General features: G+C 43.0%; 1 protein-coding gene across 1 annotated transcript; it reads left to right on the top strand.

Annotated features, from left to right (window-relative positions):
* The first annotated feature begins 479 nt into the window (after positions 1-479).
* CDC5L (cell division cycle 5 like) lies at positions 480-31031 on the top strand. The gene is made up of 16 exons (XM_062489624.1): positions 480-686; positions 3709-3812; positions 4635-4796; positions 5637-5764; positions 6536-6635; positions 6719-6937; positions 8056-8200; positions 8323-8511; positions 9874-10022; positions 11658-11820; positions 12864-13028; positions 14457-14537; positions 14879-15124; positions 17827-18024; positions 29249-29461; positions 30571-31031. Exons 1-16 carry the CDS (start codon positions 642-644, stop codon positions 30673-30675), a joined length of 2412 nt encoding a protein of 803 aa, XP_062345608.1. The 5' UTR covers positions 480-641; the 3' UTR covers positions 30676-31031.
* Positions 31032-72089: the final 41058 nt, after the last annotated feature.

The following is a 72089-nucleotide window of genomic DNA, read 5'->3' on the forward strand; positions in this document are numbered from 1 at the left end:
CGTTCCACCCCCTGCCATGGGCAGGGACGCCTTGCATGATCCTAGGCTGCTCTAAGCCCTGTCCAATCCGGTCTTGAACACTTCCAGGGATCCGGGGGCAGCCACAGCTGCTCTGGGAAACTTGTGCCAGGGCCTCCCCACCCTCACAGCCAAGAATTTATTCCACACATAAACGCGCGGGGCTTTTTCCTGAAATGAACAAAATACCGTCTAAGAGAACACTGGGGTGATGTGATTTCCTTCCGCTGTCCCTTTGCTCCCTCATTTGCGTCCCTTGGGGAGTTTGAAGGGTTTAATGAACGCCCAGTTCCTCCCTTCGGCGCCGGCCGGGGCCCTCCGGCCGCCAGGTGGCGCTAGCGCGGAGCGACGCCTCAGGACACGCGGGGGGGGGCGGGCTGCGCATGCGCGGAGCGGCCGGACCCGCTTTCCGGGAGGAGCAGCGGCCTCACTTCCCTTGGAAAAGCCGCCGGTCCCGCTTTTCTGGCAGAGCAGCCGGCCCCGCTTCCCCCGCCCTCGGCAGCCGTCGCCGCTGAGGGCGACCGTGCCCAGTCTCGGCCGGCCCCGCTGACGCCAGCCGCGCTCCCGTCCCCTGTCCATTCTCTCGCTTCAGGGGTTCGTCCCCGCCTCCCTTCGCCGCCAAGATGCCGCGGATTATGATTAAAGGCGGCGTGTGGCGGAACACCGAGGTAGGACTCGGCGGGGTTTGAGCCCCGGTCCCCGCAGGGCCCGGGGAGGTGGGGGGGCCCTCCCTGGTGCGCAGGCGCGGGAGGGCGGTGGGTGTCGTGGTGCGCCTGCGCGGCGCGTTCAGGGTTTGGGGTGTCCCGGGGCACGTTGGGATCTGCTGTCCCCTGTGCCGGGACATCAGGGGGCTTGGGGTCTGCAGGAGCGAGTGCAGGGAAGGGAGCGGAGCTGGGGAAGGGGCTGGAGCACCGGGATGATGAGGAGCGGCTGAGGGAGCTGGGAAAGGGGCTCAGCCTGGAGAAAAGGAGGCTCAGGGGGGACCTTGTGGCTCTGCACAACTCCCTGACAGGAGGGGACAGCCAGGGGGGTCAGGGTCTGCTCTCAGGGAATAAGGGACAGGACAAGACATGGCTTCAAACTACACCAGGAGAGGTTTATATTGGACATTAAGAATAATTTTTTTATGGGAAAGGATGATTAAGTATTGGAATATGCTGCCCAGGGAGGTAATGGAGTCACCATCCCTGGAGGTGTTTAGGGAAAGACTGGATGTGGCACTGAGTGTCATGGTCTCATTGACATGGTGGTGATCAGACATTGATTAAACTCAGTGATCTGAGAGGCCTTTTCCAACCAAAGTGATTCTATGATTCTTTGGCTCTCTGTTGCGCTGTATTCCCCTGCAGCCTGTGCCTACCTCCTTCCTGCTGCCTCAGTGGGCAAAGGTCACGTTGGTGCTTTTTTTCTCTCAGGCTGCAGGTTGGGAAGCTCAGCCATGTGTGTGTCTTGTCCTTCTGCCCAAGAGAAACTGTTCCCACTGCCACTGGAGTGGAAGCATGGGCTGGGCTGGGCTGTGCTTGGAGATGTCCCTCTCACAGACTAGAGTATGGCTTGTACTGCATAGGCAGGTTTCTTATGCTCTAGGGAAATGAGGCAGCAGGAATCTCTTGCCCTTAAAGATATTTCCCAATGTGGAAATGGCACAGACAGAGATAGAATATTTAGGATTGGAAAAGACTTAAGATCACCAAGTGTCCAGCCATCAACCCAGCACCACTACCATGTTAACCATTTAACCTGTCCTTAAGTGCCACATCCACATGTATTTTTAGCCCTTCCAGAAATGGTGACTCTACTACCACCCTGGGCAGCCTGTTCCAATGCTTTGCAAGCTACTCCATGGAAAAAAAAATTCTAATAATTTATCTAAACCCCTAGTGGAACTTCATCCTGTTTATTGTCTATGTGTGTGGGCTCTTCATCTGCAGCCCCAGGAATTCTGTACACAGAAATCATTGTTGTAAAAAAGAACAATCCCCTCCAATTTTTCCTGTCACAAGCTTTCACAACAGCAAAGTGGTCATGAAAAAGAGATCAATAACATGAGAAATCAAGGATGTCAGTTTTATTAGATGCATGTTTAAAACAAAAGGATGTACCTGGCAGTGTAAAATACAAAAAAATACAGTAAAAACTGTCACTGCATACTGGGAACACCAGGCATGTATATGGTTCCACGAAACAGTGAGGAAAAAGTAATAGACGATAAAATGTACGTTGTGTGCTTTTAAGCACTTGTGATATATCAGTGATGTGCCAGGAAGCACCTAAATTTGGGGTCAGCAGAGGACAGAAAAAATTATGCTATCTTCACCCCATTCTTAGGGTGTTTCATACTTGATAAATTTTGGTGGCTTTTGAAAAGAAAAAGAAGTGCATTAAATAGAATCACAGAATATCCTGGGTGGCAAGGGACCCACAAGGACCATTGAGTCCAGCTCCTGCACAGAACACCTCTCAAAATCCCACCCTGTGCCTGAGAGCGTTGTCCAAATGCTGCCTGAGCTCTGGCAAACTTAGGACTGTGGCCACTGCCCCGAGGAGCTGGTTCCAGTGGCTTACCAGGCTTTGTGTACCAGAGATAAAATAGGTGTGGGGGATTTTTTGTTTGTTTTGGTTTTTTGTTTGTTTTTTTTTTTTAATTAGCATTTTGATTATGCATTTAGCATTAAAAACAGGGAAAGTGAAACCGGATGGTACCAGGTCATTCATGAAATAACCGGTTACTTGCAAAAAAAAGCCTGTTAATGTCACAGCTCCTGTATGCCATAGAGCAACAAGTAAGTTCAAAAAAAAACACACAAAGCAGGATTTATTATTCATTTCAGAGCAGTAATTACATTAATTGTTGCCTGTAGCAGCTCAAGCCAGATCAAGAGCTGATCAAGCTCACAGTTAAAGCTGTTGTTCTCTGGGAGGTGTCAGTGAAGACAGTGTCAAGACTCACTGAACTGGGTACAGGAGAGGGACACCTGTGGTTGACAGGGCTGCAAGAATAGCTGTAATGCATTTAAAATGCCAATTTCTCTGAACAAACCAGAAATAATGAGCCTATCTATCTATTGGGATTGATGGATGGATTGACAGACAATTGATAGCACTTCTGGCTTTTGATCAAGCTCAGTGCACACTTTGTTGTATGTGAACATGGCTCCCAAGCTGAATCTATTACATTTTTTTATTGCAGTTTATTAAAATGTGGAAAATAGGTAATTTTATGGTATTATTTAAAACAAGGCAGCCAGAGATACTTGCCAATTCTACTTTTTATCCAATTGTGGTGTCATTACCAAACAAACACTACCTTACCTCTGCTGCTGTCCTTCAGGGAAGACATACAGAGCCTTTAAACACTAATGCATTAGAGAGCATTGCAAGTAATCATTTGGGAAATTCTGTTGGAGATACAAAGTTTTGAACAATAATAATGTGTCTTTTTAATTTAATCTTTATGGATTTAATTGGTCTTTGAAACACAAATCCTGATTTTTCTTGATATTTTTTCCATTTTATCTTCTTGAGAATAAAATGGAACAGAAGTAGTAGTGTTATGCTGTTTCCTCTGGGCTAGCCCAGAATTTACCATGGAATGGTAATTTACCATGGAATTTACCATGTTCTCCTTTGCTTAAGCTCAGACTTTCTGTTTTGCAGTCCATAACAGTATTTATTTATGTTTTTTTCAAGGATGAAATTCTGAAAGCGGCTGTTATGAAATATGGCAAAAACCAGTGGTCTCGAATTGCCTCGTTACTGCACAGGAAATCAGCAAAGCAGTGCAAAGCCAGATGGTAAGTGAGAGGTGCTGTGTCTGGGAGTATGACGTTCATAATAAGTGGAAATTTGGGAAAAATGTTACCACAGACTTAATTTAAATCCACAGAGCAACAGCAGTTTAACACTGTTTGATTTTATCATGGAAACTTCAAATTCTTATTGCTTGAAAGTAGTTGTACAAAAGTAGTCAGATGTTCTGTTTGCCAGTGACTGCAGTATTAGCAAATGCAGGTTGACTTTAAATTATAAACATTAGTTTTTCCCTTTATTTAAACATGTTTTAATGGGTGGATATTGCCAAGGAAATAAAATTGTAAGATGCTAATCTCTTCTTGCATATAATTTTCTAATTTTATGTAATGGGAGTTTGGCTTGAGAGTACATGTTTAGAAATTGCACTGTGGAAATTAATATTTCATAAAAAATAGGAGCTTTAAACTGGTGCAAATACTGATACAGTATAAATGTATTTGAGAATCAGACGTAGTTTCTCAAGTAGTTTCTCAACTGCCCATATTTAATAGAATACTTATTGTAGAGGTGACAGTACTGGCACAGTTGAGGATTAATAAGATAATTGTTGAAGGCTCCAGACCAAACAATTCTACCATTTCTCTGTCTTTGATAGTTGCAATTTTCACTTTTCTTTTTCAGGATTAATTCTGTGACTCTTTACTTTGCCAGAATAGAGATGGGAAAATGAAGAAGAGGCAGTATCTGTATGAAGAGTTCTGGATAAATTTTAAAGCTCAAATACATATGTCATGAAAACACTCTTGAAGACAAATCAATGGATAACTTTGATCTGTCATCCTTAAGTTTTTCCCTTACTACAGGTATGAATGGCTGGACCCGAGCATCAAAAAGACAGAGTGGTCTCGGGAGGAGGAGGAGAAACTGTTGCACCTTGCCAAGCTGATGCCAACCCAGTGGAGAACCATTGCCCCCATCATTGGGAGAACTGCTGCACAGTGCTTGGAACACTATGAATTTCTGCTGTGAGTTTCTGCTTACCTAGAGGAAAACCTAGCCAAGAATACCCAAAAAATCTGTGGATCTGTGGAGTTGTAGCAATGTATCGTTCCCTTCTCCCATGGTGGTAAATTAGGGTGGTTTCAGGTTGACTGAGTCCTTTTGTAGACAAATCTTTAAAGATTGTTTTCAGTCACTTGTGTCTAGCTTGAAAGAAGCTTCTGGAGCCTGGAGAGCAGCTTGGATAGAGTTAGGTGCTCCTGGTCTCCTTCTTGATCCTGCTCATTCTAGCTGAGGGTCTGTCAGGATTTATGCTTTTTGTTAGGCTGTTATGGCCTTTTTTTGACTGGCTGATCACCAGGAGTGGGTATGTGAGAAAGAAAAGAGGCACAAAACACATGTTGAAATGGCTGAATGTGCAGATACCATCTCTCTGCTACAAAGAGTTTCTTTAGGCCATGAGAAGAGAAAGAATGTGCTGTTTTCCCTTGTGAGCTTTCTTAATTCTGCTGCAATTGGTTGAGTAGAAAAAACATAATAGAAAACTTGATTTTTTAATTTTGTCAACTGCTTGAATTCTTGTTTTTATTGTTAAAGATTACCTGGGGAGATTTCTTTACTACTAGCTGTATCAGTATTGTATTTTATATAATATTTTATTGTAATACTGTGTTGGTTTCTTTCTCTTGTCTTGTTCAAGATCATGAAACTGTACCATGCTTGTGAATTGTATAGCAGATACAATGTGTTGTACAGAGTACAAGGTTATTGCTTTCTGATCAGTCTTTGGAGCCATTCAAGGGATGGTTATTATGAGTCTGGGGGAAAACAAAGAGCTGGTAGTGATGCCTGCAGTGTGGTTTTAGGGACAAAGCTGCTCAGAGAGACAATGAAGAGGAAACTGCTGATGATCCTCGGAAACTGAAACCTGGAGAAATCGATCCAAATCCAGAAACCAAACCTGCCAGGCCAGATCCCATTGACATGGACGAAGGTGAGTTAGGGGTGTGTTTACAGTTTTTGACAGAAACCTGATCTGTTTGACTTTGCTGTTTACACAGCCAGTGTACCTTGGTTTTCTTCTTTTTCTCACCACTGCCTGGTCATTAATTTACTTAAAAATCTTGTCTTATTTCTGTATCTAACCAGTCAGTTACACTTTTCCAGTTTTCCTATTCTTGGTGTGTTTTTTGCCTCTTTATCTGTCATCTTCATCTGTTAGCATGACTGGCTGTTCTCTGCTTTGACAGCTGTTCTGCTTGTTGGCATTCTGCATCTTCATCATTTTCCATCAACTTACAACTCTCAGATGAATCCATGCTGAAGTACAGAAGGACTGCCTGACTTTTTTTTTTTTTTATTCCCTTGTTATGAACTGAAAAATGAACATTGTTAAAATTCCATGAATGGACCGTTTGGTGGTTTCAAACAGTAACAGGTTCACAAAAACAGCACTCTCAGCTCTGGAAGTAAATGCAGTTAACAAGTTCTCAAGATAATACTCTCATATAAAGACGTAAATGAATTTTTACTTCCCTTAATGTGGTCAGTTTGCCTCTTTATGTAAATATTTTGATTTGCTGTTTATACTTATTGATACTATTTTCAACATTAGGCTTTTTTTCTAAAAGTCTTGATGACACAGAAAGCCTGTGGTTGATTGATTCTGCTTTTAAAGATGCTTTTCCCATCTTAATGTCACCTTTTTCCCGATTCTCATCTTCTAAGTGCAGATTCACTGCTGTATTTATCTGTACTATTGTAGATGAGCTTGAAATGCTGTCTGAGGCTCGAGCACGTCTGGCAAATACACAGGGAAAGAAGGCCAAGAGGAAAGCCAGGGAGAAGCAGCTGGAAGAAGCTCGGTAAACTTACATTTGGTTTCATATCCTGGGTCTGCTTTTCTTTACATTACACTTTAAATCATGTAGTGTTACTGTTTCTTTAGACGTCTTGCTGCTCTCCAGAAAAGACGAGAACTTCGCGCTGCTGGAATTGAGATCCAGAAGAAAAGAAAAAAGAAGAGAGGTGTGGATTACAATGCAGAAATTCCATTTGAAAAGAAGCCAGCCCCTGGTTTTTATGATACATCAGAAGAAAATTACCAGTCCCTGGATGCAGATTTCAGGAGACTTCGTCAGCAAGACCTGGATGGAGAATTAAGATCGTAAGTGTGTGGTTTAATAAGGAGGAAACAGAGTATTTGAAAAAAAAAAAAAGTAACCCATATGTATGTGTGTTAAGTCCTGGAAACGTAATGTGGGTGGGAATTGTATTTTTTGTGAGACAGATACAAAGTGCAAGTGTCATTTGCCTTTTCGTTGTTCTGTGTTTTTTTCTTTCCAAAAAGTCTAGTTCACCTCTTGTCTATGAACACCTTTTTTTCTTTCCTCTAGTTCACCATTTATCAGAATAAAGTTTCTCACACACGTTCTTGCTCTTTAAGTTGAAATGTTAATTTTTTGAGTTTTTTACTTTAGCAGTTCATTTGTTTGTATATTTAGTGTCCTTTAAGTAATAATCTTATTAAGATTGCTTATAGGAGTAGATTTGTAATATTACCTTTGATGGAGTTGTTCTTAAGGTGATGTCCTTAAATGCTTAATTTCTCCCCATCCCCCCCAGAAGTCCCCAGAAGTGTAGTTGAGAAGTTCAATGTCACTCTTGGGTACACATTTAATTGTACAGCTGCATTTCCCACTACTTCTGCCAAAACTGCTTTTTACTGAGAGAATCCAGTGCCATGTACAGTTTGGTTTATTATCTCATGTGGTGTTACTGATTTTTCTGCATGGCTCTTTGTTCAGAGGGTCAGGCAGGAGCTTCAGACTGAACTTATGATTTCACTGACTGCCTCCATTGCTGTTTGAAGGAACTGCCATTTTTATTAACGACTGAAGAGAAATGGGTTCCTACTTCCCACAAAAGAAAATGTTCATCTTCCCTCATCAGCTGCCAGAGAAAAAAAAGAACTGTTCACGTTCCCTTATTTTTATTGTCTAAAATCTTGGCCTGACATTTTTTTAATTGATCCACTGACCCTGTTGATTGTAGTTACTCAGCCTAAAAGCTAAATCTGTTGGCTAATTCCATTATTTGAAAGCATTGCACTGCGGGTTCTGCTGCAGATCACATCTAATCACCCACAAGGTGCTGTGCTCTTCCTGCAATGTTTTATTTCAGCATATCCAGCCTTGGATAAGGGTACAGCCTTTTTGCTCTTGGCTTGTTTGCTTTGTAGCTGCTCTGTGTGTTCTGAAATGATTCTGTTTTCCATCATAACAGTGAGAGGGAGGGAAGAGAGCGCAAAAAGGACAAGCAACACATGAAACGGAAAAAAGAGTCAGACTTGCCCTCAGCTATTCTGCAGACCAGTGGAGTGTCAGAATTTACCAAGAAAAGGAGTAAACTGGTGCTTCCAGCACCTCAGGTGAGGTGTTACTGATAATAAACAAGTTATAAGGCCAATACCAAGCAGTGCTTTCTGTTTTATCAGATGGATCTCATGGTTATATTGTGTCTTACCGTGCCTTGGGATTTTCTCTTTCAAAGATATCTGATACAGAACTTGAAGAAGTTGTAAAAGTCGGCCAGGCAAGCGAGATCGCACGGCAGACTGCTGAGGAATCTGGAATCACAAACTCAGCTTCCAGCACTCTTCTCTCTGAGTATAATGTAACCAACAACAGCATAGCACTAAGGACTCCCAAAACTCCAGCAGCCCAGGACAGGATCCTGCAGGTAGAGTATAAATGTACCGAATGGGTTTTAAACTTTGGAGCAGGAGTCAACTGAGTAGCAGGTGTAAGTGCCAGAGAAACACTCCTTAGATTATGTGCAGTATTGGGATTTGAAGCAATCCCAATCTTCAGGACACACTGAAGGGCATAGAAGCAGATCTGCTCCTATTTGATCAATTGTCACCGTGTTTCAAAACATTCTGATTCTTTTTCTTTTAGTGGTATGTTGTGTGAAGCTTTTTAACTATTCTCCTGGTGTCTTGCATAATTTTCCCTTCTCTTGTGTGTCCCTCAGTGTTGAAGTTGTATGACTTAATCTCCTTAAAGCAGTGTCTTTTATGTTCAGTTAACAAGTATTAATAAATTACAACAATACAAGAATATTTTCATAGCAGTTTATTGGCTTAAAACTTAGCTTAGCCAAAACCTGCCTTTGCAACCTCTGATTGCCTGGATTTTTCAGAAACTGTTAATATTGGGTAATATTTTGTTTAGTGTGTGGAAATGGATAAATTAAATCAGTACAGCTAGTGTGTAGGACAAAACAAGAGCCCAGAAATCCCACTCCAAAACGAAAAACCCAAAAACCCTCTGAGTTGACAATGAGCTGTATTTCAGCAGTTCCATGACAGGAGAAAAGAGAAAGTTCCTGACTCTGCAGATCATGATCTAAGTCTGCAGTGTTTGCAGGAATGGTCAGGCTCACGTTCAAATGGACTACTCTGACACTATAAATGTTGCAGTATTATGCATATACAGAGTTCTCTAGGTGGATTAGTGGTCTTCTGGGAATATGTTTGCTATTTGCATTAGTATAATTAGCTCATTTTCAGAGAGACTTAATTTTTCACTGTAATAAGGAAAAATGAAATTAAAAAGGGGGCTATTCATTAAAGACCAAATTGAGTCATGGACCAAAAATGTGAATAGTGACCATCTCTTTTGGAACATTTTCTTTGAAGTTCAGTTTGGATAAAGTTTATTGAATTCAATTTTCAGAGTTCAATTGTGCTCTTCCCTCTTAAAATCAGGATTCTTAGGATTACTTGAGTGTTCAGTCACTAATAAATCTTTGAGGTTTATGGAGTCTGGCAAACTGAAGGAAGCTGAAATAATAAGTAACCCACTCATTTTTGCACCTCCAGTTTATAACATATTTTACTGGGAATTGAGTTCAAATGCCTCTCAGTGGAATAGTAGGTTTCATAAATACCACTGTATGGGTGTTAAAGCTAAGTAATTTTAAATATTTTCCACAAACTGATATTCAAATAACTCTTCAGCTGTTCTTGCTGCTACAAAATCTGTTAAACGTGACTGTGAATGTCTTGGTGAAGCACTGCTTGTGTTGTTTGTTACACAGGAGGCCCAGAATCTGATGGCTCTCACAAATGTGGACACCCCCCTGAAGGGAGGTCTTAATACTCCCTTGCATGAAAGTGACTTTTCAGGGGTAACACCACAGAAACAGGTTGTTCAGACTCCAAATACTGTGCTTTCCACACCTTTCAGGTAAACAGACTCCTTTTGTGACGGGTGCTTGGATGGGCATGTGTCTGTCTGGAGGTGGGTGAATGGAGCAGATTTTAATGTGTGAAGTACTACAATGATTAGAGCTTCAAAAGAAATCTTAACTCACTTTTATTTCAAGCCCTTGTACAAATTTCTCCTTCTCTGTGTCTTTAGAAAGCTCAGCCATATCCTCTTCATCTGTGTCCATACAGTGTATGGCTCACTGGAGTTTTGATCCATAATGTGGCCTTCTGTGGTCTGGAGCAGTAAAAAATTATTCTGGAGTAATGCAGGAGTATAAATAGTAAGCTGGAGTGTCATTCTGTATGTGGATTCTGGCCTTTCCAAAGTATTACCTTGGAGTCAAAGATGTGGGAGGTCCCTTAGCCAAACCCACACTGAATTTTTGAAAAGCTGGAGTAAATATTTTATAAGCCATATATATCCAAAATAAAATATTTCTTATATTGCCAATCTAAATAATAGAGAATTGCTGGTTTAACTCTTAGAGTGAACAAATACATATCCCACAAATGTCAAATACCATACAGCTAAAACATGTTACAATTGGTACATTTTGTGTTTCAGGTTTTTCCACTTAGGTTCTAATTTTACTTGTATAATGTTTGTAGGAAAAGTGGAGAATGAAATAAAAAGGACCTTTATGTCAGCTTTTCCAAAGCAGCTTTATTTTGTTTAGAAGCTGTGTTCAAAAGCCCTGATCTTTTAATTAAAAGAGCAGCTCCAGCAATGAGTGCTTTTTTTGAAGATCTGTTGGCGTCAGTAGGGTGCAAAATGAATGTAGAATTTGACCTGGAGTGATCTAGCTGTTCATCTGGGTTATTTTATATTTTAAAAATTAGATCTACTCTAATTTTGTTGTTTGAGAGTTCTTCTGGTATTCTTTTAGCTTCTGAAGTTCAGATTTGCACATGTAAAATGTTACCTGTGGGTCAACTTGGCTTGCTTGCAGAAATGCTTTGTCAGTGGGAAAATTCAAGTCCTTAAGCAGAGGGAAAAATTAATCAATCCATGAAGTAGCCCCTTGTTCATGTAGTAGGTCATTGGGATAGAGTTGAATATTCCTTCCCAGTCCAGAGGAGAAGAAATTGGGGCCAACAAAATCTAAGACTTAATCCGTGTTGCCTAACCATAGATGCTTAGAAGCAGTTATTATAATGTAATTATTTCTTCAGTAGTCAGTGAAAGCAAAGAGGCCTTTTCAGGATGAGCCATTCAGTTGCAACATGGGGCAGCTGTTGGGCCAGATGATTTCAGAGTGAATGACTTGCCCAGGTGGTGGGGAAATCAGAGCTTGCAATTCAATCCTGATTACTGTATCCCAGAATAATGCCTGGTGACTGGATAAGCTCTTCTCTCAAAAGTAGCAGTGGGAGTTTGTGTTGGTGGAATTCCTAAAGCTTCTCTTAAAATGATGATGTGCCTAGATTTCAGCTTGACAGGCTTCAACAGTTTATTTTTAGCATCCTTGTAATTGCACTTTACCATTTCACTGCCTAAGAAAAAACTCTGGACTGAATGTACAGACTGTGTTTATGTAACTTTTCCCAACATTCAGACTTTTATGAGTAGAGCTCTATAGTAAGAAACTAATGACTAAATGCACTTCACTAGAACACCCTCTCAGGGGTCAGAGAGCTTAACTCCGCGAGGAGGACTGACTCCCAAACCTGCACTTGGCACAACTCCTGGGAGAACTCCCCTGCGGGATAAACTGAACATCAACCCAGAAGAGGGAATGGCAGATTATAGTGATCCATCCTATGTAAAACAAATGGTAAGTAGTACTTAACCAGTGGAAATCAGTGCTCTGGCAGTTTTCAGGTTTTTAGTTCTCATCTGCTGAAAAAAATTTATAATAAATGAGTGTTAATTTTTCCGCCTGTCTACAGATCTGTCCTCATACATAAAAAAATGCAATCTTTATTTAAAAGAACAGAAATCTTCCTGCTTAGAATGGCTTTCAGTGTGCTCAGTAAACACACTCTAAAAACTGTTTAAGACATAGTTAAGTTTCCATCCTATTTCTGTCTTTGAAGCTGAGCGGGAAATGCATCTTGAGCATTTTTCTTGCAATCCTACACAATCCTCAAATTCCTCGTCATCTTGGCTTCCTGGTTTACCTACAGGACCTTTTCATCAGTGTGTTGTGTTGACAACACTGAGCTAAAGGAGTTCAATTTTTGCCATTAGGAGCACTGGCGTTTGAGATGTTCAGAAATCTGAGTCCCATCCAGATTCTTTCATCACCTTTGGCAACAGATGTTTCCATTCTTGGAGATTCAGCCAGATGGACCCTGCCAATTAGACATGGTATAAAAGGGCATATGCCTAATAGGTAGCACCTTGGGAACTCCTTTTATGTGGCTGATTCTGCAGCCTCGACTGTGGCTTTGAATATCTCCCACCTGAGCTATCAACAGTTTTCTTTTTGGCCTAGCTAAGATATCCACTCCAAGTGTTTGGCACGTCCTCACAAAAATAACTCCTCAAGTTCAAAATTCCAGAGCTCCTCTTAGCTTGAAGGAGAAGGTTTATTTTATGTACTTATACTTTGGTTCTGTCTTAGCGTTTTTACAGCAAAAAGGCTTTTTACTCCTAGCAGGGAAACTGAAGCTTCAAATTCCTGATGGACTCCACTGGTTTCCAGATCTGGTGCTTTCTGGCTTTGCAGCAGACTGGGGTGACCAGGGGATAATTAGTGTGCTGTTCCTTTCTGTTAATGCAGATGCATGGAGTCAGATTGTGTTGCACTCAGAGTATTTCACTGCATTCAGGGTATGAATCCAGAAGCATCACATCTCACTGCTCTTCCCACAGGAGAGGGAGTCTCGGGAGCACCTGCGCCTGGGGCTCATGGCCCTCCCTGCTCCAAAGAATGACTTTGAGATTGTTCTACCTGAAAATGCAGAGAAGGAACTTGAAGAACATGAAGTAGATGAAACCTTTGTAGAAGATGCTGCTGATATAGAAGCCCGCAAGCAGGTCAGTGTGTGAGATGTGGATGGTGCCTTTTGTGTAAAATAAAATATGTTCCTTGTATGGTTCCCATCATTTCACACCTGTTAAATGGAAGAGATACAGCTTCTTCTACAGGATAGCAAAGTAAAATGTACCTGTTTTCTTTGCTGCTGTCAGAGTATACACACGCAGTGGCCAAATCAGTTTTCTCTCTAAACCATTTTCTTAATTTCTTAATGTTATGTGTCATACCATTTTCTGCCATGAAATCCCTAAGAGTGCCTGTCTTTGACCTCCTGTGTTTGTCCCTCAGAAGAAAAAATTTATTTAAAAGCTTTTTTTCTACAGTGGCACATGCTTGATTTTAAGCACATAAAAACTGTGCTATTTTTTTTTTTTTCAATTTCAGGTTATTCTCTCAAGGTTAAAAGTTGCTGTTTGTGAAAGGTTTAACAGGTGTATACAAACTCAGGCAGGCTGGTAGCACACAGATAAAAATCTGTCATGCAGGGAACTGGTACCCTTGGCCAGTACCAGGGGATTACTCAGACAGCCAGGACGTGAATGGGTCCCTGTTGTTTTGGTTTGGTTTAGAATCAAGGAAGGCTGGATGAAGTACAAGCCTAAATTCTGCCAGTTAAATGGCTATACTGGTCAGTAACCAGACACACGTTAAATCTTTCTAAAAACAGTCCATTTTCTGGGTATTGCTTAGCCTAAATTTTGTGTTGCAAATCTCTTTTTGTTATATGCCTTATATAAATACAAATAATTTTTATAAAAATAAATGGGATTTTTAAGTCCAGAGAAGTTTTTGACAAAGACTGTGCTTTTAAAAGTGAACAAAATATTTTTAAAAATCCTGTGTTTTGATATCTTTAAATGGGATAAGTATTCCCCAGAATTTGATTCCTAGTGTGTTCTGTTTGGGGAGGAACATGTTTTCTACATGTGTATGTATGTCTTGTGCATACATACCCTAATAAAAAGTCTGAGTAAATACAAGTAATGTATGTGTTTAGAATAGAGGAAAGAATCTGAGCTGTACCATCACACAAGAGAAGAGCATCTTGCCTTCAGGTGAAGATGTGACAATGCTGGAATTCCTGGTGGATTTAACGTCTGAAGAATTAGAGCAGTTGTCACACATGGAGAAATGTGTAAAGAATGAAATCTTGCTGGAGTTTAGATTGAAGGAGAATTTGATGCCTGGAAAAGACTTTTGAAGATCTCTTCTCTCTTGGAGTTAGTCTGCTGTGCTCTTCCCATTCATTTTAGAGGCAACAAATTATGTTGTCATCACATTATTTAGCTCTGGCTTAGCAGCATTAAGTCTGTATACTGCAAGGAATCTTTACTGCAATAATCAATTAGTTTTTATATCACACACATTCCTAGGCAGCATCTGATTGTGTCACAATGCCTGGAGTAACACTTGGCTTGTTTGTTTAGGCGCTCCGAGAAGCAGAGCGTGCCAAGGAACTGAAGAGAATGCACAAAGCTGTGCAGAAGAATCTACCACGGCCCTCAGAAGTAAGTGGAAACAAAATTCACTCTTAAAGACCAAAACTTAAAAGTAAAGTCTTTAATCATTATAGGAGGAAATACGGTCTAAGGAGATCATGAGAGAGTGAAATCTTTATTTGACTATGCCGATTTACAGGAAACTTCCCCAGCACAGTTGTCATGAGGTATTTCATCTGCAGAGGTGTTGAGATTACTGCTTATGTCTTACCACAAGGGATTTTGGCACCTGCTGTGTGGGGCTTAGCTGATACATAAAATTCATACTTGAGTGGAGATACATGAATTTAATGTTATCTTTGGTGTTTATGATTTTTACTAATTTTTTTATTTTTTTTATTCCTGGGTAGGTTAATGAAACAATACTGAGACCCTTAAATGTGGAACCTCCTCTAACAGACTTGCAGAAGAGTGAAGAACTCATAAAGAAAGAGATGATTACTATGCTTCATTTTGATCTTTTACACCATCCATTTGGAGAACAGTTTACTGGCAAGAAAGGGAAAGGCCCAGGATTTGGAAGCAACAATGCAGAGCACATGGCTTACTTGGAACAAAATCCTTATGAGAAGTTCTCCAAAGAGGATCTCAAGAAGGTGAGAATTGTGTGGCCTAGGAGACCTCCTTAGGGCACAGTTCTGTAATATTGGGAAAAAAAACTGCCCAGAATTCAGCTGAGAAGTCTCCAGTGGGCTGAGTGAAGAGTTGTAACCACAGAGATGTTGAGGTTGGAAAAGACCTCTAAGACAATCAGGTTTGATTGTTAACCCAGCACTGCCAAGCATTAAGTAAGGATAAGTTAATAAGTAAGGATGATTAAAGTGCACACGCTCTCTGCACTTTCAGCAGAATGATGAGGATGCTCTGTTTGCCCATAGACATTGTCACTGAGATAAAAATTTGAATGTGTTGTGGTTGCTTATAATTTTAAATAAGGGTAAGAGCAATAATACCCCAACAGTTACCAAATTCTACTTTGCTGTTTCTGTGAATTGCTGTTAAATCATTGAGGCATTAGCCAGGTGTGATACCCACCTTCTGCTGCCTCTGAATTTGATTAATCCAGAATTACGAAGCATTTTCTTCCAAGCAGTGCAGACCAAGTAGGACAGTGGCAGTCAGCTTGTACCTTGGAGCAGCAAATCGAGTTGTTTATGCTTGTCAAGCTCGATCCAGGCAAACTGTGCTGGTGCAGAGCCTGCTGGGCTGTGGCAGCTGATCTTACAGCCCTACCTGGTCCAGAAGTGCTGAACAGGCAGATTGGGCCATGGCTGGCTGCAGTGAGTGGGCGGCCTGGGCACTGTGTCCTATTTTGCATTGTAATCCCAAGTTAAACAGCAGCTCTGGACCAGGCTTCCAGTTCAGGGTGTTCATTTATTTAAACAGCTACAGATGTTGCCTTTTTCTGCCAAGTGACAGATAGGCAATTCTGTGGTTTAGCTCTTTTCAAAGAGCTTCACCTGTGAAGCTGTGCCAGTAGCCTTTGACCAAATGCCTACAGGAATAAAAATGAGTGAAAAGAACAAAATCATACATGCCACCAAGTTGTCTGTCTCTATAGACTTGTCCTCTGACAATACCTGTTGTATCTCCACGTAAATCCCCTACTCCTTTAATGTAACTCTGAAGATACACAAACAGATTTTAAATCCTTGACCATATCTGAGCAATGAATGTAGAGCCTGAAGGGAGAAACACTGAACAGTATGTACTTCCAATTTGCTGTTAAATGAAAAATTATACTTCAAGATCTCTTACCAGGAGACGTTAAAGATGGAAAATACAGTTAGATCATGAATTTCACTGCCCTGCCAGTGTCAGATTGTTCCCTTAGGAATGTTCTCCAAGTGCTTTCTCTGGTTGTTTTGAAGTGCAGCAAGAATCAGTTTGCTATCACTTCCCTTAGAGACTATTACACGGTCCACTAGTTTTTGTCTGGAAATTTTTCTTCAAAGTCTCTGGAAGTTTTGTCTCCTAACTGATGGGCATGTTTTTTTTTGGGTTTTTTTTTTTTTTTTTGCATCCCTGCTCCTGCTTGCTCTCATAACATCCAGCACAATATTCCCTCTTTATCTAAAAAATTTTCCTACATCAGTGATCTCATCTGGAGCTTGTTTATTTTGCTTTACTTCGTTTTTTTTTTTAGAACATCTTCAACCTGAAACTCTTTCATAAAATACTCCTTTCTTTTCCTGATGTGCAGTTCTCTTTTGGGAAGGATTAGCAGTGGTGCTGGGCATGGTGTGCTGAGCTCCTGGAGCTGGGAAACGCTTCTGGTGCCACAAGTAAATATACCCTGAAGTAGTTCCTCACAGTGTACTAATCTTGGCTAATTTAAATGTGTAACATTTAGCTTTGTCAGGTATGGTTGTGTTACTCCTATTTTATCTGTCTTGACCATCAGGAACAAGTAATTAATTTTCCTTTCCCCAGTATCTGAGGAATCATCTAATGTGGTGGTACCTGAATTTCTACCTGGTCAGTGTGCAGTTACAAAACATAACATCTGCTTGCAATAAGATACTTGCTGCTGATAGGGAAATTTGTGCTGCACCTGTAAATGCTGTTGAAATAGAGGACATGGACATGCTCTTATAATCAATGAAATCTAGATTGGCAAAGATATTCTAGATTTGTAGTTATTAATAAAATCAGAAGGACGTGGATACCTGTGTAGTTTTGTGGGCCAGGCTCTTTGTCGGAAATATTAAGAATTGTGAGACCAACAAGAATCTTTTCAGTCCATTGCAAACTTTGTAAGCTAAACTGGAAGCAGCAGAGTGCTCCTATCTCGCCAGTTCTTCAGCCACAGAATGTGTTAGTTACAGTTAGAGTTGTATTTCCTGCAGTGGAGCTTACACAGCTCACTTGGGAATGCTTACACTTGACTTTCCAGGTTGTGTGGAGAAAGGCAAGCAAAAGGAAATGAAAAGTGATTTTTGTTTCATAGGACAGCTGCTTCTGTCTGTACCTCAAGGTCCCTGCTTTTTCTCTTGTGCAGCAAGATGAAGTATCTCACTGTGCCACAGCTTTCATTAGCTGCACCAGGGTGATGTCAGGTTTGGCCAAATTATATAAAATGAGGGATAGTTGTGCTGTGAGGAGCCTTCTAACCTGGGTTTCATATGTAATCCACAGCATCTGTGTTCGATTTAATAGTTAGCTTAAGCTGATGGTGAGCTTTGAGTATGAAAAGAAAAGCTGCCCCCATGAATTGCACACTGAAGGTTTGAAAAAAAGAGAAATTTCCTTGTGTCCTGTGTATTGTAACTGCAATTTCTGTCATCCTTTCCAACAGGCACAGGATCTGCTGGCACAAGAGATGGAGGTGGTAAAGCAAGGAATGGGGCATGGAGAGCTGTCAAGTGAAGCTTATAACCAGGTGTGGGAAGAATGTTACAGCCAAGTGTTGTACCTGCCTGGACAGAGCCGCTACACAAGGGCTAACTTAGCCAGCAAAAAAGACAGAATAGAGTCACTTGAAAAGAGACTCGAGGTCAGTGTCACTTTTTTCTGCCCTTTTGCACCTACTTCTTTTTTTAGCTTCCTTGTGTATTTTTTGGTGGGTTGTTTGTTTGTTTGTTTGTTGTTGTTGTTTTTTCTCTGTAGGAGCTCATTCAGGGCTTTTGAAGGGATTAATTTGAAAAGGTTGGTTGGTGAGGAATCTTCCTAGGGAGTTCATAGACGTTCTTGAGGTGTTTAAATCACCTTCTCTCATCTTCGCCCTTAAAATATCCCTGCACAGAGTATTCCCACACAAAGTTTCTCTCTGCACTATTAGCTGTAACACAGTTCATCCACTTCATTCTCTACTGGATAGAGGGTCAGGTTTTGCTGTCTCTTAATTATGTGTGGATTTTTTTATGTTTTCCCAATCTCTGCTGAGAGTGGATCAGATCTTTCTCGGTTTGCACTTGATTGTGGCCAGTATGAGGAGAAGCCTCAGAGAAAGATGCTTTAAAAAACCATCTCTGTCCCAGTGTTCCTCTCAGGTTCTCTTTCCAACTTAACACTTGGTTTCTGACTGACAGTTACATACATGAGGGTTAGATAGAAAGTTAGATCTGAATTCTTGCCAGGCTAGCATCTTTTTCCCTCCAAAAAAGAGAACAATGGATGTTTGTGATCCCATTTCACTTTCTTTATCAGACCCTTTGACACTGATTTCCCTTGCCTAGTCCTCTCTAGGTTTTCACCCAAACACTGCATACAAAAAAAAAAAAAAAGACAGTGTTCATGATAACAAGTAAACTGGTCTGAAACAGTTTCTTCCCACAGAACATTTTTGTTCTGACTTTGATTAAGCTGTTAAATGTTTTCAAAAAAATACCATCTTAGCCTAAAAGTCTCACTAAATTATGCAGGTGTCTTATTAATTTTTTCCCATGGTAGAAGGAAACTTTTCAAAAAAGGTTTTTCTGTATTTAACATCAACATAGCTACTGTTGCTAGAAGTTAACCTCCCCAAAAAGCTGCTACCCCAGAACTAATGAGAGAGGCCAGAAAGGCTGAATTTTCACTTGATTCATACGCACGAAATACAACGGGAGTGTGTCTTTTGTAAAGTGTGTCAGTCAAGAGCGTTGTCCAGGTGCAGATCCCGCAGTTGTTGGAGCCCGGCTCCGGGCCAGGAGCGGTTCCCCTGCGCGTAGCCTGCTAGTAGGGGTTTAGTGTGAACTCCAGAGCCCCTGTCGTGCTGCCGCTCACCCAGCAGAGAGCACCATTGCCCTGCCAGCGCTGCCTGACAGCTTCTCACTTACTCTGCGTTCCCAAAGCCGCGTGGGAGCTCAGCAGCAGCCTGGCCGTGCATGGCAGCGGGGCCGGGCGGGCAGCGTGCCAGCAGTCGGAGGCCTGCACCTAATTTGTGTACAAATGCTCTTGAAATTTAAATATCTTAGGTCCAAAACGACATTAGAAGGGCATTATTAAAGTTGCAAAGTCAAACAGTCCAAGTCAGGGAATGCATGAACAGCTTTAATTTGCCTATGCATATGCTTTTTGAGACAGTCTTTAATTTCATGATTGCAGCCTACTTTTTCCACAGACTCATTTACTGCACAGGGTGGATAGTAGTTGCTTAATGAGTAGCTCTTGAATATTTTGTTTTCTCTTAATTGTTTGGTGTGTGGCCCTGTGCCTTTATCCTGTGCACTGTTTGTGCAGTCTAAATTGGTTACTTCTGTGTGGGCTTTCTTGTGCTGTTGATTTCTCTCCTTCCCAGTATTTAAATGAATAGTTGGTGGTGGAATGCTTATTAAGGATACTAAAGCAAAGTAAGGTCAGGTTTATCATTTATCAAACTAGTGTATGTTTGTTCTAAATGGTCTTTGTTCTGCAGTCACAAGACAGTCACCCAGGAAGCAAAATATAAGTCAGAGGTCTTGCAAAAAAAAAAAAAAAGGTGGGGGGGTGTTTATTTGCATGGGACTCTGTGAAAGACACTTAACAAAATCCTGTTAGCTGTGTCCCATCAGGCTAAGGGAAGTGATCCTTGCCCCTCTGCTTAGCCCTGCTGAGGCACATCTGGAGTGCTGTGGACAGTTCTGGGCTCCTCAGGACAAGAGAGACCTGGAGCTCCTGGAGCGTGTCCAGTGCTGGGTGACAGAGATGATGAAGGGACTGGAGCATCTCCCTGCCCAGGAAAGGCTGAGGGAGCTGGGGCTGTTCAGCCTGGAGAGAAGATAACAGGTTGTCCAGAGAGGGTCTGGAGTCTCCTCAGTGGAGATATTCCAGAAATGTCTGGATACAATCCTGTGCCCTGTGCTCTGGGATGGCTCTGCTGGAGCAGGGAGGAGGGACCAGATGAGCCACTGTGGTCCCTTCCAACCTGACCCATTTTGTGTCTGTTATCAGAGACTGCAGTTGTGAGACTAGCTAATGTAGCTCCATCCCCTGGGAGCCCAGAGTGCTGCTCGATGAAACTGATGGTTTGGTGCAATTGCACATACAATCCTACTCTCCCATTTTTCTCTGTTCCAAAATACCATCCCCCAGTTCAGGCAGGCACTGGGGCCAGCTGATCTCTGTGCCTGCAGGTTCAGTTAGCACTCCTTCCAGCTCAGTGTTGTTGAGTGCAGGTGGACTCTGCAAAGTTAAATTTGACCTGAAAACACTCTCCCAAGTGTGCACAAAATGCAGTTTAGTGCAGCTCTGTGGCCTGACCCAAGAAGACCCTTCCTAAAAGGAAGATATACAGGTGTTTAAGCATAGGTCACCTGCTGAATCGTTTTTTAAACATTAAATAAAAAGCGTACCAGGACAAATGAATATGCAATAAAAAAGTACAGATTTTTTTTCCCTACCCCATTCTCAGCAATGACAAAACCCACCTTCATTTTAGTGTTTTTCCAAGGAAAATTGTCTGAAAGCAATATCAGTTGAAATAGATATTTTAATGGGAAGTATCAGACAACCTTAATGAAAAGCAGGGATATTACCTCAGCTTTCAGTACCTCAAGACACTTGCTTGTACTCTTAGCTTTCTTTGAGAAAAGAGTAGAAACTGTAAAACAGTTTGCCAGCAACAGCAACTGATGGTCAGGGGCTGCTTCTTTCTCTTTATTGTTAGGGGAAAAAAGCACGAGAACATAGTGATATTTGGCACAGCTGCACATGGGGAAGTCACTGTCTATACTTCCATATGGGACTGCTGACACCCTGCAGATTCTGTGCAAAAACCCCAGGATATTTCTGGGTCTGTCTTCGTCGCTCAGAGATTCCTGGCTGGATTGACGGCGTGGACACACACTCATCTTCTTCTAATTGTCCTGTTCTCACTGCCTGAGTGGTTTAGTCATGGCAGCTTATATTGACATGACATTTATCTTTCTCAAATGGATGCTGATATCACAAACAGATTTGTGCTGTTACTGATGAACTTAACGAGGCAAAGTGGAGCCGTTGTGGCGAGCTTCTGTTTGACTGTGTGTCCTGTCCAGGCATCATCAGTAATGCACAGCTCATCAGTAGTTCTGATGTTGGAGTGTATTGCTGTGCATTAATAATACTTCTCCTCGCTTTGTTTTGAGGGTTTTGGACCCCTTGAATGTGTTACTTAATGTGGGTTAAGAGTGTTAGAGGATTAGTATGTGAACTTTACTGCATTACAGATGGGGAGTTTCAGGTCTATGCAAGTGAATCCCTGTGACCTCAGTATGTGTCTCTGGTACACCTGAGATTTGTGGAATTTTCTGATCTTTCCAATAGCTTCTAGAAATCCAGAGTATTTTTCAAGGCTAGGCTACACAGCAGAGCAAGTGATTTCAAAAATTGAAGTTTTCTGATGCTTGCAGTTGCATTGAGTAACTGCTTCAGTTCTCTGCAATACCTTTTGCTCCCTTCTCTTCCAAACAACAAATTTATAAAGAAAAGCATTCCTACTAACATATGTTAAACTGGGAACGTTACAAGATGAAATGAGATAGTAAAAGCATCTATTTAACAGCCTAGTTGCTTCCTTTGTAGTTCACAACATAGAAACTTCCTGCCATCTTTACTTTTCCTTTGAAGAGAGTTAATAAAGTTGGCTTGCAGAACACGAATACTTTTATTAAAATTGTGGTAGTTAACATTATCATTTCAGTTGATTACTAAATTATAAACTCTGTTGGAAGCCTTCAGGAGGAAAGTTCAAGGTACACTGTATATGCAAAGTATAGTAAATTATCTATTCTTTGCAGTATCCAAGATACATCGCAGTGATGATTTACCAAAGTGTTGATGTTTGCTTTTAACTGCAGCCCAAGTCCTCTGAATTAATTCAGATTAAAAACAACTTGCTTAGCTGGAGTTTTATAGGTAACGACGTACACTCTGCTGCAGGGTGCATCACTTAGTTTATTGGAGATTGTCTTTTAATTTCTCTCTAGTTTATGTGCTGGGGTTTGCAGTTTCTTTTTCATTTTCAGGTGTGCTGGTACTCAGAAAGCACCTGGAGAAAATAAGAGATTTTATAGGACTAGGAACAGAGAAATAACTCGCAAAACTAAAATACGGTGAAAATCCTGAGTAGCTTTGCTTTTATGGTCACGTGTTTTATTTTGTGCTAATGTCTTGCACTTATGGAATACACTTCTTTTAATAAGGTCTGTTGGGAATGTAGTTGGCGCCAGAGGATCACAGCAGAGAAGTGTCAGGGTCTTCCTTGTCAGATTGTTCAGAATCTGGTAACTTTGCTTGCTTAGGAATAAAGTTCAGCATTGACAAAGCTCTCATTGCAAAGGCCTCCCTCACTGTTCAGAACTGACTGCTGCAGGATCATCATTGAGCTTCTGCTGTATTGGGAGGGAGCCAGGCTCTTTGCCAGCTCCTTTATTGCCTGAGCTTTCACAACTTTGTGAGCCTCTGGAAGAGGCCAGTGCAGGCACTCTGGCTGTGCAGGGGTAGTGTTTGGAGGTAATTGCACTGTGCTGACTGCCCTGTGACCTCATCAGACACAGCAGTAAAAACAGTGTTTGCTTGTGGTTAATCAAAGCTCTTGGCCTCTGGTAGGTGTTGCTATCTGTGATCTTAATGCAAGGTTTTTCTTTCCCAATGAGTGGTAGAGAGTTTCCAAAAAGTTTAGTAAAAATAAATTACTCTTTTTTCATCATAAACTGCTCTCTTCTAGACATGTTTCTGCTGTGATTGAAGTAGGATCCTTGAATCATTAAATATGGAAAACACCTCTAAGATCATCAAGTCCAGGTCGTCAACCGTATACCACCATCTTGTTCACCTCTAAACCATGTCCTCCAGTGCCATATCCACACATTTTTAAACAGTTATAGGGATGGTGACTTCACCACTCCCATGTGCAGCCTGTTCCAATGCTTGGCAATCCTTTCCAAAACAAAATTTTTTTCCTAATATCCAGTGTAAACCATCCCTGAAGCAATTTGAAGCCATTTCCTCTCATCCTGTCATGACACACATCTCAGTACAACCTCCTTTCTTTGTAGGGAGCATATATGGGTATCACTCATAAAACTGCAGGTCTTAGAAGTAGTTCCCAGATAAAAATCCTCAAAGTGGACTTCAGTGTTGTGGCTGAAGATCTGCAATGACTGCTGACTTACACAGTAACTTTTCTTGGTTATTCTAGTTACAGGTGGTTGGATGCTGTGAACCCCTGTAGGAACACTTGCTTTTCATGTACCCTGCATTGTCTTTACTCAACAGTCATACTGACTCATGGTGTTTTGAAGACAAGTCATTGTAATTTCTGGAACATACTTCAGGGGGAGCATGTTCTTGGGTCATTGGATTTGGCTGTGAGTAGAGAGAATAGTTCTGCAGATATCAGTAAGTCATAATGGTACACGGTCTACGTGACAAAGTACAACATAGGAGTTTATCTGGGGCTCCCCTATTAAACTGGGAAAAGGCAGCTTAATATTGCTATGCAAGCTCTGAACCTCTGGTCTAGTTTTAGTTGGGAAGTTGCAGTTGCTTACCAGCAATGGCTTAAATAGAGGATTTTTTTTAAGTGACTCTTTCCATAAAAAACTTTGTGTGATCCCAGTCAATTAAGAATTAATTTCTGGTTTTCATGTCTTAACAGCTACAAGCTCAGTCCCTCTTTGACTGCTCTGATCCTATTCAGCACCTTTACTTCATTATCCTCACTCTCCCTTGCACATTAAGTAAAGCACCTTACTGGAGCTGAGGTGTTCAAGGCCAGGTTGGGCTTGGACTTGGAACTATGTGGTCTAGTGAAAGGTGTTTCTGCCCTGGAAATGGCTGGAGGGCTGGAATGATGTGATCTTTCAGGTCCCTTCCAACCCAACCCAACCCACCCATTTTCTGATTCTGTGGTCTTTAGTGTGACAGCAGAAATGTGAAATTGCGTCAAGCCCATGGAGTGGTTTTGGTGGATGAGCTGAGTTAATGTTTAATAGATTGAGGCCAGGTTGTTCTACACTGGACATGGCAGTTTTGATTTGATGCTAATTCCAAGCCTCAGTTTCCAGCAGAGTTGACTTACCTTTTACTAACTTGGGGGTAACTCAAGCAGGGCTCTACAGAGAGTTTTGCCTGGTCAAACTCTAGATAGAGTTGTGTTTCAAGCAGTGTTTCAAGCCAAAAATGGAGAATTGTGTCCAAGAACTTGGAACTGAAAAATCATTTTCAAGTAGAGAAATTAATGACTTTTTTAAGAAACCTGCTATTGTTGAGTGCACCATGGCAGATGACCCCAGCATGGCCAGAGGATTCTGTACTGTGGGGGTCCTTGTTGTCCCTGGAGTGGTTGGAAATGCCTGGAGCACAAGCTGCTGTCGAGCTGAGCGCTCTCGCCCCAGACTCTGCAGCTGAGCCAGCATGAGCCTAGTTCACAAACCTGCCATTCCAATTAAACCAGTCCATCTCCTGCCAGCAGAACTGAATTTGGGAGGGCCACGTGTGGGTGTGAGTTGAGGAAGGAAGTTACAGTAACATTTAGAGTAGTCCTATGTATGTTCCAGGAGTACTCTGCTCAGCCGGCGTAGCTGAAGCTGGCAGAGGATTTCTGTGCACAAGCGAGGCAGCTTTGCGATGATGTTGATTCTCCAAGGTCACAGAACAGGTTGGTTTAATTTGACTGTAGCTCTGCTCTGAACATGCAGCAGTTTTTCTTCCATGTTTGTTTAATCCATCCAGCATGATTAGGAAGATCAATTAAAAGACAAGAGATCTTAATGCTGTTCAGGGATTACCAGAAGCTCCACATGAAGGGGAAGGAAAACAAACCACTCAGTACTGTGAAAAAGCCCTTGGAACTGAGGAGGGACATCCTCAGTAGACCTGGTGAGATGGGAATTCTGAAAATGCAATTTTTAAGGCAGTTGAGCTCTTCCTTCCTCAGGCTCAATTTTCTTATTATTCCCAGTGGATGTTTGTTCTCATAAGGAGTCCTTCCCTGTCCTCTGTTGTCCTTAGTTAAACCTTACAACTAACATGAAAATTTGCTTCCCAAGTTTAAGTCGCTCTTCCTTTCTCAGTAGCTGTAAGAACAGATGAATTTTTCACAATGAATTTTGTGATGTTTAAAGCAGGTGTTGTGTCTTTTTCTCTTTTTGTGTTAGGCAGAGGAAAAACAAACCAAGCAAACTCTGGTTTTCCAGTCAGTCTCCCTTTTCTAGATCATGTTTTATAAACCTCTGGTTATTGCTGTTGCTCTTTTGCCTCTTTTGTCTGCTGCTTGTTTTGGTTTCTGTTCCTTGATTCTCTAGTGCAGTACTGAAAACTGAATGCCACTTGAGGAGTCATGAGGGAAGGCTTTTACATCAGAGATTTGGGATGGGATGAGGCTCTCACACTTGCCTTAACATCATATATCATCTTACCCTGTGTCTGTACATGCTGTTCTCATTTTGCTGTAGCTGGTATAAAAGTCAGCAGAACTAAAACTGGCCAAGGAATGGTACAAAATAAATAAGTGGAGAAATCTTTCAAATGTCTTTACTCTTTCTGTTAGGTTAAGGGGGAAATGGTTGTCAAATTTTACTCAAATCTATTTCTTTGCTTTAAGCAAATAATGTAGACTACTGTTTAAACACACCTCTTCATAACTGCTTGGAATTTTTAGCTTGGTACCTGAGCCTTAAAGTTTTATGAAGCTTGAACTGAAATTATATGCAGTTGTTGGCGCTAATGCAGCAGTCAGCAATTTTTAATAAATAGTATTTGTTACAAAAGCTGAGACCTCCTTTTGACCTTTTTGTAGTAGGTCCTTAAAATTTTGTAGTTGGGAGGGAGGGGAAAAGGTGGTGAGTGTTCACATTTCTCCCTAAGCAGGGAGGGAAGAAAAGGCTGTTATTTCTGGGTATAGATACTTGGGAGGCTTTTTTTCTTTTCTTGGCTTTTTTTTTCCTTTTTACAGCAGTGAGGTCTATGATAATCCAAGATGGACAAGGAGCTGAGTGGAAAAGCAATATAGCAGCACATAACCTATGGAGCTCTAGTACTTAAGTGTCCAGTATCCAGACCAACTCAGAAATATTAAGTCCATTTCTCATTGTCTGAAAATTTCAAGAATGCTTAAACAATCAGGGTCTGACACTGTAATAAATATTAGACTTGAACTGGCTTTGTTAAAAGCTTTAAATTTAAAAATGCTTTCTATCTAACACCTTAAGACAGTACACACTTAGAGTGGGATTGATCTTCCTGGTCTTGGATAACTGAACAAAGAGTTTGTGCTTCCATCACCATCAGCGAAGCGCCCTTCACTGAGGTGTTTAATCTTGTCCCAAGGCCCTGAATCAGATGAGCCAGGGCCTGGAGTTGCCAGTTTCTCTCCTGATGACAGAAGCATCTCCCATGGTAAACTCAGATGTTGATGTCTAAAGCTAGGCAAAGTGAATCCCAACTGAAGAGTGTAGAAGTGCAAGACCAAGCCAGTACTGCCAGTGCTGCTGGTGATACTTGGAACATGGGGATGATTCAGGGCTTGTGCCCACAGTGCCCTGATCCAGTCCCTTTTCTGTATGATGGGGATAGTGCTGGTAACTGTATTTATGTCCTCAGGTACTCAGTGTTTAACATTTTATTACAAAATTGGGTTTTTGAGAGATCATGGAAGCACAGAATGGTTTGGCTTGAAGGGATCTTCAAGCTCAGCTCATTTCAACCTCCTGCCGTGGCCAGGGACATCTTCCACCAGACCAGGCTGCCCAGAGCTCCATTCAGCCTGGCCTTGGACACTTCCAGGGATGGGACAGCCACATCTCTGGGCAGCCTGTGCCAGGGCCTCACCACCCTCACAGTAAAAGAGTAAGATCTTCACTCAGGAGGACAGAACAGTGGAACTTCTCTAAATGGTCTTTTTTAGCCAGCTCTGAAGAGTGACACTGTGATGGGAGTTTCATTTCACACCAGCCATACTCTACGTTGTCTGTAATGTTGGCAGCAGCATGGACAACTGATCTTTGTTACATTAGGCCCCTGTTGCATACAAAATTCTGTTTGCCTGTGCATCCTATTCCATGATTTCTAAATGTCAGTGGCCCTCAACACACATTTTTCATCCAAGAAACAGTAATTGGAAAATAGTTCATTGACCGCACAGCTGTATTTGTTGTTGCAGTAATAGCATATTATTTACCAATGAAGACATTTAAAGCTTTCATACTTTTCCATCAGAGAGTATCCTCACAAATCCCTAATCTATTTATTTAATTTTCTCTAGATTTATATAAATATTGAAAAATAGGCGCCTTTCTGTATGCTTAAAGCACCTTGGGCATAGCTTAAGTCTGCATTGCAAACAGAGTTTGAAAAGCACAGCAGTCTGCATTGCTCTCCCCAGGAGCAAACTAGACAGCTCAGAAAGTCAAATTTCTCTTTCACTCACCCATTAACAGTTTGCTCCCTTGACCATTCACTTTGTTTATCTCTCCACCACCAACTAAAACTGTTCTAAATGAGTGAATAAATTGTTAAGGAGTAGGAGGGTGCATTACAGAAACCTGCAGCTGTGTAACAGAGGGTACTTCAGTACAGTTGGAGAGCTGGAAGGCTGATGAAATGCACTTTGCAGTAGCTCGGTGTGCTAGTTTGAAGGGCAGACCCCTCTTCAGTAGTTCCTTCCCAAGGGAGTTCCCTTGCACTGGTAACAAATGATATATTAGGTAATTGTAGCAATGAAAAGGTGCTGCGTTTTAGTTGATTACTGGTAGATTTCTTTGTACGTGAAAGCGTTCACCAGCAAAGCTTTGATTTTTAAAGAATCAAGGCAAGGATTGGTGACTCAGACACTGTGGTTCTGAATTAGTCTTTTATATTTAAGCACTTGAGAAACTTTCATGTTCTATTTCATGTCATGCACTAATGGATCGTTAAGCGTGGCAAAAATCAAAATCTGAGAAGTTTGATTCCTCTTTTCTTGAGCTTGACATTCTTCACACAGTCCATTCTAAAAAAAAAAAAAAAAAAAAAAAAGAGGATTTTGTTTTGTTGGTTTTTTTAAGGAAGTGGCATTAAAAAGGCCTCAACAAGGAACCTTATGTCCCTGTTCAGAGATGTGAGCTGTTGCACCTCTCCACAGTTGTGCTGGCAGGGACTGTAAATCTCATTTCATCTCACCTCACCATCTGCCATGGGCAGGGACACCTTCCACCATCCCAGGTTGCTCTCAGCCCTGTCCAGTCTGGCCTTGGACACTTCCAGGGATGGATCAGCCACAGCTTCTCTTGGGCACCCTGTGCCAGAGCCTCACCACCCTCACAGGGGACAATTTCTTCCAAATATTTAATGTAATCTGATCTTCATCTTTAGGCCATTTGCGACTGGGATTCAGTGTTATAAGTTTCTTTGATGCCTTCTTAGAGGCTTTAAAAATTCTGATGGCTATTTCATTCTTTTAGTGCTCATTTAATTTTATCCCAGGTGCAAAAATACTCCAAGACTTCTGTCACTTGTGCTATTTATAAGTGTTTTATACAGTATTTATAACATGTTAACACAGACATGTTCAGTTACTTGTGTTGTGTTCCAGTTCACAGAATTTTGTAATGTGCGTCACTTGTCTGTTGAAGTATTATGTCTGGATTACAATTTTAGAGATACATTATGTCTATTATAAAGATTTAAATCCAGGAGTCTAGGTTGTTATAAAATTTGCAGTGTGATTATTTTAATAGTAATCAAAGAACTTGATCAACTCAACACAATCCCACAGATACATTTTTACTTTTTTTTTTCCCCCCTCTTGACTTCTGAGTTCTGGGTAACTAAAGCAACTCTTGGGTTCCTTCTGGCAGATCAACAGAGGCCACATGACCACTGAAGCCAAGAGGGCTGCCAAGATGGAGAAGAAGCTGAAGATCCTTCTTGGTGGTTACCAGTCCCGAGCAATGGGGCTCATCAAGCAGCTGAATGATCTGTGGGACCAGATTGAGCAGGCCCACCTGGAGCTGCGCACCTTTGAGGAGCTGAAGAAACACGAGGATGCTGCGATCCCTCGGAGACTGGAGGTGAGATTCCAAAATCCAGTACCTGAGCTCAGACACAGGCACCTCATGGAAAAGAAGTTTTTACAAGGCACAAGCTTTGAGCTTCACAGCCTGAGTTGGTGTCAGGTTTTTAATGTTCTCTTAAAATCATACTTTTGGCTGTTACCAGATTCATCTGCCTTTTACTTCATTATCAAAGATTCTGTGATTCACATGTTAGAGCCTGGAACTAATCTGTCAGTGTGTTCTCTAACTTTGGGGGTTTTTTATTTCCTTGAGTGGTTTATTTTATAAGTCTTCTGCAATGCATATCAGCACAAGTTCCATCTGTCTCTTGATTTGGTTTATTTCAGCTTTAATTACTGTTAGGACTTCGGGTAAATGGATAGCTTATCTAGAACCTCCTTCTTCCTTAAAAGTCAGTGGACTAAATGCTGGTATATACCTGAAATCACTGCCTTAGAGCCACTTTTTCTTAGTTTAAGGTTTTCCAGGATATTCTCCTTTTATTCAGCTAATGAGACTACCCTTAATCAAGACTCAGTCCTATGTCTGAATGAGTGCCAGCCTTTCTTTCCAAGGAATAAGTGTTCACCTGAGCACAATTTTTATTGTAATGTGGTTTTCCTCTGGAACAGAGGCTTCCATTGAGGCTTAGATATTCTCAACCACTTGGTATAAAAAAAGATAAAATGCATCAGTTCTTAAAACTGATTTTGTGAAGATGATTTAGAAATGCTGATAGATGTGTCTACAAACTCAGAAGTGATGCACTGATTTAGTAAAAGATAACAGTTAAAATGTACTAAATCACTTGATAGCTGCTAATAGCACCTGTTTTTACTGTGGCAAGGTTCCAATTTGAAATCTCTCCTTTTGAAGCATTTGATCTTAGCTGCTGTCAAAAACAGGGTGAGCTACTTGACATTTGGAGTAAGATAACTGATTCTTGATACTTTACATCTACTGCTATGTTTTACATTTACATGTAAAGTAAGTCATTTATGCAATGTTCTGTCTCAATTCTGAGCTCTTACTCTGGAGGAACTAAAATACAGCCTTTGGTAATGATTTTCATGGGTGCAACTGGTGGAAAATTGACTGGTTGTTTATTGATGTTTTTCTTACAGTGTCTGAAGGAAGATGTGCAGCGACAGCAGGAGAGAGAAAAGGAGCTCCAGCAGAGATTTGCTGATTTCATGTTGGATAAAGAGACTTTTCAAGCAAAGTATTAAAGCACAAAATTCCATCTGTCACTGATTTAACATTTCTAAAGTGGGCAGATACTTCTCCAGCAGCTTTTGCCAGCAGTTGCAGCAATCAGGTGTAGTAGTCTGCTCTTTCCATCTTGTCAAGTTTTGTTCCATCAAGACTATTCCAAGTGCTCTAGGTACTAATAGCTCTGGCCAGTGTTAAAAATGGGACTGAAATGTCCACAATTTTATTGAAAAAAAAAAGAAAGAATCACTCTGGTATGATTTTAGCCATGTCATCATTTGCTAGGATTATCATGTTATTGCTAGTGTTTTACCAGTCTTAAGACCTGTAAGATACATGCAGAATAATGTCTTTTAAATAAACTTGGAATGTTAAAAAACAGTGAAGTAATAATGTCTGTCTTTTAATGAAAACTGAATCTTCACTTATCCCAGCCCTCCGTTGTGTTTCTGGTGTTCCCTTCCTCCTGCTGCTGCCTTTATTTTCCATGACTAATTTGTAATAGGAATTACCTGTGCAGGATAGTTGTTGTCCAGATAATAAATACCATGTTCCCAACTTTTCTCTGTGCCTGAGAATAAACACTCCCAGCATTATCAAGGTGCCTTAATGGTCATACTGGCATAATCTCCCCATCCTGGAACCATGGTAGGGATAGATTTTATAAAGACACCCAACATGGCCTAATGGCTATTGGAACTATAGAATTCAGCAGAAAATGTACTGTTAAATTTTCTAAGTATTATTTTTTATAAAGCATCTTCTATGTGCCCATGGTGTGGGAAAGGAAAGAAGCTCTGTGTTTTCTCCTTTCACCACATCTTAACAATTGGCTCATTGCTTTGTCTTGAAGGGTAAGGAGAGAATTAGGGAAAAGTGGGAATGTGCCTACACTTTGGGTCATTTGAGCTTTGGCTTGTGGAAAGGCACAGGGAAAAAAGCAAAACTGTTGTTAACAGCATAAAATTCAGCAATTAAATACATCCAGTAACATGCATCATGCAATTTTGCTTGGACATATTTGAAATTTAAATGGGGATTTTGCTGTCTGGAACTTTACCAGATTACAGTGTCACTTTGCTTAGGCCTTGGAAATGTTACTGGGGAATACTGTCAGGGCTGTGTCTGTGTAGCTCTGTCAATGCCATCCATGGAGATCAATGATTGCCACCAGATTTTTAAAAATGTAACCTGGGTGAGCCCTGCTGATCACTGACAAGAGTAGGGACACTGCCAGCCTTGGAGTATCTTTCCCTTTACTCACCAGGACATCATTCTTCTGAAGTATTAATGCAATTATAGACTACATTCTTCTAGAAATGTGTTAAATATTTAACTAAGCCAGAACACATCTGGAACAAAGTATTAAACATCAATCTTGTAGCATATGGGGTATTTTAGCTTGGATGATTATACCCAAAAGGAAAAATCATAGCATATCATGTCAGTTCATGTGGTTGTGTGGTAGCTGGAGATATTAACAGAGAAACCCTTGTAGGTTTACCAATACCACAACTACAATTGTTTCCTTTCTTTTTAGGGCTGCAGCAGAGCCTCTTTGATGTGCCCTTTATTTTTGACAGCTTTGGAGCTAGACAGGTATTCAAATACGCCTTAAATTGTTTAAATGACAAATTCAGAAGGACTGACCAGTCACAAAAGACTTTTCCTTCTTGAAATGCATACAATTACCAGTCATTTATTGCAGCAGGCGCAAGGCAGTTCTATTTGAGAAGTACCTGCAGGAGGTTTGCTCAGTGTTTCTGCAGTACAGTTTGTTCACACAGCACTTAAGCAAGTTTCCCTGTCTTTAGTCAGAGTTTTTGTCCTGAAGTTTCTATCTCAATATTGAAAGAAAACTAATGAAATCTTTTTCCTTACTTAGAGCTTGGCTGTGCCCTGATTTAGCTTTTTACCTGCCCTCAACTGCCTGCTCCAGGGCAGCCAGTCATAGATCTGCTGAAATTATCCAAAACCTTCACACAGGGTGCTCTGTGCATTTGTTGTTTCCTGAATGCTGCAAATGGAGCAGCAGTCTGGCTAAAACATCCTGAGATATTCAGGTCTGGGATCTTAAACTGGAGTGCTTAGGAAATCTGTCCAGGCAAATTTGGATGCTGGTAGATGTCAGTGCTTCCAGCTGCGGGTGATGATAGAGCTCAGGTTTGCCAGGTCTATTTCTTGGCCTTAGGCCCAGTTTGTCCCCTGAACAGTGTTCCCTGAATCTCTTTCTAAATGGCTTTGTAGCTAAATGCAGATGTTTGGTGGACGCAAGAGTGACCAGCACACCTTGACAGCAAATTTTTATTTTAAAATTCTGAAGCCAGCCACTGATTTGATCTTTCTTTCCAAGAACAGTAATAAGTATAACCATAAACAACACAAATTCATGAACACTTCACTACAGTGGGGAAACTCTAACCTGACTGTCAGAGGTGGGATGGGGGTTGTGCTATGTGTGTTAACAATTATTTTGAGAATTATTTAACATTCTCTCTGAGAGATTCCTCCATTTCTATTCAGCATGCCAAGATATATCTGCAAGCCTTTAAATAATTTCAGCTGATGATTTTCCTCCCTTCCTGGAATCAGACTTGGCATTTACGTATTGGATCAATCCAGTAGCTGGAGCCTGCTTCAAAGTCCGTGGAGTTGATAAGGCTGTCATTTGCTTCAATTGAGTTGGATTCAGGTACCTGGGAAAGCCAAGGGGACTAAATTATAACAGCTGGGTGTCTCATCCATACCCAGAGATCATGAGCTTGAGGTAAGGGGGAGACTCCTCAGAGGCACAGGAGGTTCCCTTTTAGAAATCCAACAGAGCTGAAGCCAGCTCTTCCAAACATGGCAAATCTCCAGAGAAATAAGCACTGTGTAACACTGTAATTAGTCACAGCAGCCAGCAGTGGCCAAGACACACCAGAGTCCTCTGGCTGCCTTAAAAAGACACTTCCAGCGCCAACAGGAGCATCTTGTCTTTGTCTGTTGCTTCTTTTTTTGTCTTTTGCACCCTTGTTTGCTGGGACAAGCATTGGGTTAAATTATTAAGCACATTTGGGTTAAAATATGTTACTCCAACTTCACTGTCCAATCCCCCTGTACAGGGCAGATGTGAGCTGGGCCACATTTCCAGGCAGGAAGTGCAAGTGAAGGTGGAAGTGGGGCAGAATAGTGTCCAAATAGGGGCAATGCAGCTGGGGAAGGGTCTGGAGCACAAGGGAGCAGCTGAAGGAGCTGGGGGGGCTCAGCCTGGAGAAAAGGAGGCTCAGGGGGGACCTCCTGGCTCTGCACAACTCCCTGACAGGAGGGAGCAGCCAGGGGGGCTCAGACTCTACTCCCTGCTAACTAGTGATAGGGCAAGAGGAAATAGCCTCAAATTACACCAAGGAGGGCTAAATTTGATCCTGGAAAAAATATCTTCATTGAAAGGGTGATCAGGCTTCGGAATAGGCTGCACAGGGAAGTGGTGCAGCCACCACTTCTGGAAATGTTCAAAAACCATGTAGGTGTGGTGCTTAGAGACCTGGTTTAGTGTTGGGCTTGGCAGTTCTGGGTTAATGTTTGGACTTGTTGATTTTAGAGGGCTTTTCCGACCTTAATGATTCTGTGATTGCCTCTGTCAGAGGATGTCCTGCTTCATTGTCTGCCTAAAGTGAGTGTGAAACATGGGCTGTGCTGCTCCAAGGCCAGTAGCTAACATGAGGTAACTACCCACAATTAGGTCCTCTGACAGACTCAGCTGGATCTGTGCCCCTGATGAAAACACTGGGAAGTCATTGTTTTTTGTCATCATGGCCTGAACATAGATTTCTAAATAAAATGCATCAAAACCCATGTTTGAACTTTTGTTTTGGCTGCAGACTTGCTAACAGTATCATAAACCAGTGTGTGAACTTTGGCTTGCCTTCATTGTCCTCGGTCAATGATGTTGCTGGAGAAGAGAGATTATTGTGGTCTGGACTTAATCTGCCTCACATTCATCTCTGGAATCCAGCTTGCAGTTATCTTCCATAATGTGGGTTCAAAGCAACACCTGTCTCCTAAGCAGGATTTAAAAGTGGAGTATCAAATAGCATTTCCCTCATTTTCCTAGCTGAGTGAAAAGCACATTGAAAAATAGCCAGATACTCATCTCAGGGCAAAGCGTCCCTGTAACTGATTCCAGACCTGTCTGCTCTGCCTTTCCAGGGCTCCAGTTTCTACCTTTCCTTACCAAGAAAATATACCTGGTTCTGCTGATCTTGAAGACTTGCACTGACATTAGGAGTGGGATCAGATCCTGAAAAAGACTTCAGAAGACACATTTGACACATATCTAAGCCAATGCAGCCTGTATCTCCACTAGGTACACATAATTGTCTCACCCTTTGAAAGTCCCACACTAAGCCCTTTTGAGATTTCAGTAATTTTGAAGCAAAGGGGAGTAGCTGTGAATAAAAAAAGAGGAGCTTCACTTTTTTGGTTGCATGCAGGCCTTTAGGTGAGTCATCTCCCCTCCAGCAAGCCTCATTAGCTTTTTATGTATTTAAATGAGGTGGCTTTCACCAATTCCTGCTGCCTCAGGCATGACTGTGATGCACACAGTAGGTGAAAAGGTAAAGAAGTGGGTATGAGCAGTGTTTTATAGCATCACTTCTGCTGCTGGTGTGATTACTCATATCGGGTTTATTTGTTTGCCAGTTGTTGGGGGGGTGTTGTCTGGGTTTAATGTAATTTATTGAGAGATGTCTTAGTGTCAGGGTTAGGAAAGTCTTGGTTTTTCACAGATCAGATTAGACAGGTTCTGCCTCATTCGATGACTTTTAGGTTTCCAAGTCACAACCGTGGTGCTGATGTGTTTGGATTCCTCAAGGATTCCTCCAAGGAGATGCAAGTACGTCTTCTGGGATCATTTATGCACGTTGAAAGCATTTACGAATTGCGACACAAGGAAACACAAACTATTTTATTATTTATTCACTTCATACATCACATCTTTTGCCAAGTACATGCTACTGTGAGGTAAATGCCTCAGAGGATCAGACAGATGTGTGTGTTAGGTTCCTCTCTTCTCCTTCTGCACCCTCTCCCCTCTCAGGACAGAAATGTGGGGTCTATTTTGTGTAATTATCAGGCCAGGAGCATTTTTAAGTGTGTTATGCAGCATAGGTGAGACTGTGGGAACAGTGAATTCAACAGGAGATTTGGCTTCAGCTTCAATGGAGCTGGGATTTCCTTTCCTCTCCTCTCCTGTCTGTATTTGATGAGCTTTTCTTTCAGGAGAAGAAAGAGATCATATTTTGAAAAATAGTCATGAATGCTTAATAAAGGGGAATGAGCCAGCCAGGATTACGTTTTTAGCTCTGTAGCCAGCAAAATCTATTCCAGAACTAATTCTGATTAAAAGAATCCACTGGTTGAACCTCAGACACAAAGGCACCCCTGGAGTAATTCAAATGTATGATATATTTATTTTTTTTTAAACCTAATTATTGCATTGATCTTTGTAATATCTGGCTCTTGTGTAAAACATTGGTTTCAAAGCTGTCTCTCTCTTATCTATAATTGTTCATGAATTATCTTAGGGCTTGGGCAGGACCATCACTGTAACTGGGTCTTTAAAAAAGAGTGAGTTTACTGACCACATTAATTAAGCTCCATGGCAGACCATAAAATAACTATAAATAAAAGTTAAATTATTCCTTAGATTGTGTTCCCCCACTTTTTTTTCTTAATTCTGACTCAACCAAATCAATCTCCAGGACAGAACAGGCTTATCCTTCCTGGATCTATGCTCCTGCCAAGTGCTTCCAAGGTCTGGGAAGAGGTAGGAAGAGATATGGTCAGGACCATATAGGTGGAGAACACAGATATTTACAAAGTCCTGAACTCTGAAACTCACCTCCCTATTCCAGCTGGTTTATTCAAATATAGTCTCCCTTCAAACTGCTGCTTCTACATCCCTAGCTCATCCTAGCTCCAACAGTGACCTCGAGGGTTTTTGTTCTCCATTTTGCTGGTGCTTTAGTTGAAAAGAGACAGTGCTGGTCATCTTGCTCAAAGTTTAGAGGGAAACAAGACAAAACCAGGAGCAGCAGTTTGGTGGGAACACCCATGAGGTGTTTTCACCCCACATAATAAATGGTTGGTCATTGCTTTAGAGGGCCCTGAACAGTTTCTGTCCCCATTGCAGAAGATGTTTAGTCACACAACTGTGTCATTTCACTAAGACAAAGTGCCTTTCTGGGGGACATGCCAAACTTTCAGCCTGTCATGGGTTGGAAGGTCTACACCTTTGGTCACACTTTTGCCAGTCCCAGAGATCAACCCCCACAGCATCACTCTGTTGCCTGGAAAGTGCCCAAATTCTGGCGAAGGCAGAATTTTTTTGACTCTGGCTTCCTGCCTGGTCCCTAGAGAGGAAGATGGGAGTATCTGGCCACTTTCTACTTCATGGAAGGATTATACAGCAGGGGGAAAAAATATTTTATGTTGCAAGCATGCTTGCTATAGCAAATCCTGTGGATTTTATAGAATCATAGAACCATTAAGGTTGGAAAAAAACCTCTAAGATCATCAAGTCCAACCATCAACCCTGCACCACAATCATGTTCACCACTAAACCATGTCCCACAGTGCCACATCCACACAATTTTTGAACACTTCCAGGGATGGTGACTCCACCATTGCCCTGGGCAGCCTGTTCCAGTGTTTGACCACCCTTTCTATGAAGAAATTTTTCCAAATACCTACTCTAAATCCCCCCTGTTGCAAGTTGAGGCCATTTTATTCTGTCATTCTTAATAATGGCAATGCTACCAAAGCCCAGGGAAGAAAAAAAAAAAGGGGTCATTGAACCTACAATCAATATAAAATATCCCACCTAGTCCTAAATCACATTAAGATGGAGGTGAACTTAATCATGTGGGCAAGGATAGAACACTGAATATGATTTCCTAGAAAGTCCTTTAATATGTTGTTAGCAGCAAAACATCCCCTCCAGCTCTGCATTTAACTTCCTTTCATTGCAGATGCCTTTTGGTTAACAGCAAGGATCTGATTTAATTTTACAGTTACCCGGTGACCACAGGACAGGGATTGTGCATCACCAGAGAATGCACAAACGTCTGCCTGCCTCCCCTTCTTCCAGCAGGAGCACAGCCAAGCCCATGTGGCTGTGACTGTAATTGAAAAAAACTGCTGAATCAGCCAGAAGGACAAGGGTTCACAGAGGAACTTGGGCCAGGCAGACACACGTCCTTGGAAGTACCAAGCAAAAAGTGACCACAAGTAGTGGCACGGCCAGGAGAGGTTGAGAGACGTCAGCTGGGTGGGAGGCAGCTTCCTACCTATGAGGACAGTGGTTTACATCTTCCTCAGGAGAGGAAGAGGAGGGGCAGGCACTGGTCTCCTCGCTGGTGACCAGTGACAGGACCTGAGGGAATGGCCTGAAGTTGTGTCAGGAAGTTTAGGTTGGATATTAGGATAAGGTTCCTCACCCCGAGGGTGGCTGGGCACTGATCAGGTTCCCCAGGGCAGTGGTCACAGCATCAAACCTGACAGAGCTCAAGGAGCGTTTGGACAATGCTCTCAGGCAGAGGGTGGGCTCCAAACCCAGAGTCAGGGAGCTGCTTCAGAGGGCAGTCAGCAGCATGGATCAGCCTTTCCCCACCCATCCCCTTGGCCTGGGGAGCAGGAGCCGGGGAACAGCTGCACAGCGGCTGAGAGCCTGTCACAGCACACAGCTGGAAGCAGTTTTCCTGCAGAGGCTGAGCACGGCCTCCAAGCCCCAGGGTGGAAGGAGGATACTGCAGGGAAGCAGGGCAAGGCGGAGGAAGGGAGGGAGACAAGAAGCTGTAATGAAGTGCACATATGTGCATGTGTGAAGGAATGACCTGACATGCAAGATATGTGCCAGGAAAACTAAAAAAAAAAAAAAAAAAAAAGAGTCCTGATACTTCTCTGCTCATGTAACACATGCAGGGCTGACCTCAGATGCCTTCTGTCTGGCATCACCACACTCCCAGAGATGATAGGACTCAGGTGACGTGTTTGGTCTTTGGCCATCTCTGGCTCAAGCTCCTCAACAGAGAACTTGGCCCAGTAAAAAACAAGGGAAGGGACAGGCACAGCTGGAAGAGAATCATCATCATCATAACCCTCTGCTGCTGAGCAATGTCTGGACCAGGAGCTGCCCAATTTTGAACTGTAGCAACAAGACACTCAACTCCACTTCACCCCTTCCCAGGCCAGACAGACAAGGGCACTTCAAGGAAGAGGCTGGGAGACTTCAGTGAGATTTGTCTTTGTTTATTATATCCAGTCACTATTAAATTAAAAATATCTGAGCAGTCCTGGGGCCTGGGTGTGGAGTCCAGAGCTGCTCTCTGTTGGCTGGCTGTCCTTCTGGGGTCACAGGAAGCTCTGTCTCTGTGCAGGGCATGGCCACATCTGGAGCAGCTGAGGACACTTGGTCTGTTCAGCCCTGGGAAGAGGACACTGAGGGGAGACCTCAGTGCAGTTACAACTTCCTCTGAGGGGAAGAGAAGGGGCAGGAACTGATCTCTGCTCTGTTGTGACAGTGACAAGACTCCAAGGGAATGGCCTGAAGCTGAGTTAGGGGAGGTTGAGGTTGGGTATTAGGAAAAGTTTCTTCACCCAGAGGGTGGCTAGACACTGATCAGGTTCCCCAGGGCAGTGATCACAGCACCAAACCTGACAGAGCTCAAGGAGCATTTGGACAATGCTCTTAGGCACAGGTTGGGATTGTTGGGTCTGTCCTATGCAGGGACAAAAGCTGGACTCAATGATCCTTGTGGGCCCCTTCAAACTCAGGATATTCTATGATTCTGATTCTATGATTCTACGATCTGTGCCAGGAAACTAAAACACACCTGTCCCTGCCTCATGCATGGATTATGTCCGTGACCTTATTAAACTGGTTTTCCCAGGATGATAACTACGTCAGAAATTTGACCTGGCCCCTGCTAACATCTGAGGAAAGCCTAGGAATCCATGCTGCAAAGGGAGCACACACACAGACCCTGCGTCCAGTACACTGGTGACACATGTGTGTCATGTTTATATATTTTATGCTTATTATAGCACATCCTATGGATTTTTATAAAAACATAGGTTGGAAAAGACCTCTAATATCATCAAGATCATCATCAACCACCAACCACAATCATATTCACCACTAAACCACGTCCCTAACTGTGTTCACACAATTTCTGAGCACTTCCATGGATGGTGGCTACACCACTGCTCTGGGCAGCCTGTTCCAGTGTCTGGCCATCCTTTCAATGAATAAATTTTTCCAGAGGTCTAATCTAAACATCCTGTGGTGCAATTTGAGGCCATTTCCTCTTGTCCTCTCCCTTGTTCTCTGTGAGCAGGGTCTGACCCCAACCTGGCTCTACTCTCCTGTCAGGGAGTTGAAGACAATGAGAAGGTTCCCCCTGAGCCTCCTTTTCTCCAGGCTGAGCCCCTTTCCCAGCTCCCTCAGCTGCTCCCTTGTGCTGCAGCCCCTTCCCCAGCTCCGTTCCCTTCCCTGGACACGCTCCAGCCCCTCAATGTCCTTCCTAAGCCGAGGGCCCACAACTGGACCCAGGATTCGGGGTGTGGTCTCACTCCACAGCCTGCAGCAGGACCCCTCCCCTGTACCACATCTGCATGTCCCTAAAGGCAGTGCCAGGCACTGGCTTCCCCAGCTGTGCAAACACCACAGAGGGAATAAAGATAGTCCCAGGTCGTTTCTCAGAATCACATCTCTTCTATGCTGGGGCTACAGAATGGCAAATATGATGCAGGATTTGGCTCCACACTGTTCACTGTTGTCATGACTCATGAATTATTTTTATCTTTTCTGTAACAGAACAAATGGCTGCAGTAATTAATCTCTGTCTGTTCTGACAATGGCCTGGCCAAAACACATGATGTTTTTGCAGACAGTGTAAGAAGAGAAGCACAAAAACATAATGTGTGTGAGTCAGTATTTTCAATATTTTCCTTAGGTTTGCCTTTTTACATGCTTTAAAATATGCTTACATACTGCATTCAATGTATTAAATAAAGTTAAAAGGAGCAACAAGTGCTGTTGCACAGGTTAGCTGCACAGATATAAATCTCTGTTTTGAAGCTCAACCACATGTGAAACAAGATCTAATCAAATTATGGCAACAGCAAAATTAATTTGAGTCTTTTCAAGGGGATCCAATCCCAGTGGAGGATTTTACCCTGCCAAGCTCCTTCCAGCTTTATTGGATGATAATTATTTCTGTAGAAAGAAATGTTGCAAGCAGACACTCCCCCAACAGTACTTTTGTTTTCTGCAGGGCTGGTTGAGCAATTAAAAGATTTATTAGTGGAGAATGTATTAACAAGGAATTTGTGGAGAAACAGCCAAAAAACCAGGGAGTGGAATTTCCACGAAATATCTCCAGGGTGTGAGTTTGCCAAGCACACAGTTTGCAGATGCCCAGCACTCCCTGTGGAACACAATCATACCCCAAACTCTGTAAACAAGTATTTTTGCCACCCAGAATGCCTAAGGGGCATGGACAGGGACATCTTCCACTATCCCAGGTTGCTCCAAGCCCTGTCTGACCTGGCCTCGAATTATCCAGAACTACAATTCATCTTTGAGCCCAAAGGAGCAAGTACTTCATCTTCTGAGTTCAGGCTGCCCCTAATTGTTGGCTGAACTAAAAAACTGCTCATCCCAAAAGTGTAAATTATGGTTTCTTATCCCTTCCTATGAAGCTCCACATTTTCATGGTCAAGAGGATACGAGCCAGACAAGCCTTACAGAGACTTATGCAAACACATACTGAAATAAGAAATATCCATTTTCCATACCCATTACTCACTAGTCATGTACTATCTGAACAGTCTTGCCAACCTCCCATTTAATAGAGTTTTCCTTGCCGGGATCCATGAGATAAGACAACGATTAGTCTTGTCCTTAATCACTTGAAGTCTGGTGCCCAGTTGGACATTTGTATGATATCATCATTTTTGAGACCTCAGGGAAAAAAATCCTCCAAGTCTCTTGTAGCAGTAAATGTGCTGTTTTTGCTTCCTTCAGACTCTGTAAAAGTGAGAGGAAGGCTTGTTTACAACATTAATTAAGCCTTTCAGTTTTATTTATCAAATCAAATAATCTTTTCTGAAGCTGTCCTTTTCCCCCACCTGTGGGAAAAAAATGCAGGCTACATATCCAAGTTCTTCCAGTGCTGGGGTATCTGTATTTGTGTTGAAGATAAACAGTGACAACTTTCTCTTCTTTCCAATTTGCAGAGAGTTTGGACTGATATATTTTCTGAGTCTCATGGAACTGATGTGTTTGATAGAATTCAGGGGATTTTTTTTGAAATATTAAAGGAAAATACACAAGTATTTCCTGAATTTGTTTCTTCTTATCCCATCGTTTACATGAACTGCTCAGCAAAGGGAAGCAAGAGCTGAGCTACAAGCAAACCCAGACCAAAGCAGAGCTTCTGGTAGGAGCCATGTTGGGATTAAATGATTTCCTTTGGTTTCCATCCAAAACCAAGCTCAATGTGGATTTCTGGGTTGAGTTTCACTTTGAATTTTTGGTTTTATTCAGTTATGAAGAATTAAGTGAAACTTGGGAGGTTCAAACCCTCGTTGAATGATCCTGAAAAACAATCTGCAAAACCCCTTGCTATGGAGTCCAATTTCATAACTTTGATCTCTGTGAATACTGGGAGCAGCACCAGTGTGTCTTCCAACCTATAAAAAACAGCAAATGAAGCCACTACTTTTATTTTTTTATGCAAAGACTTAGCTATTCAGGAGACAATATCCAATCCCAGTCATCACCCTGGGCCAGCTGGAAAGCAGGAAATCCTAGAATCTGCCCTTCTTCCAGAAAAGGTCCATCAAAGCCTGTAGGTACCACCCTGAGCAAGCCAATAGTCTCCTGAGAAATATGGAGACAAACACAACCAAGGGTCTTACTGATTTTTTCCCTGGAAAGAGGAAAGAATTTACCTTCCTCAGCTCCCAGCTTGTGCTGGAATCACAGGCAGTGCTCTTTGGACTACCCATCATGGTCAGGATGATCCATGAGATCCCATTTAAGTGGCGTAGCTGTCACTGAGCAGCACATCCCACCTGAGAAGAGGGCAACTGAGCCACTGAGCTGGTGGCCATCTGGGTAATGAGCATTTTACTTCTGCTTATCTACCCATCTCCACTCAGGGGAGTAATCCCACGTGTGCCAGCTATGGTAAGAGAGATGGTGAAAGAACTTCCTGCCCCACCATTTTGAATCGTCATAGGTTGTTTTTCAATGGGAGTAATTTCCATGATCTGACTTCAATCCTTACTCACACAAAGTGGTGTGATGAAATTGGGGATGGGGGTAGTTGCATTTCAGGCTGAGAATCTTTGGGGAAGAAGAAGCATTTGAAGCTACTGTCTCCCCCAAAATACCCTCAGGTACTCCCGTTGGACTCTCCTTATGGATGTGTGACACATGTCTCCTGCTTAAGTCATCTTTATGGAGCACGTATTTCCTGCTCCCTCATGTTTTTATTTTCTTCTCCCCCTTCAAATACTTCCTGCCTTTGGCTGTCTGTGACTGAACTCCCTGGAGCCTTAATAGTCTTGGAATCTCTCCACTTCTATAATTTGATTTTACTATTTAGGAGAAAGTTTGATTCATCCCCCTAAACCAGAAAGTGAATAATGGGGGGTGGGGGGAGTGGGGGGGTGGTGTGTGTGTGTGTGGAAATCCTGTTCACCCACCAGCAAAGGAACAAGATAAAAAAGACAAGATTATTCTCATTCAGCTATTCCTGGCTTTGGAGTGCATTTCATTTCACTGTCTGCACAGGCCTTCGTAGCCACCATCTGATTGAACATTACTTATACTGCATATTATAGGCACTAATGAGAAAATGATTCTAAATTGCCCCTAGGGATGGTTATGATTAAACTATTTGCCTTTGCTTCCTCTAGTAAATTAAAGCAACCAAAAGAAAAAGCAGGAAAAAAATAAAAATAAAAAAGAAGCTTAATCTGGAAAGCAGTCAGAAGTTTGGTAAAGTTTCTGAATTCCTAGGAACATTTTTAACCGTAACCTGCCGATGGGCTGCGTATTTCATGCTGCAATTTGAAGCTAAAGCTGTGACAAATAGCTGACACGGAGAGGAATTTTGGAGGGCTGAACTGGGCATGACTTTCTGTGTTGTCAACCAGCTCTAAGCCTTGATCAGCTTTAATTGCAGCCAACTGAAGCCGCTAAACCCCTCTGTGCCACCGAGGAGCTCCTCCAAGGCGTCAGGCGTCTGTCTCTTAAAAAGAGCATTTCAGAGCCTCACATACCCAGAGCCCCATTCAGACATTTTATTTAAACTCTTAAATCTTTTGAGCTTCAGATGAATAAACAAGTCCCTGAAATGCAATCCATTCTTGCTGGTCAGGGTTTTGCAAGTGTTTTTCACAGGGAAGAAACAAAATGTCATTTGTGTTTCCTTTGGCCATTTTAAGCAGGGCCGGATTTTGGGAGCTGGGAGCCGCGTTCCATTCGATGTGCCTGGGCCTGTGTGTGCTCACGCACTGGGACTTCAGTGGGACTTTTATCCGTGATCGTCCACGGCTGCTGAATTACCTGATGAATTAATTAAATGTGTGAAAACTCTGTGGGGCGAACTGCCAGGTCACAAAGCTTCTGCTTAAGCACTGGTTAAAATATTGGCGCTGGCAGGCTCTAAACAGGAGCCCATGCCTCTCTGGTGGTCCCCAAGCCTCTGCAAGGTGGTCCCCATCACCTTCACACTCTCTAACCCGGATAGTCTCACTTCCATCTCCCAACCCAACACGTTGGAATCAATTACTCCTTGTGGTTTGTGGGTTTGTGGGCTTGTGGGTTTGTGGGTTTGTGGGTTTGGTACCAGTGACTGGGAAAAACCCTGAGCTGACCTGTCTGCCAACACCCCAAAGCACCTCGTATTCTGTACTGCAACCTGACACATGCACATCCCCTGCAGATGCCTTGGGGGTCCCTCAAAAGATAACAAGGTGCAGAGCTTAGAGATCCGACAGAACAACCTAATGCTGCATTGTTGAGTTTTACTGTAGAGCCACTAATGGTTCTACACCCCAGCTTTCAAGAGTGTTGAATAAACCCTGGGTTTATTCTCTATATATCACAGGAGCATGAAAGAAAATTATTGCGAGATTATCTGCCTCATACCCGAGGTCACATGGGGCTTCAATAGCTTGGGATGAGAGGAACCTGTTCTTCCTTTCCTCTAACCACAAAGAGGGGATCACAGAGAGAGGTTGCTGTTTTTGTCTGCACCAGCAACCTCTGAAGCTGGAGGAGTTTTCCTGGATTTTTCTGGGGTAATGGAGACAACTCCAGGCTCAAATGGTCTCTGAGGTATCAGGCAGGATTGTGGCCCAGTGCTTGTGTCAACACAAGCATGAGAAGGTCACTGGTATTTGTTCACACAGCTTAATTTTGGGTCCACATCACTGTGCCCAAATCTGTGCCAAGGCTTAGGCGTCTAATTAATTGGTTCCCTTGAAGCAAGATCTTTCTGTCCACATACAATCAGTGGTGAGAGTTAAAAAGCCAAACACAACTTTGAAGGTTTTTTGGGGAACACAAATACCCAGCCTACCTGCTCACAGTAGGCAAGCTTTTCCCTTTAGAGGCTCTCTAAGGTGCTCCCCATTAACTACCCAAAGAAATGTGGATCATGGTGGCAGAAACATCTCAAATTTTGTCATTAGTTAGATGCCCAAATAAGACAGTTTAACTCCAGTGCTTCACTAGCCCTCCTAGGATGGTGAGACACTGGCACAGGTTGCTCAGAGAAACTGTGGCTACCACATCCCTGGAAGTGTTCAAGGCCAATTTGGATGGGGCTTGGAACAACCTGAGGCTGTGGAAGGGGTCTCTGCTCATGGAAGAGGGTTGGAATGAGATATTTCAAGTCCCTTCAACCCAAACCAGTTATGAATTTATGGTTCTTGATTAACATGGTTATGGTCTAATTTTCTGTATTTGGCTGATACAGGTATCTGCACCACCAGGTCACCCCTGTGGAGTCTGGACACATGTGCTTCTGTGCATAAATGGAGAGGGGTGGAATGAGAGACAGGAGGAGACAAGACTCTTCTAGACATTGCCATAACAACCCAGAACTGTCACTCAATGTCCTGTTCCCTTGTGCAGAAGGATTGTGGCTTTGGTGGCAGAAATGCATTTCCAAGTGACCCCAGGCTCAAACCTAAAGGCAGAGTGTTCTTTGTTTCCTCCCTACACTGCTCCCTCCCTATAACTGGAAGGTTATGTGTTTCTTAGCTACTGGTCAGACTGGTGGTGCCTGCCAAGAAGCTTTCAGGGAATTTCCTCACTATGTAACAAATTTATGAGTCATATGAAAATCTGGGAAATGATTCAACCAGCTGTCTTTCGTTGATTCAAAGATTTTTACAACACCTCGGTGCCTCATCTTTGATTTGAGCCAGCAGAATAGTTTATTGTAACATCAAATGATCTTATGTTCACTGGAAGGATGATTCCTACTACCAAAAAAAAAAAAAAAAAAAGGAGAGAAAAAAAGGAAAAAAATAAAGCTGTAAAACTTTTGAAGGCAGCCTGTCATTAGGTGAGGGATGCACGGAGCAATTGTGATGATTCACTATGAACCGATGAATGTGGCTGGATTGCTGCTTCCCTGCAGGATGGCTGCAGAGGTGGCTGTCACTGAGCAGTGTGGCTCAGCTGCCACAGGTACAGCCTTTCTGCATGGCAGAAACCAGACTTGCAGAAACTTCTGCTCATATTTGGGTTTCAATGGCTATTTCAGTGAATTTTAGCAAATCCTGACTGAGCAACCACACAGCTAAAGCCAGGGAATGTTATTCTTGTTATGTAGCCTTTCCAGGTGGGAGAGGCAGGAAGTGGACCAGGACCTTCCATCACCATGGAAGATGCTCGCTGTAGGAGGCACGCACAAAGAGCATTCTTTCCATCTTCTTTTTTGGACAGAACCACTCAGCTGCTCTTTGCTGTGCTGGAACCACTGGCAGCCCTGAGCAGAGATGCAATGGGCAGCCCCATCTTGCAGGTGATCCTGTGCTTTTTAAAAACCATATGGGGGGATAAATCCATGGCACTAGAGTTAATCAGTGAGTGGGAAGCAGAACAGAAGTGATTCTTCCAGTAAGAGTTAAATTGCTACAAACAGAAGAAAAACTGGAATTTATTATTACAAAGCTAAACTGACACTCCACATAAAATATCCAAATGAATTTAATTATTAGAACCATGTTTCCCGCATGAGTTTCCATGTCCATGAAAGCAATGCGCCACACAAAGAACTGCTCCCAGTAGCCTCAAATCTTTTGTTTTAGACACTCAATTTCCCTGCCAAAATCACAGAATGATTTGGGTTGGAAGATCATCCATTTCCAGTTCCCTGCCATGGGCAGGAACACCTTTCACTAGACCAGGTTACTTAAAGCCTCATCCAACCTGGCTTGAACACTTCCAGAGATGGGCAGCCACAGATTCTTTGGGCAGCCTGTTCCAGGGCCCCACCACCTTCACAGTAAAGAATTTCTTCCTAATGTCTGAATCTAAATCTACATAACTACAGCTCAAAGCTGTTCCATACAAATGGCTGTAGCCAGCAGATCTGAGCTGAGCTGGAACAAATGCACCTCTCACAGCTGTCACCAGGCACTTTCAGGTGTAACGGGGCTTACAAATCTCAAAATGCCTTGTGTCAGCACCTGGAGAATCCACTGTACCAAATGGGGAAGGCAAACAAAATACACTTGAAACAGGCAGGACAAGAAAGGGATCAGAGGGGAGCTGTATTACTTTGATTTATTGAGGATGGCAGCCTGTATTCAGTGAACTGAATTCAGTACCCTTCTCAGTTCAGGGACTTAATGCAGCTCTTCTCTTTGGTATTCAGGTGAGAAGTATAAATCCTGGTCAAAGTTTTTTTCCATATTACAGACATAGGCTTGCTTGCATGAAACTCCTGTTTCTCTCCATTTCCAAAGGATACAAACCTGGGAATGGTGGAAGATGAGGGAAATAGAAATTTAGGACAAAGAAAAAGAAATCCTAAGTGGTGATATTGTCTCATGACTATTTTCTGGTCCAGAATTCCCCTTTCATCTTTCCATCCTCTTCCCATTGAGCAGCTTTGTAGCTTCCATTTGTAACAGGCAGAGAGTGCAAAAATATCTGACTTCAGGGGATTTGGCAAAGGTTCTGGCCTTGAACCCAGCAGCAGATACAGAACACTTGTAACATTCAAAACAGGCCCTCTCTTTCTTGACCTCTGTGATTTTTATTGCTTATCTGGGTATACATAATCATTTTAAGATGTCTCCCCCTTACCATAAAATAACCATGAATTATTTTTAAAAAGGTAGATAATAAACTTCAGAATAACTCTTAAATGCTAAGCACACGAGGGGAATGTGAGGTTGCTGTCATGAAGGATAGCTTCTGGCAACTGATCTGAGGGAGCCACTAATGATTTTAATTAGGTTTTGGAAGCACAATCCACCCATTCTGAAACCAGTGCCCTGCTGGCAGCGACGACGCTTTGGAAGATCAACAGCATAAAACATTTTCTGTAATGAGACTTCGTACAGCTCCATGTGTCAAGCAAGGAGTGATCTGTCTGCAGCAGAACTGCAATAGGAAAGCTGTAGCTGGAACGTTTTCCAGCTGTGGACTTCCAGCAGGTAACACACATGGTCCCCTGGGGAATGGGGATTAATGACCAGGCACCGAGACCTGGCGCCATCAGGTGCAAATCCAAAAATCAGCTTTTCCTCCTGGCAAATCACTTCACCTCCTAATTTATTTCATCTATTTGGGTTATAGGCTTCTCAGAGTTAATCTCTGACTACATGTTTGTACAGCGTTTAGGATGTAGGAAGGGATTAATCACTGTTGGGGCTATCATCCTACGGGAACTGGAACGGTGAAGTAGCAATAAATTGGGCAAAGCAGCAGTAGATGCTGATACTTTGGAGATGGTTGGAATAAGGACCAAAGCTGGAACACAGTTCAGCCAGGAACAGGGAATCTATTCTAGTGAGGAAACTGCAATAGGAAAAGATATTTGAGCTATTAAAAAGTAAATTTAAACCTACACGAAAGACCTTTACCTACGTGGCTTTAAGATGTAGAAGGATAGATTTAAATTAGATGTGAAGAAGAAATTCTTTACTCAGAGGATGGTCAGGCCCTGGCACAGGTTTCCCAGAGAATCTGTGGCTACCCCATCCTCAGAATCGTTCAGATCCAGGTTGGACAGGGCTTGGAGCAACCTGGTCTGGTGGAAGGTGTTCCTGACATGGCAGGGGGTTGGAATAAATGAACCTCCCGGCCTGTCCCAACCCAAATCATTCATGATTCTCTGTCCTTGTGCTGAACAGGTAAGAGCTGCTGCTCTCCCAGCTGCTGGAGTATTTGAAGTATTTCAGAAGAGAGGAGGAATCAGTAGATGCTGAGGTGGAGTCATCAAGTATTTTGAGCTCAACATGAATTTATGCTGAGTGATGAAATAATAGATAGGTAGATATTGGACATATTATTTAAAGCAAATCAGATCAAAGGAAAGATAGATTGACCAGAATTGTCACTAAAAATGCAAATGAAATATGGGCTTAATTTTTTTCTAAAACTTAGAAAAAAAATCTGGGTTCCTTTTATACTTTCTATTATAAATCATCAGTCCCAGAGCACATGTTTAACTACTTTGTTGAATCAGGGTCATTATGAATAGGAGCCTGGCAATGCTCCTCTGTTAATGAGCTTCCAGGAAATGTACAATTGTTTTTAGAAGAAGTCTAATGAAGACGGATTTGTAGATCTCATTTGATGCAGCCAGAAAACCCAAACTCATCAACCAAACAAAAGCATGGGAGTAATTTTTTTCTCTGTGTGTGCATGTGTCTGATTATCCTTCCAGGAGTGCTAGTGTGTAACACTTTCAAACTTTCATTGAACTTTACTCTCTCGCTCCAGGCGATTACTTTTCCTTGATGTCTGATGTTGAATGATATACGTGCACCTGTGTGATAATGGCTGGTTGGATATATCTTTACTGAGCTGGGAAAACCCGAGACCTCACCTCCACATTTAACCATTTGATTTCTTTTATGGCTCTGGTACAGATCCCTGCACTAAAAGCTACCGGTGGAGCTTACATTTGTCAGGGGAAATGTGGGTGTTTTATCATACCAGCTGTTTAAAGTCTCCTACAACTTTGCAAACTGCTTTAAGAGCCCTTGCTTTTATCACTGCTCAAACTTCCAAGCAGTCACCAGAACAAAGGAAGGAGCAGCTGGGAAGTTTTAAAAGCAGCAAAGTTTGCCGTTGCACTCGGGTTTAAGTACAATAATTAATAAAACTCCCCCTCCTCTTCCACCTCATCTCAGCACACAATCATTTTTGGAACAGGACTTCTCACTGGCCCCTTCTGCTGAATTTCAGCTGTTACATTTCCCTTTTCCAAATAAGCAATTTTTATTATGATTATTATTATTATCATAGCACATCCATATTGCTCTACTGTCCTGCATCAACCTGCCAGGAGGCAGCATGCTTGGGGCAATTTTATATTAAGCAAAAGCAAATCTTCTGGAATTTCATTCATCTGAAGGAGAACTGCTGCAGAGGGTCAGGAACACAGCACCCATGGCCAGGAGAGGTGAGGAACACCTCCTTCCACTACAGGCATCAAGAAATTTGGTATCTCACAGGGGTGAACCATAAGGGCTCCACCTACAGAGCTAGACCTCCAAAGGGTGATTTATCCTGGCTGCCTCAGATACCTCTCCTAGCATGGGATGAATCATCCCCTGACCCTCTCCTAGTGTCTCCACCAACTAGGAAAAGGTACCTGGCATCAGCCAAGCTTGCAGGCAGCTGCAGTTAGGACAGGCGAATCCTGCCTGGGCAGTGTAGTGGTCTGTCCAGCCTGGTTTTCTGTCAGCCCTTCCATCATGGGATGGTGATGGATACTCCTCAAGGATGTAAAATAAAGAGCAGCACTGAGATCTTTAAGTATGGAGCTGCAAAGTAATAAAGTGTGAAGAAAATTACTTCCTTCCCCTCTGTGGTGATTGGCATCAGCTCTAGAGTACGATCACTGAATTGATGGCTGCTGTAATTTTATCCAAACTGAAGATGCTGGAGTAGATTTGAGGGGTGAAAATAGTGCTGCTGATCCCTGCAAGATGGAGCTGGGCCCTCTGAAAGGACCCAGAGGCTAGAAACAGTGATTGCAGACAAACCAAACTCTGGGATTTTAGCAGAAATAGCAGGCATCATGTTTTCACACAGTCCATGCTTGGAGAGGCAGCAGCAGAAAGTACAATTCTGATTATTTCTCAAGGTTATTTAGAAGTCCTACTTCCCACTAAATACAAATATAGAGATTGAAATAACTGATCTTTTCCTTTCTCTGACAGTTAATGCCAGGCTTTATGGCTTTGGCTCCTAGTTCAGGGCATCCCCATGGCAACTATTCACCATCCCAGCAGGACCCTCTCTGTGCCATGAACTGAGTCCTCCCTTTGACAGGTGAGATGTGTCCTTTATTCACACCAGAGCACATCCAGCTGCAGTTGCAGCAGGGATCTGCCAGGGGTTGTCCTTGCTCAGAAATGATCTGGTGAGCTCCCCAAGGTGTTCGCCTCCCCAAATCCCAGGGCAATGCCATCTGCTCCCCATGGTGACACCCCATATGCCACCGAAGAAATGGATGTGTGGATGCAGCACAAGACCATGGCCATCCACCCGAGCATCGTTTCACTGTGGCCACACAGGATCAGGGCACTGACAGGAGTTATTGGAAAGGAAAACACTCAAACCCCTCAGCAAACACAAGGTACCTGTGTTTCCCTGCAGACACTTTTCCAAGGTAGTGGCAGCGGCACTTCCGACAGACAGCATTTACAAATCATTATTAACCAAACAAAGCCCTTTAAAGAGAGTCACCCCAGGGCACTCTGGCCTCTGTTAAAACAGACTTTTCAAAAACATTTATGGACTTAAATAAAGCTCATTTCAGAACGCCAGCAAAATTGCCTCCAGGTTGCACTCTGGCTTTGCTACCAGTCTAGTCCTAAAATTATTCACCAGGAAAGGGAAAGACATTTTTTCCCTCAGCTGAAGGGTTCCCGTGTTTGCTGCTCAGCCTGCCAGAGTCCTGTCAGAGTGTAGCTGGCCAGATGTGGGTGACGGAGATTTGATGCATGATACAGACCAGATTATTACTATTATTATTATTATTATTATTATTATTATTATTATTGTTGTTATTATTATTATTGTTATTATTATTTCTATTACAGCCTTGCCTGTAATTTTGCATAGGCAAAGGATAGGAGAAATGTTGTGGCAGAGGGACTGAGACACAGTGAGATCAAGTGGTTTGCCCTGGGACACACAGGAGGTTGGTGGCAGAGCTGGGAAATAAGCTCAGCTTTCCTAGAACCAAACCAACATTTTTAGATCTTACTACAACATTTTTAAGGTGTCCATCACACTGACATCCAAGAGCCAACCTACACAGAAACTACTGTGCTGTGGAAGCAGTTCTTTATCCTTCTGCCAGTAAATGCAAAAGCCTCATCAATAAGGGTGAAGAAATGGTTGCAGAAATGCATTTGCTGGTAACTTTCACTCTCTAGCTCATATTGTTAACACACACGACTCCAAATGCTGGATGGCAGATGGAAATACTCATTGGCCTGATGGATTTATGGATGTCTGAAGCCTTGTGGCAGTACATATTGCCTTCAGAACAACATTTTCTTCACAGTGAGCCAACTCCTGGTGCAGTTGAAGTTATTGGAAGTTTTGCCACGAACATTAATGAGATCAGGGTTTGGATTTGTGTCTGCAGAGACAAAAATAACACAGTGTTGCAAATTGGAAAGTAAGAGTTGAATTAAATGGGGTGAGACTGAGAAAAAGAGAGAGAGAGAGAAATTGATGCTCTGGTAAGATTTAGGATGCAGTTTTGCCCCATCTCTGTGTCTCCTTGTTCTGAAGAAGGCAGTCCCACAGCCACACAGATCAGCATTTGGCCAAGGAAAAAAATATTTTATTTCCCAGCAATGAGATGTAACCCCAACCCCTACCACTGGTGATCAAAAGCTGTCACTGGTGTGGCATTTGCCTGGTGCCCTATGTGAAACCAGATGTTGTTCTCTGCCTTGCTTACACCATGTAAAAATGCTTAAATACAAGTGTAAGATGGATACACTGCTGGATCATTCTCTTCTTCCAGGTAGCAAGTGATTGGGAAAGAGGAAACAGCCTAAGTTGTGCCAGGGGAGGTTTAGATTGGATATTAGGAAAAATTTATTTCACTGAAAGAGTGGTCAGGCACTTGCAGGTGAGGCTGCCTGAGAAGTGGTGGAATCACCATCCCTGGTATTGTTCAAAACACATGTGGATGTGGCTCCTGGGGACATGGATTACTGGGGAACTTGGCAGTGCTGGGGTAATGGTTGGACTCGGCGGTCTTAGCAGGCTTTTCCAACCTCAGTGAGTCTGTGACTCTAAGATACAGCAGGGGACCGAACTGAACTTTGCCCTAAGAACAGCCCAAGCACTTTATTTGAAATAAATATGTAGGAAAGATAAGAAAGAGAAGCAGAGACAAATGACCAAAGCATCATGACCCTGCCTGACTCACTTATAAGAGCTGCCCTGGGGAACACTGCTTACTGTGAGCAGTTCTGACTGGGAAAATAACAAGGAGCACAAGGCATTCCAGACAACTGACCCTTCTGGGGTGATTTCTAGCCAATTTGGCATAAAAGCAGGGTTGTAAAACTCAAAGCAATCTAAACTGGTATCCTGCTGGCAGACAGGGAGCCAAGGATGCTGCTTTGGTGAAGGTGGGTTTTGTAATCAAAGCAAACCAACAGGAGCTGAGAACAGCTGGACCCAGCTCCTGACAGTGCCTTGGTCATTTTGGGGGCTGCTCTGAAACCAGCAGGAAAGATCCAGCTGCATTTTAGGGGTCAGGGTGCTGTGTTACTTCCTGTAAGTCACCCCAAGGGAAGAAGAAAGCTTTACAGAAAAAATCTTAGAGGCTGAAGCAAAGACCGAAGACAACCAAGTTCACTGAGCACCCTCAGTCTAGCTGGAGAGGAAAAACCCTTCAAGTGCAAGTCTTTTCACAGCTCTGCCTTGAAAGGAGACAAAATCCTCCTTCCTGAGCTGCCGGGCTCGGCCAGCTCCAGCTGTGAGCTCGCAGCTGCTCTCACCCCGGGCAGGGGAGGCAGCGATGCGGAAATCCCGCCCGTGGCTCATCACACGGGGCAGGTGTGATGCCAAGAACGTCGTCACCCCCCTCACTTGCCAAGTACCTGGGTGCAGCATGAGCAATCACATCCTGCAGATAGCTCCGTCAGCGATGAGCACATCCCCCTTGGAGATAGGATGGCTGGACATGCAAACTAATGTGCCTGTGAGCCTTTCATGTGCAGAGCCGTAACAGATGTTCAAAGATCATCCTCTGGCACTGGGAAAGTGTCTAGGAGGCCCTGGATTGGACTTTTCTTGGCACACTTCTTTTTTTTTTTTTTTTTTCTTCAGATTAGCTGAAGGAAAAAAGTTCCTGTTAGTGATTATTTTCCTGTCTGTGAGCAAAGACCTTACGATGAGTGTCCCAGCTCATACATCAGGGAATGCCAACTAGATAAATGTAGCTTTCCTCTTCCCTGTGGGTCCCTATCTCTCCCTAGGCTTTACAAAGACCCAGAAGACATTCTTTTTGGTGACACAGCAGTTAAAACCCTGCAGCTGGAAGTGCCTGACGCAAAACTGCAGATCACAGGGGATACCCACAAGAATCTCAGACGAGAATGATAGGATGCTCCATGAAGCAGGACCTGACCTCAGACCTTGTCAGGGATGAAAACAAAATCATTAATGTTGGCAACGACCTCAAAGAACATTGAGTTAAAATGGAGATCATAACTGTGCTCTGATTTGTAAGTGTGGGCAGAGCACCTGAGAACCACCTTTTTGTGACACTGGTGGCCATTCTGTGACACTGGTGGCCAGAGATGGCCACCTCAGATTACCAAGACTTCAGAAAATGTGGCCACTTACAGGAACACCTGAAGGGTGAATGTCCCTGGTGGTGGCTGTGCAGCTCACTGCAAATCTGGCTGGATGTTCCTCCCACCCTTTATCTGTGTGTACAGGGGGATGCCCACAGCTCTTCTCTTAGAATCACAGAATTATTGGATCATTAAGGTTGGAAAAGACCTTTAAGATCATCAAGTCTGACCCAGCACTTCCAAGCCCACCGTTAAATCACATCCCTGGTGCCACATGCATACTTCTAGGGATGGTGATTCCACCACTTCCCTGGATGACCTGTTCCCATGCCTAAACAACTTTACAGAGAAGAATTTTTTCCTAATATCCAGTCTAAATGTTGCCTGGCACATCTTGAGGCCATTTCATCCCGTCTGTTGTTCCCTGGGAGCAGAGCCCTGACCCCCCTGGCTGTCCCCTCCTGTCAGGGAGTTGTGCAGAGCCACAAGGTCCCCCCTGAGCCTCCTTTTCTCCAGGCTGAGCCCCTTTCCCAGCTCCCTCAGCTGCTCCTCAGCAGACTTGTGCTCAGGTTGATCTTGCCTATCCCCTCCCATCCTCTGCTGTGCACAGTCTCTCTCCAGCTGTGGATATATTTGATTTGCAGGTTGATGAGGCTTTGCAGTCCCTATTTACTCTTTCAACTGAGCAGTAAACTCCTGGCACAAGCAATCAGGATCACATCCAGCCGAGTCTGTGTTCCTGCTGTGGAGCCTTATAACAACCATTTCAGCTGCCCTACCAAGCACTTCCCATCCCACCACGGGATAATGCCTGCAGGGCAGAGCTGCATCCTGCAAACCTATGGAAGCAAGTCCTGTTTAATTAATGAGGGCTTTTTTTGTTGGGCAGCTAAAACACCCTCAGCTCACTCGGTGGGTTTGGCCAGCTTACTGCAGAGCTACCTGACTTTTAAGTAACTAAAAAGATGGAGCATTTAACCCCAGGGTCTGAGCTGGAGCCACTGCAAAGCATGAAGACTCTTTTAACAGATTACACAGAGCTGGGAGCAGCCCCAGACTGACTGCTGAAAAATGTAGACCTTTCTCATTTTGTTTTTGAGTAGAGACACAGACATAGATAAATTTGGCATAAAAGACTTTTTTTTTTTTTCTAGTATAGATCAGAGCACCAGGGGAAAAACTCACCCACTCCTCCTTCATTTATCAGTGGTGTGTTTTGAACACCATTTTGGTAAAGGGATTTTTCACTATTAAGTTGTAAGGGGAAACCTAGCATTGAATGGACATCACAGGTGAAACGAATTTTGTCCCAGGTGTCCAAAAAAGGACAGAACCACACAATAGGCCTTTTATAACTTCTAGTAAAAGCTGGGGGCCGTTTCTCTCAGTTTGGGCTGGTAAAACAAGCATTTCTCTCCCACTCTTCTGGATTTCTTTCTAGAAATGGGTCTATAATAGTGTAAGCTTGTTTGCAGCCTGATTGAACACGGAGTTTAATTCATTCATTTTACAAATTGCTTTAAAATCTGCAGCTGTGTAAGTGCTAAATAGTCTTATTGCTGTAATACAAATTAATTTGCTTATCTCCTATGTAAATCAGCTTAAAACACTGCCCTGAAATTAACAGCTCTGGGGTTAACAATGGGCCCAACCACACACTACACTGCAGCACTTATCAGAGCATTACCCTTATTAATTACACACCCTGCTGTGGTTTTTGGACCAAAATCAGCTACACTTCAGATACGGGCAGCCGGACAGCGCAGGGAGAAGAGTGTTTGTAGCTGCAGACACACACGTTAATCGTGAAATTAAACAGATGGCCCACTCACTCATCAGTGAAAGTCCACCAGGGGCTCTAAGAAAGAAGGAGATTTCCTATGTAACATAACAATTTGGACATCAGAAGGTTTCGGGTTACAAGATTTTTCTTTATCCTCCACCTGAAACTTTTAAGGGGTAACGTCAGGGAATTCCATCCGGTCTTCAGATACTAATCCCTTTTTATGCTGGTTTGATCTGTCTGCTGGGAGCTGGCAGCCAGCTCCTCTGACTCCACATAAGTGAACACCACACAGCAGATGGACCAGCCCTCTGCAGCCACTGAGAAGTGTCTGGGGCTCACAAATCCCCCGTGTCTCCAGAAATCCTCACATGTGATGAGCTCACAAAGGAGCCAGACCCAGCACTCACTGCATCACATGCTGGCAGGATGGGTTTAGGGACTGAGATGCAGGGCAGAAGGAACAAATATTCACTTGTTGCTCATCCATGCATGTCCACTGAAGCCACGAGTGTCAGATCTGGTATTAAAGCTGGTTTCAGGCTGGGTAACCACCAAACTCACTCTGCAAGTTTTGCTTACTCTGAGCAGGGAGCACAAGCTATACCTGCTGCCTGATTGCCCGAACTAAAACCTTGAAAACAGGATAATAGGACAACTTCAGATAAAAAGCCAGTTTATAGAAACATAGAATTATGGAATTATTTTAGTGGGAAGAGACCCTTAGGATCATAAAATACAACTGTTAACCCAGAACTGCCAACCCACCACTAAACCATGTCCTCTAAACCCCACCTGCAGTTCTGATCCGGGTCTGCAGCCCCCAAATCCAGAAAGACATGGAATTGTTGGAACAGGTCCAGAGGAGACCACTAAGCTGATCAGGGGACTGGAGCTCCTCTCCTATGGAGTCAGGCTGGGAGAGCTGGGGGTGTTCACCTGGAGAAGAGAAGGCTCCAGGGAGAGCTCAGAGCCCCTGCCAGAGCCTAAAGGGGCTCCAGGAGAGCTGGAGAGGGACTGGGGACAAGGCATGGAGGGAGAGAACAATGGTAAAAGGTTTCAAAGTGACAGAGGCCAAGGTTAGATTAGATACTGGGAAGAAAATCTTTGCTCAGAGGCTGATGAGCCACTGGAACGGGTTATATGTATAAATATTTGTTTCTGTCCTGGTATTTAAATGCCTACCACTGTTTTCAAAACTTGACATCTAATTCTCTTTGAAAAGCTGTTTCAGATTTACAGATGTGGTCATCTCTTCCAGCTGAAGTTCTGTTTTCAAAAGAGCTCAGTTGCTGAGGGGAAGTCACTCAGACAATGGGAAGATTTTCCAAAGTGCCCAGTGTGGGACTTTGAGATGTTTTGGAAAAGGGGAATTAGAATCAAAACATGAACTTAGGGTATGAAATTCCAAATTTACACATCCTTTATCAGTTGCAGCCTGAGATTATATGTCTGGACTTAATAAAAAGTCTTTCTATGAAGAAATTACTCATATATTGTCATATACTCAAATAAGAATCTACCATCTTCCTTCTCTGCAACACAAAAAGTCATGGATGGTCTTTTCTTTCTGTATCATTGTGACATCAAATTTCCTACACAGAACAGTTTGGGGGAAATAAGATAGTTTTTCTCTCTCTGTTTAATATTTACAGAACATAATTTTTTAAAATTTATTTTATTTTATTTTCAAGTGATATAAAATTTCTTTCTGAATCCTGAACATTTTTACTTATCTACATTATTTTTAAAACAGACTGGGATTTAATGGAAGCCTTAGAGTTTATCTTTCAAGAATACCAATGAGTATGAAAAACTGTTTATTTTACTTATGTTTTCCAGGTGTGATGAAATGATTTCTCAGTAAGCCCAAATTTGGAAAATGGAGCTCTAAAATGCAGAAAAAGACACATCTGTGTGAACTTTTTCATACCCCCTCTAAAGGCACAATATCAATTTGGATTTTTGCTGTATTTACTTCAAGTAGAACAAGAAAGCAGAAAGATCTTCCTAATGAACAAATCAGATGTTCAACACAAATCTTTCACTGAGACAATTTGTGCCATAAGAAATAATCCCCCTTCAGACATTACAGAATCAATCATAAATGGTTTGGGTTGGAAGGAACCTGAAAGATCATTTACTTCCAAGGACACCTTGCACTATCCCAGGCTTCTTCAAGCTCCAAGATGCTCCAGCCTGGCCTTGGACACTTCTAGGGATGGAGCATCCACAGGTTCTCTGGGAAACCTGAGCCAGTGTCTCACCACCTCCACAGAGAAGAATTTCTCCCTAATATCTAATCTAAATATATTATCATTTAGTTTGAAACCCTTCCCCCTTGTCCTGTCACCCCGTGCCTTTGATAAAATTCTTTCTCCATCTCTCTTTAGCCCATTTAGGCACTGAAGGTGCTCTGAGATCTCCTCAGAGCCTTCTTTTGTCCAGGTGAACACCCCTGGCTCTCCAGCCTGTCTCCAGAACAGACAAGCTCCAGCCCTTGGAACATTTCATGGCCCCACATGTGTTATGCCTTTACCCAACTGCCAGCTGAGGGAACAACAACAGGGCATGCACTGAGTCACTAGCACTGCAGCTTTTGATAAGCATTTTGTATTTTCTCCTTCTTTCCCTCTTCTTCCTCATTTTTAGCTTGCAAAACCAAAAGGTTGGAGCAAAGGCTCCCTGATGTTGTCACATGGCAGAGGGTCAGATAAGATGATCCCACAAGGTCCCCTCAGCCCATTTGTCCTCCAGTTCTATGATATGACTCAATGTCCTGGGGATTAATGACCAGGTGGGGTTAGTGGTGCTCAGCTCTCAGCTGCCACAGTAATCCCCCAGCTCCTTTTAGATGGTCAGTGTTCATCCCTGCATGTCAACCATGCATGTGACTCCTGGCCTCTGGGTTTAAGAGCCCTGAAAAAGCCATCAGGGGTTTCCTTGGCTGGCTGGGTACACATCCCGCCCCAGAAAAGGGCTGGGACCAAAACCCAGAGGTAATGACTTCTGGAACCACTGCTGCATGTGGTTCTTTTATGTTCTGCCCTGCTAAGCAAGGTGTTAATCAAAGCCCAAGTGCTGCAGTCATGGGTATCTTACAAAGAATTTCTTGTTGATCAGAGATGTCTTCATCCACTGCTTATTCCTGGGAATGCTGAGACAGCAGGTACCAAGCAGTCCTTTCTCAGCACAGAGAACTCTCCCTGGCACATCACCATCTGTTGAAGGCAGGGGTGGCTTTGGATGGGGACACAGGCTTTGGATGGGGACACAGGGGGGTTACTCTGGCAAAACTGGGATGCTGGGATGGAGCCTGCAGACAAAATGCCCAGGATGCAGCAGGGATCCCACAACACAGCGAAGACAACACACCTCAGCAGTCCTCAGCAGTCCAACCTGGAGAAAAACTTCACTAGATCTGCCTCAGCCCGACCTGGAACTAAATAAAACATTTACTGTGCCCAAACCCATTATTTATCAGGGTCCAGGGTGCTGCCCTCATCCTGGGAATATGTGCTCCAACCTTGTCCTTGTCCTCCACTCCTGAAAAGTGCACCCATCACTGGGGAAAAATTTTCCAGCATGGAATCCCAGAATGGTTTGGGTTGGAAGGGACTTTTAAAGGTCACCTAATCCAAACCCTCTACAGTGAGTGGGGACATATTCAGCTAGGCCAGGTTGCTCAGAGCCCCATCTGAGTATCCCACCCACCTCCTGCTCTGGGAGCTGCTCCCAGCAGCAGACAGGAGCTGAGCTGGAAAGGGGTTGTCTTGCAGCAGGAAACTAAAGAAAAGCCTGTGCCAGCCCCCAGCAAGCCACAGGCACAAATCCTGATCTTCATGAAATTATCAACCCTGTGTCCTGGGAATAGGGGCTCAGATAAACTGCCCAGAGGAACTGCTGTGCAAACAGCAGGGAGGGTGAACTTCTTCCCCTTAGTAGGAAAATTATATAGTTTATAAGAAAGATTATTTACCTAAAGGGATTTACCTATTTCAAACTCTGAGATGTGGAGCATCTGGGCCATGGAGCCCCACTGCTCTGCATGCTGGCAGGGGGCACGGGCAGAGACACCCCCCAGCAGCTACCACAGCTCCTGCAAGGCAGGACAGCTGCACATAAATGTGCAACTCATAAAACTGGAGGGGCTCTGCAAGCTATTAAGTAATTAAGCAAAGCGAGGGCTCGGAGTGCCCGGCTGCTCCTTCCAGCCCGTGGCTGTGCTCTCTTTAGAGTCTGATTGGATAAAGGATTTTTATTAACTTCATATTTTTGCTTCTAATTTTCCTGTCTTTGCCTTTCATATTGCAGGCTCTGAGCTCCTCTGGTCTTGTGGTGATGTTTATTGGCACTGGCAGGTTGCAACACCCCTGCAGGCTTCCCACAGACAGACCCCAGAGTGCAGACCACGAACCCAGGCAACTTCATACACTGCCTCTGCTGTGAAATTGCTCAGGCACTTCCCTCATGGTTTTCCTCTCACCCTCCCCACCTTCCCAGCTGGAACCTCCTCCCCACAGCTGTGTCCTCCTTTTCCAGGAGAAGAGGCAGCAGGCCCAGAAAAGCAGCTGGGTTCACAGGGCATTGCCAAATTCATCTCTGCTGTTCCTTGAGGCTGTGGGTCGAGAGGGAGAAAAGTCCCTCTAGGCTGCAGTGGGCATCACCTCTGTGTAGGGCAGCACAGACTCCAGACAAGGGAAGGATGGAGGGAGGAGGAGGGCTTTGAAATATCAGCAAAAGGCTTGGGTATCTACTTTTGACTTTGTCCTAGACCTGCTTCATCTTCAAGGTCATGTAAGTCCTGGCACCAGAGGGGTGGCAGTTGCCCCATCCCTGGAAACATTCAAGACCAGGTTGGACAGGGCTCTGAGCAGCCTGATCTCATGGCGATTGGACTAGATAATCTTTAAATGCCCCTTCCAACCCAAACCATTCTATGATTCTACAATTTTTCAGTCAACCCCATCCAACCTGGATACACGGGCAACTTCACTTTGATCCTCTAAATGCACTTTTCATTCCCATTATCTTCCAAGTGAGCTTAAGAATGGAAAAGTTTATTTTCATTGCCATAGTACTGGTGTTTGAGCACCTACTATTTGCTTGGAGAGCTCCCCAGCCTGTCTTTGCAGCAATAAGCACCTTTCTGGAAGCTTTCCCCAGCCTGAAATAGTTGTTCCCTGGGATTTATTTAACCTCCTGCAGTTGCTTGTTGTGCCCCATCAAACAATGGGCTCCACTTTGTGAGGAGGCTGGATGGGCTAAATCGGCTTTTTCTGCAATGCTCACAGGCACATCTGGTAGCAACAGCTGGCTGCCAGCCCAGCTTCCCTTTTTTAATATTGCCTTGGGGTTTTACTGGTAGTGTCTCTGGACAGTAGGAGGCAAAGAAAGAAGCGACAAACCCCCAGAGTGCCACCAGTGAATCCCAATAAAAGCCAAGTGGGAAAGCGCCTGTTTGACGAGCATGGTGCCCGGGTTTGGTGGCCCTCCAGCTGCTTGTTATAATAGCAGGGGAGTGGCTGGTCATTTGATGATTTATTCCGGCCCCTTGTCCTAGTTGCAGGGAAACATAAAATATGCTTTGTTTCCATGAGCAGGAGATGGGGAGTGCTCCAGCCTCCAAATTTCCTGCCTGCCAGAAGAGCCTGATGCACTCCCCTCATTTGGGATCCATTTGAGCCTCAAAACTTGACAAGGAATGTCATAGCAGCACCAGGATGTTCCCCCATCCAGCACAGCAGTGGCTGCTTGTTTGTTCAGCTCTCAGCTGCTGTGCACAATCACTGCAACATGGGGCGTGCGACGGGCTCTAAAGATGTGTGGGCAAACTCTGGCTGTGCTGAAAGGATGGGCTGTCCATAGGGAGGCTTTTGGAGCCACAGTCAGCATTGTTTAAGCTCCCAGGCATCTTGTCTGGCTCTCACAAGCCCTCATTCCTCCCAAGTACTTGTAAAACTTTCAAGCTGAGCCATTTCCATCCTTTGGGGGCGGCTGCCCTGTTCAGTGGGAGTGTCCCAACCCAGATTCAGCAGCCTCTTCAGGTTCCTCCCTTATTAACTGGATTTAGGACCCAAAAGGTGATGTTGAATCTGGGCTGACACATCTGCGATTATCTGTTGCTCTTTATGGCTGCAAATAAAAGGAGCAGAGAGAGACATCACCAATGCCTTTGGCAGTTTGGGAGCAGCCTGGAGCAGTATTTCCGAGCAACAGTGGCTGCTGCCTTCACCCAGGGAAGCAGACAAGCTCACCTTTGGAGAAGGGCTTATCCAGGGCCCCTTTCAGCACACCTGTGCTGTGGTATGTGCACTCAGAGCAGCCACAGGTAGTTAAACCTAGGTAGTTACCATAAATTTTGTTAAAAAAAGTTTGTTTTTATGTTGAGAAATTCTGTTTTTGGGGGTCTGTTAGAGGATGTGGACTGGTAGCAGTCTCCTTTATTGTAAATAAATTTGTATAAATAATTCAAATAATTTTAAAACTTTATTGGAAATGGCAGAGATCTGTCTATCAGGGTCTGGTCTGGACTTTGTTTCCAGTGTCACTGCTTTATTCTGAGGAGGCACAGGGTGTGTTGTGAGATAACTCTAAAATATGGGATTATGCCAATAAAATAATGCACCATAATTTAAAACCATTTCTACACAGTCCTTTGCAATCTCTGGACATTGATACTATTCTCTCTGATCTACACATTACTTCAGGGGGGCATTTTCTGCACTTACTGAGGGTACCTGGTATTGCTACTCATACTTTACAAATGCAAAGGCCTTGACAGGTCAAAAGGCCCACCCAAGTCAAGTAGATGAAGAGTTCAGAGTTGAATTTCAGGTTCTGGACTTAGGAGGAAACCTCCATATCAATAAATTCATATTGAAAGACTAAAGTGATATGTTTAGCTGCCTGATCTTTTCCCCATGCCTTCTCTCTCGCTATGTCTGTGCCATAGAGAGCCAATGCAATGAGAAGTTTCTCTTATCTGCTGGAAGGAACTTTGCTTTTGGAAGAAGGGAAAAGACTTGGTCATGTCACATGGCAGCCCCCAAGGGAATAGGCAAAAGAATAGCTTGGTGAGTGCAAAGCTCTGCTCAGAAATGACTCAGCCCATGCTGAAGAAGCCAGAACCAAGTTTCAGTGACTTCACTTTGCCATGTAGTGCTCATTTGACTCAGGATGTCATCTGGGTTTTCAGGTTGGATGCAGCCCTGAGCAGTCTCGTCTAGTGGAAGGTGTCCCTGGCCATGGCAGGGGTCTGGAATGGGATGATCTCTACGGTCCCTTCCAGCCCAAGACATTCCAGGATTCTATTTTTCTATGATTTGTCAGACTGGCCAGAGCCAAGGGACATCCAAATCCTACCTCCATCCTTGTTTCCAGGACAGCACCGGACACTGATGGGCAGGAGCATCCAAAAGGATGTCAGCCTTTCAGGATTTTGGTCTCTAGTGGAAAGGAAGCTGCTGTATTCCCATGGTTTGAGGATCACCAGCTGTCACAGATGATCCCAGCACCACTGGTGTTGACCCTTCTCGGTTACAACTTGTGTCACTGTCACCAAGGCTCTTTGTCCAAGCAGTAGGGTTTTTGCCCAGATTATAGAAAAATCTTTGCTGGTTATGGGACTTTCTACACCTGCAGAGGGTCAAGCCCAGGCTCCAACTGACCTCACCATTCCCATCCAGGTCATCCTGCAGCTCCCTTCCCTATGGATATTTTCACCTCTGAGAAACCACCACCTTCTGACAAGGAGTGACTCAAATGACCTTTAATGACAAAGGGAAAACCCCCAGCTTTAAAAACACCTCTTTATTGTTGCTGTTTCTTTTAGTATTTGCATGTTCTTAAACTACCAGTTGGTGCAGCCCCAGGATGCTGTGTGGCTGCCTGGAATGTGCTTAGCTCCCTGGAAGCACTGCCATTAACAACTAATAAATGTCAAGATAAACTCCATAATCCTCGATTGTTGCATCCAGACCTGAAAACTCCCTGGATTGCTTTACCTTCAAGCAAAACCACTGCCTAGATGGATTGACACATATTTTTAAGGCCAGGAGGCAGTATTAGATTTTGAACTTCAACCTCAAGGGACAGATTTCAGAGAACATGTAATATGCATGGCAGTTTTGATGGAAAGCGGCCAAGGCCAGGGCTTGATGTGTTACTGTGAGCTGCCCATGTTCATGAGCTGATCACCATCATAGGGTGACTTTGGAATCCTGGTCACCTGCTGGTCCTGTTAAAATTATGGACATCTGCAAAATATAAGCTGAGAGACTCCCCACATCCTTGTGGCACACCAGTTGTGTTTTATAATGATTCCAAAACAGCACTGAGTGAAAATAAGCCACCCGGCACAAGAACTAGTGCAGGCAGGGTGCAGAGCTGGAAAAGAACTGGAAAAAATTAACTTCTGGTATATATTTCCTATGGTTCCTTTCAGTTAACTCACCACAATGCTTGAAATGCTTCCTTGCCCTATGAATCTGCTGCGGTGTATTTAGCATATTACCAGTATAAAATTATGCAAGTGTGAGTTTCTTTTATCAGCAAAGTCCAAACTACTTCCCCCCCCTCTAAACCAGGGATGGAGCTGAACCAAAACCACAGATCTGATCACTCCCTGAACATTTGGGCAAGTCTGGATCTTCAACCTAGCATCATGTGCATTCTAAACTTGCTAATAGACCCACACCTAAGTCCTAAATCCAAAAGTTGTTGGATGTGAAGTTTGTTCCCTTTAAAAAAAGTGATCCAAAAATTAATTTCTAGGAGACAGGCTATGAGAGAATTTGGTTTTGAAAAAAAGCTCACGACTTTCTCTAAACAAAACAGAAAGGAGAAACTGAAATTTTACTCCTTTTGTGTTTGGACAGAGATTTAATTTTATTACAAAATTCTCCTGGCAAACACCATAGTTCAGGACAAACCAGTGAAATTTTACAAGGTGAGGAAATCATATATGTCTTTGGGGATTTGCCTTAAAAGGATTTTTTTTTTTATTAAGGAAATTGCACCATGGCTGGGGTGCAGTTTTGACAGGTACAACCATTTTCTCTTGGTTTTGATATCAGTAGGACAAGAACTAATGCAGAGGGATGAGCAGTCACAGGACGATTTGCTCTTTATCTTGGTCACATTAGGGAAAACCAGGTCCTTGGACTGATCTCCCTGATAGTGTTCCCTGTCAGAGTGGCCCTTGCCAGGCTACCCTGTCTCTCCCACTGCTCCCAAGGATGGTGCAGGAACAGTCACACTCCTGGGACCACTTCCAATAGATGGCTGGTGTTTTAAGGTTGACAGAGTTTAATAGGGTGGAGGTAACCAGAGGGACACTTTCCAAGCACAGGAATGAATCCTGGCAGTGTTTGTTTTATTAATAGAAGTGTAACCTTTGAGGTCAATGAGACAAACTGGAGAGCTGAGAGCTGGAAGAAGATAAAAGTCTGATCTAAAAATCCTCTGCTTTTTTACTACATGGGAGTAACACAGTGGCATCACTTAATGCTATAGCACTAACCCAAAATAATAGTTTTGAGCAAGATGTTGAGTTTTCCCTCTGAAAACACCTTTGTCTCCTTGTCATTTGCTCTTTTTTGCCAATGCTCTCAATGAGACTCATCCAAAGCTCTGGAAGTCCCTAAACTCTGAAAGAGAACCTGTCAAACATGTACCACAGAGTCTGGCAAAAGAGGCACGGATTCTTTCTGTCTATCATGCCTTGTTATGATCACAGAGCCATGGGATCATGGAGACATCGAATCATGGAGTCATGGAATCATAAGATCATGGAATCATAGAATCATGGAATGGTTTCAGCTGTAAGGGACCTGAAAGATCATCTCATTCCACCCCCTGCCATGGGCAGGGACACCTTCCACTATCCCAGGTTGCTCCAAGCCCTGTCTGACCTGGCCTTGGACACTTTCAGGGATGGGACAGCTACAGCTTCTCTGGGCAAACTCTGCCAGGGCCTCCCCACCCTCACAGGGAAGGATTTATTCCTAACATCTAATCTAAATCTCTCCTCATTACTTTAAAGCCATTCCCTCTTGTCCCATACAATCTGTGTAAAATTGAGTCAGTTTGTACTGACTCACCAAAATGAGCTGCTGAGAACAAGGACAGACAGCTGGAAGAGCAATATTTTAAACCTCTTTGCACAGCTTCCCAGAATAAGCTTATAAGACTCAGATCCTTTTTGATTTAAAGCAGAGAGTAACTTCTCACATCAGAACACCTTCTGCTCTTGTTTGCAGTACTCAGAATCACTGCTGTGGGTTCCCAACAGGTTCCACAGAAGCCAGAGAGCAGATTTTTTCCATGCCATGTTATTTTTGTGCATCTTTTTAGCAGAAAGGACACACTCCCTTATTATAAATAACCTAACCTATGTGTGGAAGAAATCATGATTTTTTTGGACCTTCTGGCTTCAAGCCTATGGAATTTTTGTGTACCCAGAGCCCACTGGAAGAGGATGCTCAGCTTCTGATGGTGAATGGGACCCTCTTTGGATCCTATAGGTGGAAGCCAGACCTCAGAGAGGTATCCTGACCCAATTTCAGAATTTCCCCTCATCTATTCCATCTCAGATCTATAGGACTGAGACAAAGAATGGAAGAGATTTTAAAACCAGTAATTAGTAAGATACCATTACTGTATTTTCAGTTCCTCCGTGTGCTCCTCATGGTAAACCCTTCTGTGTCAATAAAATGTCACCAGCCTCTCCAGAGCCTGTACAAACAGAGGCATCTTGCTGTGTGAAGGTCACCAAGGCATTGCTGCTAATATTTCTGTTGGATTTTTTGGTTGTTCCTTTTCTTCCCTCTCTTGTTTTAGACAGCTTTCATCTCCCTCTGTCTCTTGAGCACTGTCTCACTGTGCATCTGTTTTCCCTTTGCATGCTCTCCCTTCCCCCTCTGTTTACTTTTATAAGCAGACTGTTGTTTTTATTCAATTCCCCTTGGTTTTCTTTGAGTTTTTGAGTTCTTCCAATCTCCTCTGCAGCTCTCCCATTCTCTCCTTCCAATCCAGAATGCTGCTGGGGGGCTGTTTCCAATTAGGTCTGTTTTTGTCTTGTTTACTGGAGTTTCCTTCTCCCCTGTGTTTTACAGGAGCCACCTTTTTAATATAGCTCTTTTTCCATTTGCTGATCAGAAGCCAGGACACTACTGCTTCACTTCTGTTAGTTTTATTCATTTAGGTTTTTATTCTTCCCCAAGAAATAGAGTAGATGGTTGTTAAAAAATGTGTAGACTCTCATTGTAGCAACTGCTGTGGAAATTATTTTCATGCATATTAAATTGTGGTAAAAAAGCCCATCTTGATATCCTTTCATTTTCCTTATTACCTTAAAGAAGCTCATCAGATATAGACCCAGTCCTATTTGCCACCAGATTTCCTTTCTGAAATACCCAAAGATTGTGGTCACTGAGCACCACAGTCCTCATCAAGTCTTCTTAAATCTGCAACAGAAAAGTCAGAAGCATCCTTCTGAGCCGAAAGAAAATACAATTTTCAAGTGAAATTTCTTGTTTAGGTCTCCTGCAGGATTTGCCAAAACTAAACCACCTCCAGGAACCATTCAGATGGGAGCAAACCTGCCTTTCCTAGCAGGAAAATGATCAGAGGGGAGAATTTCTTGCTGGATCTGGTTCATAGTCAGTATTACCTTGTCCTGGGTAGTACAGCATGGAAGAGTGAGCATCACAAGGGAAGGAAAATTTCATTAAAAAGAAAGAAACTCAGGGAGCAATGTTCATTTCATCTGCTCATTTCATTTTATTTTCAAGGAAAAGGAAACAAAAGTTTCTGTACTTGGCAGCCTTCTGTCCCCTAAGAGCTTAAGGACTCATTTCAGCCTTAGGGGCTAAAAGTGGGGCTGACCAAGATGTATAATGGCAACAGAATCAAATTCTACAGTAATAAAATTTGTGGGGAAAATTATCCACCATCTTAGAGAATTCCAGAAATGCTCAAAGCCATAAATGATTGGCAAAACAAGTCATTCAAGAAATCTGAATGGGTGATGTTTGGCTTGGTTCTCTGAAATCTTTCATTCTCACTCCCTTTTGTTGTGTTCTTTTTGTGCTTCATTCTTATAAGCAGAAGTGGTTAACTCAGGAGTTTATGAAACAAGAAACTTGGCTTCCATTCCTGGCTCTTACATTCACTTTCTTCCTACTCTTGGAAAAGCCGATTAAAACTAGATCTGTGTGCAGACTCGGGCTGTGCCAGGTATATCAGGCACTCAGGATCTCTGTAAACAGATTACATGAATGGATAGGATTAGCCCAAAACAGAAAGGAGAGCTTAAAAATACCTGCGGAAACTGGTAGAAAATAGGAAAATGGGCAAGACTCAGGAGCCCAAGATTCCTGGTCCTGGATGAAGGAAGACATGGTGTTCAAAAGCTAAGTGCTCAAAAAATAAATACAATTTAGGTGTGGCATTTTGCAATATGGTTTAGTGGTCTTGGTGGGATTTGGTTGAAGGTTGGAATTGCTGACCTTGGAGGTCTTTTCCAGCCTTAATGATTCTGTGATTCTATGATTCTGTGGCTACCTGGGAGTCTTTAGCTGGGATTTTCAGCTCTGAATCTTTTTCTAGATTAGTACCTATGTCACCCTAGCCCAATGGAAATGTGCAGGACAATGAATTGGCTTTTGACAATGAAAGAGGATCATGGAGAGTTGTCTTCTCAGACATCCCCTTCACTCCTTTGAGGAACTTAAACCCACAACTTGATTTTTGGGGTATTTTTTGAGTACCTCTTCAGTGGCGTGGGCAAAAGAGCAGGAATCCTGTTCAGCTCAGTCACTGGCCTGTGGGATGTGGTAGGGCACACGTGGCAGCACTAGAAATTACTAGAAATTCCATTACTACCTTCTGGCTGGGGAAAAGCCAAGCATAACAGCTGTGCTCGGAGTAGTACAATGAAAGCACAGCATTCCCTGGAGCAGGTCCTCTAGGAAGGAGCAGCCTGGAAGCTCTGCTTTGCCTCAGATGTGGCACAGGGGGCTCAGCAGGATGACAGCTTCAAGGCTGGTCTAGTTTCTCTGGTGGAGACTCGAGGCCCACGGGGCTTTGGCAGCACTAATGTGTATGTTCATAGAGCTCAGCCACAGGAATTTGAAGGATCCCTGTAAAATACCAAGCTGGAAATAGCACTCAGGTCGTTGTGTAGCTTTAGCTCAGGAGCCTGATCCTGTGTTCTGTCTGCTCCACCCCTGACTGCTGGATTGCTTTATGGAAGATGTAGATATTCCTACAATCCAGTTGTGTTGAGGAGGTGACATGGAGTCAGCCAATTGTGTAGTGTGTGTGTGTGTTTAAATATTTCCTCAGAAGTTTGTTTTGGAAAGCCAAAAAAGAACAGCTCAATGTTAATAAATAATCCTATCAAATGTTTATGATGCCAAAGCCATAATATAAATCAATATGTTTAGATGTGAGTGTGATAAATATACCTTAAAACAAATGAGTTGGAAATAATTTCCTTATTTCCTTACCTGCCAATTTTTCTGTAGAAAGGCCTTTGTTTCTCCAGCTACTCCTGATAACATCAGAGCCACCTAAAACAGCTCTTGGAGCAGACCTCAGAAGCAATTCAGGCCTCATGAATCACGTAGACATGTGTGCACAGAGACAATGGGCCGTGCTAAAATACTGACTTGTTACAATCATTATTGTTTTTAACTGGTTAAGGAACAGGGACATGTGTGTCATCCACTGGTTGGGTGACAAGCACAAACTCTTGGCTACCAGCCATGCACAGTCTTGTTTGTTCTGCTTGTCCCCCTGCAACGGGATGAGGATAAAATGAGGGGGGAAAAAATAAAAATAAAAATAAAAAAAAACGGGAATGGAAAAAGCAAGTGTTTTCCAGTGACTGTAAAACTATTAAAGGTAAAAATAAAATAATTAAATAAAAATGAAATGGTGCCTTACCACAACATTGGGGGCTAGGCATGGGGCTAGGTGTCTGATTTGCTACTTTCTTACACAGTTTGCTTTTGTTTCTGAGTACAGACCCAGGGCTACAAGGCATCCACAGCCAAACTGTCCCCAGGTCACACCTGACATCTACCAGGCAGCAGTGGAGATGCAGGAGAAGACACCAAATGTAGACCTCTGTTTTGTGAAGAAACCTTCTATAATTGCATTTTTGGAGTCCACACCACAGTTCTGTCACCTAATGCCAATGGTGGGGTTTCCTTCAGTCTTTCCTGTCCTATGGTCATCGATTGCTTGGACCAGAGAGCTGCTCCTTCCTGCCTGAAAGCGCTGCTAGACTAGAATGACTCCTGCTTTTCCAGGATGAGAAGCAGATGAAGTTCATGTCCTAAAGCTATGATGGCTTTTCCTTGTTTCAAAAACTTCCAAACAGCAGATATTTTTCTCACTGTGTATTTCAGCTACTGGCAAATTTCTTTAGCCATGCTTGAGGGTTGATCATATCCCTCTCAAGCTTCCAATTTGGATGGAATAAGCCCTAGTAACAGTTGCTAGCAAAACATTCTGGAATGGATTTGTTGATAGAAGATAACTACTGTGCTTTCAGTAGGAAAATTAAACTGAAGAACAAGTATATTTAAGCATAATTTCTTTAAAAACAGAACACATGCTGTATTATGATCTGTACTTCACTGGAAAATGGAATAATCCAGAAAGCTGAATTCTGTATGGTACAGTGGAAATGTTAATTTACAATGAGTCCAGCTTGATGTTTTTTATCAGAATATGTAAATATGTAAAATACCTCAGCACCAGAGGAGAACAATCTGCTTGGACTCCGATAGCACAGTGCAGTAAGACTCAGGTGCAATTTTCAAGAACACCATTTTTCAGATCAAGATAATCTTACCAAAACCTGCCTTTTAAGCAGGAGCCAATTCCTTCTGGTGGCTGGATGACTGAAATGTGACATGTGTGCTTCTGACTCAATACTAATGGCCTTGTCTATGGTGTAGCCTCTCCTCTTTGGGCTGTCTCAGCCATTACACACTATTAGAGTTGTAATAAATGCTAATCACAAATCTTCCCCGGTGAAATTTTAATTTTCCATCTGATATGAGATCTACTCAAAAAGAGAGTTTTCATTTTGGAAAACTGCAGCTTCCCCACTTTGTACATGAAACACAGTCAGACTCAGACAAATCCATTTGTCCAGCAGGTCTGAGCCCTGAAGGTCTCAATAAATGGCTCAGAAATCCATAAGCCTAAATGTTATTTCAAGCCTCCACTCCAATTGCTCACTGGTTGAATAACACAGAAAATATTTACTTTAGCAAACAAATAAATAAACCATGTCAAACAACTCAACAAGTTATTTTGCTTGCCTTTTCCACTTACTTTTTTTTACCTTTTCCTCTTACTCCTTGTTCTTCTTCATATGGTTCTTGTGCAAAATGAAGCCACCTAACAGGAATGGACATTATAACAACTCTCAGTGCTCTTGTAGGTCAAAATTAGCACTTTCTAAACAGCAAAACCAGATGTAAGGCATGACAGCAACAGCAAACCCCATTATGGACCCAAATGCTGGAGATGCCA

This window comes from Cinclus cinclus, chromosome 3 (assembly GCF_963662255.1).
Source record: "Cinclus cinclus chromosome 3, bCinCin1.1, whole genome shotgun sequence".
Taxonomy (NCBI): Eukaryota; Metazoa; Chordata; class Aves; order Passeriformes; family Cinclidae; genus Cinclus; species Cinclus cinclus.

Coding starts and splice junctions, on each gene's coding strand:
- CDC5L (XM_062489624.1), top strand. CDS start 642: ATGCCGCGGATTATGATTAAAGGCGGCGTGTGGCGGAACACCGAG. Junction 5,765..6,535: donor TCCCATTGACATGGACGAAG/GTGAGTTAGGGG, acceptor GTACTATTGTAG/ATGAGCTTGAAATGCTGTCT. Junction 13,029..14,456: donor ATATAGAAGCCCGCAAGCAG/GTCAGTGTGTGA, acceptor TTGTTTGTTTAG/GCGCTCCGAGAAGCAGAGCG.